This window comes from Homalodisca vitripennis, chromosome 1 (assembly GCF_021130785.1).
Source record: "Homalodisca vitripennis isolate AUS2020 chromosome 1, UT_GWSS_2.1, whole genome shotgun sequence".
NCBI classification, from domain to species: Eukaryota; Metazoa; Arthropoda; class Insecta; order Hemiptera; family Cicadellidae; genus Homalodisca; species Homalodisca vitripennis.
The window spans coordinates 130,366,675-130,438,763 of NC_060207.1; the positions used below are offsets into that span (position 1 = coordinate 130,366,675).

Consider the following 72,089-nt stretch of genomic DNA (forward strand, 5'->3'; position numbering starts at 1 on the left):
ACATTTCTATAAACATAGTTGAGTTTGCTTTGTTGACACGATGAAGAAAATATACATACATCTTATGACAGAACAAGAGTTAGCGTCAGTTAAATTTTTAGTAAGAAACATAAACCTTGCAAATAAAATTAGGTAAAATTAAGAAAACAATATTGTCGTGTTAATACAGTACAATTTTTATACAGAATAGTTGATAACATTTGCCAGGCTCATTCACTTCATATTCCACAACATTAGAGACTTTAATGGGATTTTTCGCTAATTTTAAAGCCAATTGGGGCATAGATTGGAAGGATTTTTGGAATAGCAATAGGCCTATACCAATTCCAGGGTCTCTAACAATTTTCATGTCAAATTTCAGTGCAATCGGTTGAATAGTTTATTTGTGAAAGCAAAATAAAGAAACAAAAGCTCTGTAGCATTTATAATATTATTAGGATATAGTTAAACTATGATAAATTCCTATAAATATTTCGCTGAAATGAACTTCATTCGTAATAGACAATGGAATGATTTCACAAAATTTCTTTTATATTTATAGTTGTTGACCGTCATGAAGTTGAAGCATTTAACTGTTTGTTTCTTCACTTTGTTTTCCAGATTGATAATAATACTTTAACTCATATAAGATAGAAAACAATAATATTTGTGCGAATTTATACGACATTGAGAAGACTAATGATACAAACTTTGTGACTGCTGAATATTTCAGAACATTATTGGTTATCATGGCAATTGCCACCTTAAGGAGTCGATTATGTTGTCGTGTATCTTTTTTATACTAGTCTAGTTCTAGGAAGAGTTTCCTGCAGATTCAGCATTATGAGATAGTTAAGGAAGTCAGTTTCTGTAACTTAAATATGGGCTACAGGTAATGATGAAGATAGTAAAGACTGGAAATAATATTCTGAAATATGGTGGAGTTTTTAAATAAAATGTGCTAATTACCAACAATGCAAACGTAAGGTTATACTTTTACGCAACGAATGTAATACACCGGTAATAGGAGAATATGAGAAAATGCTATATTGCTGATCGATATCGACTGGTAAATTAACATTGTAGAATATGTTTCTTAAACAATCAAATGGTTTATACAAGATGATCGCAGTAAGTTTGTATTGATGAATTAAAATCTCGCTAAAATTAATTCAAACATATATTTTTTTCTAAGTCAGAAACTATAAAAACTAAGGTAATTCGTATCTTTATATAGCACCCACAAACCCGTTGGAAATTGCCTCATAAAAAATATTGAATGGTTTATAGTTTTTACAAATTATATAATTGTATCCATAAGACTTACTTCGTGGTATTTTCTGTGAAAACAAGTGCACAAGGAGTGAGTAGCTGGCAATGTTTTCACTGCACATGTTAACAAAGTAAAATCTACGTTATTATTAATATTTCGAGACATAACGCACTGTACGATGAGGTCTACAAATATAGTGTTATCATTAGTATTGAGCCTTCTACTTGATTATAAAATAAGAAATAAGTGTGGATATTATTGCATAACTACAGTTACGTGCAAGGTTTTCATGGCAAGATTATTTGGATAAACTGTATTAGTTTGGGTAGTCCAACGTTATAGTTTATTTTAAAATACATTGCTGCATATTATTATCTAGGTAACTATAAACCCGCAATAGCGAATTAAATTATATATGTTTAAGTAACATAGTAATTTTTAGATGAACATTTTAAACTTTTTCTGATTGCAAACGAAGGTAATAGATTCTGTGTGAGTTAGTTAACAATTAAATCCTCACATATATTTTTCAGTACACCAATTTACTATCCTCAATAGCTAATTAGATTTTAAAGTGTTTTCTAAGATACAAGGAAAAAATGTGATTTCGTGTTAAATACATTATGCTATTAGTTTGTACAAAGAAGTATTATTTTAATGACTAAATGGAGGTATATTACTTAATGATAAAAACACTATCGTATTTTTCAATATTATAACTGACCACTAATATTAATTAACATAATGTAAATATTTGCTATATATTAATATTTTAAAACATCATATGTTATATGTCCAATGAAATGTATAGTTCATTAATCCTGTTTCCATTACACACGCCTAACTAATTTATGATATTATGTATTAGATGTAATTACATAACAAGAGTAATGTGATTGGTTATATTAAATTGTAATCTACTTAATTTAACTGTTATTGAATTTTGATTAAAACTCAATGACTGTGTTCGTGAATAGATAACTGAAAGTAATCTATAGTAGTTCGGTATTTACTGTTAACTTATAAGTATTTTAGAATTATAACAGATTAAACAATTCGTATAGAAACTAAAGATGTAATATCATGTGAAAATAATAATTTTTAATATATTTAAAATAAATATAAATAAATGTTACATTCATTCAGTGTCCTCAAGATCCACTTACATGTATGTATGCGGTTACATGAACTAATACTATACATTTATATTAAGTAATGGCATAATACATGTTGTGTATGTAACATTAAAACTACTTTAGGGACACTTAATATATTCATGGGTTGAAAAAAGTATTATATAAGTATATATATATATATATATATATATATATATATATATATATAAAATATATATATATATATATTTTTATTTTGAAAAGTATATTTTTCCATAGGTACATCTTTCCTTCTCAATATCTGAAAACAACACTAATGAAAGGTTTATGAAATTGTGTAGTTAAGGCATGTTATCACAAGGGATGTAAAGAAATTATGGTTATATCATTACAAAAATAACCTTAGAATATGTCCTATGAGTAGCTAGGATTAAAATACAGTATTAACTATCTAAATTTGTTTTATTGGACATCTTGACCAGTCAAATAATCACTGATGGTAGCAACTATTTAGAGTTACTTTGAATCCTGAATATACGTCTGAATCTTGTATTTATACAAGACTGTGTTTAATTATGGTTTAAGTCAACGTTAATTAAGGAATTAAGCGAATAATAAATATTTTATTATATTCTTATTCCCAACTTAAAGTCCCAAATTGTTTATTCACATGGACCACAATCTTGTGATAATTTTAAGACTATCCTTTTAAATAGCGAGTTGTAACTAATGGGCCAGTGTACAGAGATGGTCCTTCTTTAAGATATAATTAAGGATTCTTCCTCAATAAATATCTATTGTAAAGCCTGAAATCCTCAATTGCTAAAAACATTTGAAATAAGGCCTTTTAGTTTAATGTTATATGACTAAACCTTGTTGTGTAAAACGCTGAATAGCTCTTTTGTTTAAAACCAAACTATATTATGAAATTTCACTGAAATGGCAAATTGGTTTTTAGTACAGACTAGAAAGAAAATGGGAGTTCAGAATATCTGAAATAAAATATGAGCTTATGGTGAAAAGTTGACATCCCGCACTGTATATAGCATACGTGAAACATACATTTGAAGCCCTATATTTGGAACCATGACTTGGAATTCACAACAATATTTAAAGTGACAATTCATAATATATCAAGAGTTTAGTCTTGATGAATAAGAATAATAGGTTTAACGTATTTTTATTGGAAACATTTTACAGTTCAAAAGAGTTACAAATAACGGTGTCATTTTGAGTTATCAAGAGAAACGAGTCAAAGTGAAGGATGAAAATACGACTTTTCCAAAATGACTACTAGTGACCTATATTATCTAGAAAAAATACAGCTGTTTACCTAAAAGTGACTGATAAACACTCTATTTACTGTTTATATTTAGAGTAACATTTTACTTTATAGTTAAAGACGACAATATATTGAGTAAAGCTACCATTTCTTTGATTAGATAAAACACTACAGAAAGAACAAACAATACTCGAAATCATGAATAATAATTACGAACAACTATAAAATATTTAAAACTGTACAGCAATTTTTTTCTTTTTTTATTTCCTTCTAATACAAATGTTAAATGCAGCATTAATACCATGATCAGCATAATCGTTTTATTCAAAACCTAAGCCGAATAGTGAAGAATAAATATTAAATTAAATGATTTTTCAACATTTAATGTCTAAGTTAGAGACTGAAAATACAGAAAAAAATTAATTTTAATCATTTTCAAAGATATATGATTCATTTCCATTTTCAATCCCCTTCATAGTTTTAGTTCTAAACAAAATGATATTTTTTTAATAAGAAATAATATATTTATAACTTTTTATCACATCTTTTACTTCAGCTATTTTTGGGTTTTCAAACCCCAGAATTAAAGTAGTGAGTAAAGCCTCAAAGCTCACAAACGTGTTTACACTTCCAAGAGGCAATTGATAAGTTGTTAATAATATAAAACAATAGTCACGTATCTAATTAATTTAAAAGTGAAATGTCACTTTTACCAGATCTTCACTTTTAGCTAATCAGTGAAATTCGATGGCTGTTAATACATTAGTAGTTCATGCTGAATATTTTAAACTATTTATAGTTAAGATAAGCAAGTTAAATTCTACAATTACAATAATATCTCGTATTTTAAAAGAAATGGAAAAATGTATAATCTCCTATTTAATCTCCCTCCATTCCACCATGAATCGACGAGCTCAACATATATAAGTCGTGGTAGGGATGTGCCACAGTACGTTTCACGTAACAGGCTTCGCCTAGGTTAACAAGTAAATTCAGATTTGTGGAATTCTAAAACATGAATATGAAAATAATTGGTATATATTATTTGACAGTTTCCCAGTCTCAGAAGAAACTCGCCTTCAAAGAACTGATTTCTGACACCTACTAGCTATTGTAAGCTGTAAGCAAGAACCTCAGAGCCCTCAGCGACTAGAAGCTCTCAGCCTTCTACAGCGGCTGGTCTTTGAAGGCTCCAAGTATTAGAAGCTCCAAGCCTGGTGTAGGTTCTGACCTTCAAGAACTCCCGGTTTATAAGTAGCTAACATCAGTTTGACACTCCAGCCTCTTATAACTTTTTTCTGGAAACTGTCAGCTTGTGGCCTTTGGGAGATCTTAAGGGGTATTTCCCGACCTTTCCACGTTTTTATATTCCAGTTTCAGACAGCCCTCAACGTAAGGCTGGCCCCAATCTGTGAATTAAGAGACAAGAGTATAGATAAGTTTATATATTATGTACTGTTGACACAATCTACTACTACGTAGCTTTTCAGACTGTTTCATTACCTGTGTTGTTCCTTTTTCATCGTATTTATACTTAATACTTAACACATTAAATTATACTTTTCATAACTTATTAATCAATATAAACTAATATGATATTAAGATTAATAAAAATTTTTTAACGTAGCATATAGTCGGGATTTAAAAAGGAAAGTAAAATGTATTCTTATCGAAATAACCTATGACAGAACCACCAATAAAAATATCTTAAAGTACGTTAAAATTTCAAACAAATCCTTAGAATTAGATATTTAAATAGTGCAGGTAATTTAAAAATAGTGTAGTGCGATTAAACAATAGAAATACCCTTAGCCCAGGGTAATATAATAGACAATAATGCCATGTGATTCCCCCAGAGAAACCCGTATTGTGTAAATCATTGTATCAACAAATACATTACAGACTATTCACCAGAGAATTTGTTGTTTGTTTAATCAGTAAGGCATTACTGATAATTGTTCCAGTGCTGCATAATTATGATTGCATAAGCTTTTATGCCATGTTTTATATAAATATAATTGGTATTTTAAATATATAAAACATATTTTATTTGTTTCTAATAGTCATACTGCGACACATAATGCAAGAGTAATGTTTTAATTCGTGAAATAAAATTTTATGTTATGACAAGAGTCAAGAGTCGAACAATAATTGTTAAGAGGAGGAATAAAATACAGGCAAATGAAAGTATGACCAAAATTAGAAAAACCCAATCAACGATTTTCATAAAAGGCTAGGCGGCTACTGAGTCAAATCTGTAAAAGTATGAACATAATATCCCTAACTCGCAGTTTTTATACGTGAAATTTACTGTAATGAATAACATTTAATCCATAGCAATGTGTACTAAACAAAAATAAATGTATGTATTAATTTTATATACAACTTCATGACCATGGCACAACACCATGGTGAAATCTAATTGTAGCTTCTACAGTTGAATCAGACTAAAGGCTAAAGGTAGTAAAATATGCATATGTATCACTGTATATGGCCAGTTTATTATTTTATTATAATTACAAGAGTATTTAAAGGAAAAGGGATTGCCTTCACATCCGTAGTTGAGTTAAAAGCGCTCGTATGATACAAGGACTGAAATCACAATAATCGCGATGGAGCATGAGCGTCTCTTAAAAACATTTTTCTATTATTTATAAATCTTCCAATCATATCACTTGTTAAGAAACGTGGAAGCAGATTAGTAACTATCAACCCACTGAAAAGATATCAAAATTTACCTCTATGTCTATAAATTTGAGATATCGGAGCTATTTAGATTAATGAAATAATTTCCTTCATTCGTGTAGGCCATACAAACAAAGCTTTCCTATATGATAAAGGTATAGAGGTAGGGATTGATAATTACAATACTAACTGCTAGGGCTATTTCGAAAAGTGTACCAGTCAACGTAAGTAACAATGGGTTTCAATTAGCTGTATTCAAAATATAAAGTGTATTGAAAAATAATTACTTATAAGTAAGTAAATTATTGATAAATATAAACCCAATATTTTGTGCCATGCAAAAAAGAACTTGTATAGCCCTCTTCAATGATCTGTCATCATACTAATTCGTATTTACGTAGAAATAAGTCCCTATACAATGTTTTTTCAAGAAATTCTGCGTAAAACATAAACATGGATATAATGATGAATGGAAATCTGCTTACTCCCTCAGTGATAGTAAATATACGAAAGTTGATGTCTATGATTTAACTCATTCACAAAATGTCCCCATAAGCTATAGATTTTGTAATATTTCACTAAAACTTATAAGGGACAAGGTAATATGTTCCGCGAGTATATATACAGGGTGATTCAAAACTAAACGGCAATCTCTCGGGAGCTTATTCTATAGCTAAAAAACAAGTAAAAAAGTTCATATAACCATATGCCCGGAAACGCTTCGTTAGCGAGTTACGCCTAGCGAAAGATTTCGCCCGGATTTCAGAACCCTTGGTGAAGTCAGGCCGTATAAAAATGGTAAAGGTAGGTACAAAGATACAAATACGATTGTTTTTTATGTTTTTTTTATATCTGACAAATTTATTAAAATTCGTCCCAGAGCTGTAAATGTAATTACTTTCAGAGATATCTTACGTAAAACACAAGAATTGGTGCAAAGAAATAACACAATTTTTGTGTTTTAACGTAAGATTTACTTCCATAAATGTTAAAATAAAGGTCATTTTTTTCTTAAACAGATTTGTAGAACATTTAATTCTGAAAAGATTCATGTGAATTACTTAGGAAAAAAATTAATAATAGGTATTGAAATTTAGCTTTATTTAAAAATAAAACAGACGCACAAAAATGCATATTCTTATCTGCATAAAATATTAACTAATGTTTAGGTTGTGAGTAACAGCTGATCATTTATTCTAGACTGAACATTAACATAAAATGTATTTACCTTTATAAAAACTGTAATAATCACCTATAATAGTTGCTCAAAGTGTCCTCCGTTGTTAGCAATGCACGTTTTCGCACGACGAATCCACTCTTTTCTAGCGCGTTTCATAACGTTTGGAGCATTCTTGATAGTTTCTGCCGCCTCTGTAATGCGATTACGTAACTCCTCTATGGTGTTAATCCGTTTTGAATAAATAATTGACTTCATCCAACCCCATAAGAAAAAGTCTGCTGGCGTGAGGTCAGGAGAACGTGGTGGCCATTTTACTTGGTCCATTTCGACCAATCCATTGTCTACCGTATGTATCATTTAAATAGTTTTTTCACATCATTAGAAAAATGTGGAGGTGCTCCGTCGTGCATAAACCATGCATTTATTCTGTTTTGAACAGAGGGTAGGCAGGTTTTGTTCTTAAAAAATTTAAGTACGCTACTCCATTAAGTCGATTAGGGAGGAAAAAATGGACCAATCAAAATTATCACCCAGAACACCAAGCCATACATTGACTGAAAATGTATGTTGAAAATGCCTCGTCGCAGTTTCATGTGGGTTGTCGTACGCCCCAAGTATGGGTATTACGAAAATTTACAATTCCATTTCTAGTAAAACAGGATTCATCAGTAACGAGAATACGCCGAAGAAAATACTGATGTTGTAAAACAATTTCTTCTTAACCAGCGGCAGAACATCTTCCGTTTATTAAGATCTTGCGGTTAATAAGTCTTGAACACGTGTTATATGGAATGGGTACAACTGTGCTTCATGAAGTGTCCGCCATACGCTTGACTGGCAAATATTTAACTGACGTGATAATCGTCTGGTGCTTGTGGTTGGGTGATAATTCTACAGCATTTATTATTGCTTGTTCATTATTATAGTTCCTTGGCGCTACGTTGACGACCAGTATCTATTCGCTTCGGTTTAAAGCTACCAGTTTCTCTAAGTCGTCTCTCCACAGCTTCAAATGTTTTGCGATCAGGTGTTCTTCGATGTGGAAAAGTATCACGATATTCCTGAACTGCAGCTAAACCATTCTTGTTAACTTTGCCGTAAATCAGTATCATGTCCGTATACTCTTCAAACGAATACATACCATTTACATTATCTGCCATTATTTACTAAGATAATTACATACACTTTTATAAAAATATTTAATAAAATATTTTAAAAATAATCACAAGGATCTCACAAAATACAATCTTCACACGCCACAATACAAAAACCTCCATAAAGGTTATTCAAATATTACTTCATGAACTTAATTGTTGATCAGCTGATATTGCCAACCTTTGCAAAGAAAATATGACGATAAAAAGTGTTGAATAAATGATCAGCTGTTACTCACAACCTAAACATTAGTTAATATTTTATGCAGATAAGAATATGCATTTTTGTGCGTCTGTTTTATTTTTAAATAAAGCTAAAATTTCAATACCTATTATTAATTTTTTTCCTACGTAGTTCACATGATCTTTTCAGAATTAAATGTTTCTACAAATCTGTTTAAGAAAAAAAATGACCTTTATTTAACATTTATGGAAGTAATCTTAAGTTAAACACAAAAATGTGTTATTTCTTTGCACCATTTCTTGTGTTTTACGTAAGATATCTCTGAAAGTATTGCATTTACAGCTCTGGGACGAATTTTAATAAACTTTTCAGATATAAAAACATAAAAAAATCGTATTTGTATCTTTGTAACTACCTTTACCATTTTTATACGGCCTGACTTCACCAAGGGTTCTGAAATCCGGGCGAAATCTTTCGCTAGGCGTAACTCGCTAACGAAGCGTTTCCGGGCATATGGTTATATAAACTTTTTTACTTGTTTTTAGCTATAGAATAAGCTCCCGAGAGATTGCCGTTTAGTTTTGAATCACCCTGTATATATATATATATATATATATATATATATATATATATATATATATATATATATATATATGTATATGTGTGTGTGTGTGTGTGTGTGTGTGTGTGTGTGTGTGTGTGTGTGTGTGTGTGTAAATATATACATTATGAAAGTAATAAGGTCAAGAACTACAGAGATATAGAGATAAGATCTTTTTTAACTGCCTGAAGAAAAACAGACAAAAAATAAAAATAACGTTTGTTTAATATGGCCAAGAAATGCTTGATTACAATCATAATCATCGCTTATTTTCTCTCATAACTATTGGTTTTAGGCCCTAGGAAGACTGTATATGGAGTTTATACTCAAAATAATTATTCTAATAATAAAATAATTCATATCTAATGAAAATTACAGTTGTTTGCATTCACTGAATTTGACTTGAAGACTTTAAAATTTATATATGTCATAAAGGTAGGTGGGTGAGTATATAAAATTGATCAAATTGTACTCTTTTACAAGTACAAAACACCCAACAGTATGAAGTAAGATGCCGGGATATCCACCAAATATAATACCTCATGATAGCATCAGACTGTATTTGTCTGGATGACAGTTCAACGATTGATTAGTTTTGTTTATAAAATTTAGCTGTTAGTGTACAAAGACAGAATTCTAATCAGTTACATACATAAAGATAAACACAAAATTATTTCATCAAGTAAATAACAGAAAGGAATACTTAAATTTCAGTTACTCTCATTGAACTTTTTTTATACTGTTAAATCTGTACTGGCAAATTATTTACTGAAACTTACTTCAGTTATTAACTCTACACTAATTATTTCGGCCAATTGCAAATTCTCGCCTCTTCCCTACACGGCGGTAAACATTTTAGACCTTACAGCTTTTCTTCAGTTTAGAAAAGGTAAACTAAACTCTTTCTTTAATTATAACTTCTATTGTAATAATTATGATGTAAATTATGAACGAAAATATATCGGGTGCTCCCAGATTAATATGAAAAGTTTTCAATGTTTCTAAAACTATTTTTACATTTTACCTCTAATAGTACCATAAAAATATAAGTTATAATGTACGTTGTAAGTAAATAAATTAAAAATATACAATAAAAAGATTATTTCTAATATATATTTTAATAAGTAAAGTTGTAAGAAATTATAGATTGGATGAGTTTAAAACGACATTGGTTTAATTGCATACACTACCGAGATACTTATTGTAAATAATTCTACTTAACATACGTCAAAATGAGTTTTGTAAGAAACACATATTTACATATCATCGAGTAAAATTATTGATGTTATCCAATTACTACGTTAGTACGAGGGTTTATTTACTCCATTTTACCTTCCGCTCAGTGCAGATACTGAAATCTAACACTGTCAACATTGTGTCTGTTAACACTGTCTGAAACTCATCACTCGCATTTAATCAACCCTTCCCACAGTAGCTACGTTATGTGTAGAGTAATCGTTTGCTACACCACGCTTTAAGACCGTGTCTCCATAGATTATCCAAATATAGTATAGGCAAAACACAGTGATGATCCAAACAGATCAACCTATTTTACAAATACAGTACATTTAATATATAATATATATAATGTATTATATTTGTAAAATAGGTGGATCTGTTTGGATCATCCCTGTGTTTTGCCTACTCTATATATTTGGATAATCTAAAAGATAACTCTATAATGTGGAGTTCATAACATAATACATTTAATTAATATTAAACAACTAATTTAAAATTTAGCATTAAAAATTAAATGAGTATTAGTTATGCTTGGCGCAGTTAATTATTTGATTAATAACCAGTAATAATTAATTACTGGTTTTTGATTAATAAACGTGCATAATTATCTTATCAGTGCACTTTGAAATACATGATTCATATTGGGCGCACTAATATCGTAGCTGTCCAAAATTCGATACATAAATCATGTCACAGTGAAGGTTTGTAAGTAAACAAAGGTGGAGGCAATTTAATAATTACGTGTTATTAAACGATGTACAGTACAGTATGTTAGGATAAACTATTGTATTACTTTAATTAGCAATTTAACACGTTTATTACGATATAATAAGACGAACTTAAAATTTGATAAGATTCATAATTTTTAGGAGGGATATAATATTCTTGTATTACATCTATGATCACAATAAACTCAAGAATGTATGTATATACTTTCTGATATTGACATGAATTGAAACCAATATAGTTAAAAATATATAAATATTAAATTACAGAAATAATATGTTCTCATGTGTGAATAATATCAAATTATTTTAGATTCACATCCTTAGAGATGAAATGAAATGAAAAATGACTTTATTAGAGGCGAAGTTAGGACTATAAAGTCCTCTCTACCACTTAACCTCAACGATTTTATATATATATATATATATATATATATATATATATATATATATATAGAGAGAGAGAGAGAGAGAGAGAGAGAGAGAGAGAGAGAGATCAGATATTATTTTGACACAATAGGTTTAAAGTCGATTACTTGAAAAACTATGATAACGAGTGGTTATCAATATTATGTACTCGATACAAAATAATAGCCAAAAACTATTATGTTTAGTTCAATATTGTATTCAGATGGTTGTGAAGGGATCGACTGAATCTCTTCAAAGGAAAGATAACGTGTAGCCCAACCCTTAATTTCCTCTGTTGACCAAAGGATAAAGAAATCACTTAAATTTTATCTCTTGTGTATCACGTACTACAAGTCCTTCCTTCTTTCTGTCATTGCAGAATCTTTATTGGATTAACCTCTCTACTCAGCCATCATTATTTCCTAGAAAGTTATATCTGTGTAATAGTCATTTCTAAGACCATAGTATATATTCCTTCATTTAATACATAAGTGTTACATAAATATGTATTACTTATTTATGTCATAATAGACTAAGAATCTTTATTTCTTTCTTGAGTCCTATAATAACCGCTAATATAACCTAAACCCACGCATTATTAACCCAAAATATAATGGCGGGCGGATATAAGACATTTGGGATTTTTCAATGATTTCAAATTTTAGAATTAAATTGATTAGGTCATGGATAATAGTTTGTCGCATTTCTTGCCATTTACGAAACAAGAGGAATCCAAGAGTAAAACTAATACATAATTGATTCGCTAAATTAATAACTGAATTAAATACATTGTTCATACTTAATATCAAGATTGCAATATAGTAAAAGTTAATGCATTATGTTTACAAGTAAAATCTTCTGCTTTAATTTGAGTTAAACGTTTTTTTCAATAGTAATTTATTATTCAACAGTCAGAATAAATATAGATTTATACGTTATCTATACCCTAAGATTTCAAGTATTTAGTAAATTATAATTGAATGGTTATATTTTAGTTACAGTTATTGCTTTGAATCTATGATAACCGTAATAATAACCATTATTAAATCATTAAAAAGTTGTCAAAAACGTGCAGATAAACCAATAAAAAAATAGTATAGAGAGATTTTTTGGGCTTGGGATCTCTCTACAGTACAGATTTATAAAACTGATAATACGGTTCTCTGTATTTCAATGAAAAGTATGAAAATATAAATTAAAACATTTTTGACCTAATTTCAAGCATATATCGCTTTTTAAATAAAATTTATAGATTAAAGAAAACAGAACCATCAAGCTTTTGGGACTATACATTTATCGTTGGTTATACTGCAAGGATCCCATTCCTTTTAAAACGATAATTTTAAAATATTGCAGTACTTTAATGTGTAGAAAATAATTACTTTGTACTATTAAATCATATACGTGTCCTAAAACTTTACATTTGAATTTTTAAAATAAATCAAAAGTAACTTAATATGAGAGACATTCTTCATTTGTTTGAAGTTACACTCCAAAATTTGTAATAAATCAAAGAAATCTGTCTGTACAAATAGAAATAAAAATAATAACAGGCTATTAAACTTACGAAACTGTGAAAATATTTATTTTAAAAGAGTAATAATGAAATCATGTTACCAGTTATCATCAAAGTAGAAAGACAGTATGCTATCACTACAGTATAATAATCAGTATTTTATTTCAGTTACACCACAAAATGTCCTGGGTACTATTTGTTATTGTCACAGCAAACAATAATTTCATTGCCATGGAATTTTAAAGTCACGCTATTTTTCCTATCGAATTTTCTAAGTAAAATATAACAATCTCAAAATGTTCAATTATTACGTCATTTAGTATTTCATGAAACATATTTATAATGTTGCAAAATGATGTTTTTTCTCGCATCGTTTAACCTGATTTCTTATTGAAAAGAATGAAACTAAATGATTGTCTCCAAAAATAGAGTGTACTTATTGCCCCCTATTTTTAAACAAAACCTATTATTACTAATACAAGGAGTACACCAAAATATTGGGACTAAAAATGACATATGAGTGTGGTTAGTCTAACGTTACAGTAATTTTTTTGAAATAATTAACGAATTCTTTCATTACAAACTTGATATACGCTTTAACTCTGAACGTAGCCATTGTTAGAACATTATTAAATAACAACGATAGCAATCAAGTGATAATCGTATGCCTGTTCATGAAAATGTTTACATGGGCATTTATAAATATACTTGTAGATTTACTGAATGAGCATGAAAACATTAGGGCAAAAATATTTTGGATTCGTGAAAAAAGAGATAAATTTTATTTGCGATATATTACAACAAACAAACCCACATACTCATCAAAGTAGTCTCACTAGAGGTGATTATGATACGAAATTCCTAAAATTTACGTCGGTATTCAGCGACACATCTACTCATAGAATGAAATAAATTTTAGTAAAGCATAATGAGTTTTGTCTTTGAATGATTCCTGGTGATAGTTTGACTTTAGCTCCGAATATTTACCTAACTTAATTAGTTCCAATTAGTCGTATACAACAGGACGTAAAATAATGTATTGACGATAATAATTTCGACGACCTGATGATAAAAGGAAAGCTGAATTAAAATTAATCTCGTCGAACGGTCCACAGTATACTCTTAAATTGATGAGGCAATTACTTATTAAAACCTACTTCAGTATTAAACTCCGCACTAATTATTTCGGCCCATTGCAGTTTTCCGCCCCTCTCCTACACGCTTGGCGAAGCATAATTAATGGGATTAATTTAAGCAATTGAAAGAAGTCGTCATTTTAACCTCATAATTTTTTGTAAGTCACATTTTTGGTCCTTTATATAGATCTTTTTCAGTAAAACATCTTTATTATTTATCTAATATATTAGGTTTAGATTTGTTTTATATACAATATAAATATTATGATTACCCTGTCTGAATATTTGTAAGGACAAGATAAGATTATATCTGTTCGATAAAATATAAGTTTAATCAGTTAACCTTTATAGATATGTGAGATTAATATATTTAAAACAGCCAACGGTGCAACATAACAAGCACTGGGTATGTAATTCCTATCCCTGTATTAATTAATGTTAGTTATTGAATTTTTTAGGTATTAAGTATATTGAATGTAGATACAAAATGTATTGAATAGCAATCACTCATGCCAGTGTCTGCATTTTATCGCATTGTGTCAGCTAAATAAATTATTCCTATTCAATATATTTAGATATTTTCGTTAAGTTATTTATACATTATACATGAGACATGAATAAGTTCATTTCCCGAAACTAATTACGATTCTAATTCCGTGAACTATTTTTTTGATGACGATTTATTATAGTTGCTCCGAAATGATGTAAATAGTTAAAAATTATTTAATTAAATTTAAAATAATACCCATAACTGTCGTCTGACTCCTTCAATAGGCCTACAGGATATTCACAATACCGGAGAGTTTCTCTGTTTTCTATGCGACATTAAGTATAGTTATAAATTAAAATATTGTGCTCAGTTATAGAAGTTGGGTTTTCTATAAAATAAACTAACTGAATGTTTTACTTTCATGAGAAAATTATATATTATGAAACATTAGGTATTTATATACAGGCTAAAATACTTCAGTAAATATGTATTTTCATAATATGTATTTTCTTTGTCCGAATAAAAACACTATTATAGGCAAATTAAAAATATGCCTAGAAATATTAGTATAATACTTAAATAACATTATATATTGTAACATAATGCGGCTGTATATATGGTATATGCTAAATAATGTTACGGAGGAATAGCTTCTCAACCTACGGATATACATGAATTAACGAAAATGTATTAAAAACATTGCGACTTTTTTAAATTAATCCAAAGTAAAGATTTTTCTAAACACCATTCCTTGTACAACATTTAGAGGGTCTAGACAACGTCCAGGTTGAAAATATGTGTTTCGTGATTGTGACTGTTCAATCTTTGGCAATGTCTGAAGTTAAAAACATTTAAAATAAATTGTTCGTTACATTACAATCTAAATATAAAAATATTTAAAGTTTTGTTGCATACATATTGTAAAAAAATGCTACAACAAAGGTTTCAAAATAAATATTTTAATAAAATTTTACTGTTTTTAACCTTGTATTATATCTTGTATCTAAGTTACTTCTCTGCAATTTAGAGAGATGCGAAATGTATTTAACTTTAGCGTGGATCTTGGTGACGTCGGAAATTGTTTGGCGAATATAATATCCGGTGTCAAATGTATCTGACACTCAATCCTACTGTGTATCACACGGAAGTGATACAGTACAGTGATGATAACCTTTTGTCATGTGACAGTAAATATATTTGCTGTGATACCTGTTTTAACATATAATAGTATATAGTCCCTCAACGTCAACTATACTTATATAAAAGTGGTATTTTTTACTTAAATTTACTTAAAAGACGGGTAATATTACATAAAGAAAATACACATATTATGTGGGATTAAAATAAAGGAAACCCTTAATTTAAAAACAGATAAAAATGTTATATTGTTCTATTGTAATAAACCTTGTGGTGTTATGCAAGAGGGAGGAGTTATTAAGTCCTTACATATAACAGTTTCGCTTATCTAATATTTTTCCATTTATTTCCATACATTTTGTTATTTAACGGACAAGTATACGATCAGTAAAATATTTTTAAACTTCAACATAAATTAAGATTCTTGTTGGAATTAGAAACAACTTTAATCCAATACAACTAGTAATAATGTGATGATGGAATTCATATTCCATTCACATTCCGCTTTGAGCTCGAACAACCAAAGTTATTCATCTTTAGCTGTCGTAGGATTGATCTCTGAAGTCTACACCTACCTGAAGAAATCCAAGCTGATTAATCTTTGAAAGCAACTAATCAAACAGGGTAGAACAATGGTTGATGAATGTTCGAATTGGGGGATAAATTCGTGTGCGAGTTGTAATCCATATAATAATATATGTTTATTGCCATCTTACAAAAATGCATCAGCAAAGTCAAATATACACATAAGTGGTATAGTCTGCTGGCAATATTATTAATCCAACATATAAACATCTTTACCAAAAGTTGCCAAGAATTTCTCTCTTCCACCTATCTTCATACATAATAAATAATACAATTTCATAAATGATACAACAGAATAAACTTAGGTACTAAACAACATCCTGATCAATCCCTATTTCAAACTATTTAAAATAGACTGTAAAATTGTAAATAAAACTATAACCTATAATATTAGCACCTATCTAGAAAGTTAAAAACATTAAACATATTTGCAGTCAATTAAACTTTTTAAAGAAAATTTTAACAGTGTACGGAATGAATTTCATACAAGCGATTTTCATTAAACAGTTACATTTCACCATTAATAATTAAATCTACAACCTTTAACTACAGAAACTCCTTTTAATATTTCTTAATGATTTTGACCTGTAAAATAAGGGGATAATTCCTGCATTTTTATTATATAGACGCACTCGAACCACACAACACTTAATTCAATTCAATGAGTAAGCTGAGGGTTCAGAAACTGGCCTCAATGTAGATAAGGTATCTGGAGTTCTGTACCAGATGCGTGTTACTGTATGTATACATGAACACACTGTATGTATACATGAACACATTTACAGTTCTCAATTAGATTTTTATGAGATTCTAAATATACTTTCTTATGCCAATGACTTATATTTTGGCATTTTAGGACTAAAATTTTACATTGAACAATACAGTAAGCTATTAAACTTACCTGTTGCTGAATAGTAAAACATAAACGTAATATTGAGGGCATACTTTGTATTTTAAGCAGCAAATAATTTATGAGTTTTGGGTTTTAAAACTAAATGTTATAGGTTTTAGGAATAAATGACTTGTTCTTGTTGTACATAGGCTTAGTTAATAATAAATTAATACCTCAATGGTATTGCATTTTACATGATTATTTAAAACAGATAACCTACCTAATTAACATCTGTCTACTAAAACTTACACCGTAATGAGCTGCAATTCAACACTCAAGTTAAAATGTCTGAATGCAGCTTCCAAATAATATAGGCCTAAACCTGTGGGTCTACTCTTATCAGTATTGATGAATAACTATATAAGCGCACTAATATTAAATCTGCGGACGGGATCTTCAATGATTTGTTTTACTACTTGGTTATGTTTTAATTTATTTTCTACTATATAAAGAATAACACTTTTGAATCAAGTTTTTATATTTTATTCTCAATTTATTTTTTAAAGAAATGTTTTAATTTAACATTAAAAAATACTAATAATGATTCAATCCAAAAGAAATATAAACTACTAGAGTCACCTAGCGGTTGAAGTCTAAACTAACTCGTCTACTTCTATCTATTTGACAAGAACCGAACTAGCAGTACAGACGATATCTAAAATAATGAAATGTTACATAATTTGTTTTATAAACATTAATTATTTGATATATTTTTCATTATTAACAGATATAAACATGATTTGTGAATAATAAATATAAACATGGAGAGTCTTAGAGCTAATTAACATATCATTGAATATTAATTTTCATATAGTAGCTTGTCCTGTAAACAGCTTCTAAGTACAACACATTGCTGGAAAAGAGAATTTTGATCTTAATGGACAATTGAAATTAGAACGAATAATATAAACATATTCCTGTTTAATATGCAAGCGGGATTATTTTTAATATATTTTTCTAATATGCACAATGTATTTTTTTTCTATAAATGTTATATAATGTTTTTAATTTACTTAAAAAAGATAATTAACATTAAATTTTAATTCTAATTACTAATCACCTTAAAAAAATATACAACTACTAAGGCGTCACCTAGCAGTGTAAAAACTAACTCGGCCTGAAACCAGGTGGACAATGACTGTACTTGGGAATACTGTCGACATATACTGGGAATAGTAACACTTCTAGTTGTTATCCTGTCTACACCAGGTTACAGGCTGAGTTAGTTGGCATTAAGCATAGATGCCGCCGTTCTTGTACTTTTTTCATCTAATGTAACCAATTTTGATGTTTTAATAAAAAAAGTACCAAACCTTGGTAACATGTATTAAACGTCATTGTATTAGGAACTAGCTGTTACCCGCGGCTTCACACGCAATCTTTAGAATCGAAGTCCTTATATTACTTAGTAAAAGCACTTATATGTGCGGCCTCACAGTGCCACAGCTCATACTAGCATGGATGCGATTATTTATTCGGTTGTGTTGGCGCTGTGAGCACTCGGCTAATTCTGTGGCGCTATGAGCCAGGAGCCAGTCTCTACTTGGTAGTATCGCATAGCGCCACAATAACATTAAATAATTAGAATGAAATTATAACAAGTATACTACGTGGCCGCGTTATAAGTCTATAAAGGCCAGCCAACAGGCTAAAAGAAGAAAAAAAAACCTCCTATTGGTTAACATTTTTATTAAACAAGAACGTTGGAGGGGGGCACTTGATGTAGGGGAAATATTGCAAAAAAAGTTAAAAAGTGTTAATTTATGTGAGTGGCTAAACGAACAATTATGTTGTGACGTCGCCGTCGTGACCCATTCTTTCGTTTCACTTGTTACCTGCATCTAGGTTATGTTGATATGTGAAATGTATTGGTCCCAGATTTGATCATTACAGAGTTTGTAAGAGTTGTAAACCTCATTTCACATTTGATTTATTATCTCGTTTACAAATATAGCTCCAACAGATTACACGAGTTGATTTGTTGCAACATATTTCGACAAAATAAATTTAAAAGGTAAGTCAATAGGCTATAATATAGCCTTTATATATATGTTTAAACAAATATTCTTCACTTATTTCACATTATTTGTTCTGGATTTACAAATAAATACTTAAGGGGATTCAGCACCCTTGAAATGGTAAAAAAAATATTTTTTTACAAAATTTTTTTTTATAAAATGTTACTTTATTTAGTTATAAACAAGAAAAATATAATAAAAAAGTCGAATACTTGTTTATTTCATGTGTAATTGGCGTTATTCTAAAGCATTACAAGCCTCACCGCGCGGATGCAAAATGTAGGCTAGTGCAGTGTTTACTCCATTCCTCCTATGCAGTTGCATCTTGTTATAGTATTCCATTTTTATTATATTATATACTTGGCTTTGTTTACTTTGAGGTCTATGAGTCACCTGTTTCAAAAATAGCCTATAATAACAAAGTGTAAACAAATGATGTCAGTAGTTCTTCAGTAGATGTCAATGTAATCAGATGTGTTTGAGAGGTTTTTTATAATAGTTTTTATTAGTGAAACATTATCTACTTGTGTTACAATGGGTAGGAAAAGTAAGAAAAGGCTTGTGATGAGCCAGAAAAATAGGAAGAGTATTATGGAACGGTGGAAATCTACAAATGAACAGGAACCTAACCTAAACCCAGCTTTAGGCCAAACAACCACAGAAACTGTTTCTGAAACATTACCATCAAATCAAGGTAAAACTAGTGTTGATGAGGAACAAGCAGGAAAAAAAAACTGGATTTGCTCTATATCATAGCTATAATGATAATATTGATGTTGATGAAAATGCAACTACATACTTATTAGTTGATAAAGATCAGCTAACAGCATTTATATGCACATTTCCCTGTCCTGATTGTTTATCTGTTGGTAGTGTAGTTTTGGAGACACTAAATGTAAATGGGTTTGCCATTACTTTTAAAATATATTGCAGTGAATGTGCCTATAGCTCTCGGTTTTATACTTCGGCTAGAATACAGCAAAAAGCCAAAACACCATCGTTTGATGTAAACAGACGCATGGTTCAAGCTTTCTCTTCTATGGGCAAAGGACTAAGGGGCATTCAAACTTTTTCGATGTACATGAACATGAAATCCATTCAGAATAAATCTTATAATGCCCACAAGAAAGCCTTACTTCTATCAGCAACTCAAAATGTTGAAAAAAATCTTGAACTTGCGCGCTGCGAGGTTTGTAAAGCTAATACTTTATTGGGAGGTATTGATACTGATCAACCTTTGGAATTGACAGTGAGTTATGATGGCAGTTGGCACAAGAGAGGTTTTACCAGTAAATATGGGGTTGGCTGTTGCATTGAAATGAACACAGGTCTTGTCATTGATTTTGAAGTTTTATCAAAATACTGTCGAAGCTGTGACATAATGTCAAACAAACTAAAAGAAAAGCCTGCAGAACTAGAAACTTGGATGGCTTCTCACAAGCCGAATTGTGAAAAAAACTACGATGGATCATCTCCTATGATGGAGGTCGTTGCAGCTGAGAGGATTTGGTCCCGTTCATTGGCTCATGGGTTTCGGTATAAAACTCTAATATCTGATGGTGATTCAAAGACACTTGTCCACTTGAATTCACTAAAACCTTATGGTGACCTGGAAATTGAAAAGATTGAATGTGTCAATCATGTTTCCAAAAGACTAGGTACGGCTCTGAGGAATGTTGTCCAAGACAATAAAAAGACCGGATGCACATTAGGCGGTAAATCTCTTGGTAGCCTAAAAGACACAACAATTACAAAGCTCACCGCATACTACCGTAATGCCATTCAAAACAACATTGGCAGTGTTGAAAATATGAAAAAAGCAGTATTTGCTACTTTACATCACTGCATGTCCACCGACGATAAACCACAGCACATGAATTGTCCAGTTGGAGATGAATCATGGTGTTTCTACCAGAGAGCCCTTGCGAAAGGAGAAAACCCGCCATCCCATAAAAATAAAGTAAAGACTCCACTAAGGCAAGATGTGATTGCAAAGATTATGCCAATTTATCAAAGACTAGATTCTACAACATTACTATCTAGATGTGTTGATGGGAAAACTCAAAACGCAAATGAAGCTCTTCACGGTGTTTTATGGTCTAAATGCCCAAAAACTATATTTGTTTTTAAAAGTACCCTACTTATGAGACTCAGTGAAGGCATCTGTACTTACAACACAGGGTATCTGAAAACAGTAACTGATATCCAACAAACATCTGGCTTTGGAACCAGTCCTGGTACGAACACTGCGAAAATCGCCAAATCTTTTGACGCCTCGAGGCTTAGCATAGCAACAAAAAGGAAATATGCTAAATACCAAGACTACAAAAGGAAGAAAAGATTAGCAGTAATGAGGGAAGAAGAAAGAAGATTGGAAGGAGAAGGGACATCATATGGTGCAGGACAGTTTTAAGAGTAAGTCATATTTTTTAAATAGGCCTAGGCTAAATAAATTTGTAGCTTACCAGTAAATTAGCCTATGAGAAATTTTATAACCCATGAATATTCATTATATTGATGTATAAATGGTCTTTACTATCTATAAATCAATACATAATTGCATAAAAATATTTAACTGTACCAAAATACACAGTATTTAGATATCAATATATTGTCTAACTTTAATTGCGATTATCCGAAAGTTTATATTTTCTTTGTTTTCAGGAGGAAAATTGGATATTACTTGAAAACCGTTAAAGATAGATCCATGATTTTTTTGGTGAAACAATATAGTACTACAAGCTACCTTTTTATGTATTTTGATCAATATTGGACCATTGGTGTTTTGTAAAAAAAATGTTTTTTAAAATGTTGTAACAGTTTTTTTATGAGTTGAAAAAATAATTTAAAAAACAGTGTTTCTGTAGATACAATAATGAAAATACATAAATTTTTTGAGCATAAAAATACCTTTCATTTAACACCAAAATCATCTATTTTGACCAAGTAGTTTTTTTCAGAATAACATTTTTATTAAATTAACATTTTTCTGAAAAAACGTTATTTTTTTGGTAACGTTAAATAAAAAAATTTTTAAAAAAGCTTTTTTATGTATGTTAGGGCTCTATGACCAAACAACAATAAAAAAATTCCATGCAAAATTAAATATAAAAAAAAATGTTGCAAGGGTGCTGAATCCCCTTAAAATAGGCTGGCACTGCCTTCCGACACCAGTGTGGGCTGTGACATTCCTATCTTTATCTTTGTGAGATCCAAAGCTATAAACTTATAAACCACTATTATCTAGGTAAGGAATCCTAGATTCGTTTATTGTTCCAAAATACATATGTGAGCCTCATAATTCGTTGTGAAATTGAAAAGGAGGCCTACAATTAAAGTTAGGCGTATAGCGTCTGTTGCTTTAGTTCATTGTGGGTAAATAATATTTATGGGTAAAGTAGCAAATGTGCAATTTTATTTTAAATTACCCAAGATGAAAATATGTTAAATATATTAATACTTTGAGATAATGTTCACAGCATTATAGTAGTATTCTCCTAAGCTCCATAACTTATTTTTTAATAAATATCGAGATTCTTTGAGGTCAGTCTAGCCTACATTTTGAAATACTGATCTGTTACATGAATTCAGCCTATCTACAAGTTTGAAGAATTTTTTTGGCACCAGCAGTGTGAGCAGGATAGGCCTACTCTTAAGTATTTGATGTTGAATTAAACTACTTGCTACGTGTACAGTATTTGGTTTGATACAGATCTATGTTATTAATAACTTAATACAGGTCTGACCTTGATCTAATACTGTACAATGTTTTATGTATTAGGCTATAGTTCCGTATCAGGCTTCCAAACCAATCAAATTTAATATCAAACTAAAACTATCAATAGCCTATGTCAATTTCACTAAAATAATTGAAAAAGTTATTAGTTTGTTATTTTAAAAACTTAATGTTAATGTAGGGAATTGTTTTCATCTGTTTTGTCAACAAACAGGCTGCAGTAAGTTATAGTCAGTGGCAACCACAATTTAACCTAGGTATCAAATATTTATATGAAATACCTAAACTATTGAATAAAAAACATTCTAATTATAGTTATTTACAATTACTTATTACCAGTTCTTTTTAATTTATTGAATAGCGTTATTGGTTCAATTCAATTCAAACAAAGTAAAATCATGTTTACGGTCTTGAGTAAAGCCACAAGTAGAATGGAGATGTACACATGTTATATGTGTCACAAGCTGTTAGTCATGTTTATCCTTCAAAGTAGTAAAAAGTAGGATAACTGAATGTTACATGTTTTGTTACTGTAGCCTAGTCGGAAGCAGTACAATAAGTGGCTGCCACAATCAAGTCATGGGTATTAAATTATCAATTATTAGAAATACCTAAACTATTGAATACATATATTAATTCAAACAAACTCTCCAATAACATAAAGTTTTTGACGTGACAACGTCTTAAATTAGGTTGCGGCTCGGAGTCACTCATGAAAAAGTGTAACGCCCGGTAACGTTACGATGCCCGTCCTGTGGGTCCGCCGCACGGGATCCGCACGGGATAAAGCAGATAACTGTGGGTCCGCCGCACGGGATAAAGCAGATAACTATGTTTATTCGTGAAAATGTGGAGTGCTTAGATTCGTCATTTACAACAACTACAACAATAAAGGTAAATAATTGTACACTGATATTTCATTATCGTAAACTATGATTGATTGATTAATTGTTAGATTGACACAAAAGTTGAGAAACTGAGTTTATAGGTTATGTCATACTATTGACAAATGTTGATAGTGTTAAGTAAATTATTAGTTTAAATCACTCTGCAATCAATCGTAATTCAGTCGATTGAGAAGAAACAGCGCGTATTGCTAGTCAAACATTTAAAATAACAAATTATAACCTCTAACCTGTCATAACAGTGCGACCAAACAAACGAACTAAACCGACCAATCACCACGCGCGGAGTTAGAATTTAACTGTGTTTAGCAAGAATTTCAAATTCCAATTTTAGTAAATGTTTTATTCAACTTTACCATTTACCATAACAAATTTTAATTAATTTCAAATTATGTACAATGTTTTAGTAAACAAAATATATTTCTATAGTTAAAATTTGTGCAATTCTTATTTTCATTCAATTCCTTGTTCCTATTGTGCAATTTAATAATATTCATATCAATAAATATTCTACCGAGAAAAAGACGTTGTCACGTAAAATCTTCGCCCGTAAAACCGACTTTACAGGCAACCATAATTTTTTTTATTTTTGTGAGGCCTTTTGTACTCAATGAGTACATCTTCGGACTCACACAACTGAATGAAAGTAATAATAACAATAGTAACATAAACAATTTTGTACTAAATAAAAACATATGTCATTAAAAATACAAAGAGGTAATATTCTATGACAGCACAGTATGTTATATGTATATATAAAAATAAAGTTGATATTTACTTAAATCAAATAAAGTAACGGTGAATTTTGAAAAGGTCCAGGTTCGTTGTTTACCAGATTATTTTGGTTCTTTTTTATAAAAATTGTTTCATATGCATCAAGGAATTTTTTATTTTGTACTTCTTTTAATATTATTTAGTACAAAATTGTTTATGTTACTATTGTTATTATTACTTTCATTCAGTTGTGTGAGTCCGAAGATGTACTCATTGAGTACGAAAGGCCTCACAAAAATAAAAAAACTTTATGTTATTGGAGAGTTTGTTTGAATTAATATATCATTTCCAATAAGGCAAGAGCTTCAAGAATGTATTGAATACATTGAAAAGCATTCTAATTATAGTTATTTACAATTACCTATTTAAAGTTTTTTTAATAATTGAATAGCATTATTGTTCCAATTTAATACGCAGCCACCATGACATTATAATGAAATTTCTAAACTATCAAAATATAAAAACATTTAACCTAGTATAGATATTCATTATATATATACAGGGGTGCTGAAAAGTCCCGGGACGGTCTAATAACTTTTGATCTAATTACAATATAAGAACCAAAATTTACATCAAGCTTTTGCTCATATAAAACTATTATTTTATGTATTTCACCATGATATCCTGCTTATGGGGGACGTCCCGCTAGGGGTTGGTGAAAATTCTTTAAATAGAAGCATAGGTCTAGTCGTACATCAAATTAAAGCTCTTTTAATTAGAAACATTTTGGCGAAAATATGACGTAAAACAGTTGACGCAATACAAAATGGCGGACACTCAAAGATTATAAAATACAGAATTTTTTCAAATGCAAACATTCTGGTTGTTAGAGAAAACTGAGACACTTAATCTTTTATTTTACTTCTTTTACTTCAAATCACTTACCAAAACAGTTATAACAAATGTTTCAAAGTGTTTGCCTTTAGTTTGCTGACAATATCCCAATCGATTGTAGAACGCTGATATATTTCTAATTAAAAGAGCTTTAATTTGATGTACGACTCGACCTATGCTTCTATTTAAGAATTTTCAACAACCCCTAGCGGGACGTCCCCCATAAGCATGATATCATGGTGAAATACATAAAATAATAGCTTTATATGAGGAAAAGCTTGATGTAAATTTTGGTTCTTATATTGTAATTAGTTCAAAAGTTATTAGACCGTCCCGGGACTTTTCAGCACCCCTGTATATATATATATATATATATATATATATATATATATATATCTTCAATAAGAATAGAAAAGAATAGAAGAAAAGAACATAAAAATTCTCTATATTTCGTCTTAAGACATTTTCAAGAGATATACAGAAGGTAAATAAGCAAATATATCAACAAAAAATAATAAACAAAAGAAACATCATATGTTAATAAAAATAATTTTGAATTACGTACAAAGAGTAAATAATTTTGCTTATTACAAGGAAATAAGCAATATATGTATATATATATATATATATATATATATATATATATATAGAGCCGCATGTGTAACTCACTCACTCACATATAAAAATTCTATCCTACTTCTAGAAGGGCTAGAAACTTGAAATTTGGCTCACAGCTGGCTTTTTGCTGTGTAACCATCGGGAGATATCTGAAAACCAGTAAATTTAAATTTTAAACTCCTAAAATAATTATTAAAAATGTTAGAGGAATTAATAAACTATTCCCATTTGTTCACATGTTTTTTACAGTATTATTACAGATAGTGAGACTCAACTCCTCTATGCTGTATCTCCACCAGTTGACCCAAAAACGCTCACATAGTTAGATTAAGCATATTTTGCAAAATTTTCTATGCAGAACTTTCATAAAAGACAATAATAGTGCCCGAAGTACAGGTTATAGTTCAAATCTGATTCCAAAATCAAATACTGAAATAAAATTTTCTAATACTAGTAATGGGTTGAGTTACTTTTTGTTGTATATCTAATGGTTCATCAAAAAAATGGGTACTCAAACTCAAAGTATGGTTGTATTTAAACCTTTCAACCTGGGTTAACCATTAACATTAATTACTGATTATCCTTGTATATCAGTTAACCACTTCCAAGTTTAACAAATATCCTCTTTTGGCTTTTACTTCGACATGGAAAACCCATGCATTCAATACCTATCACAGGTATTATGGCTGTTGTGTTAATACTTAAACTGTATTGTATACTAATAACTTGTTATTATTAAATAGGTTGGAAACATGTGAAGGAGAGAACCCTCAGGACCATATATGCCTTAAGTTTGGATTATTATAAGTGATGGAGAGCAAGTTTGGAATTAAATGCCAAAGCACAAAGGTAAATGACTTTTATCTGTATGTGTGATCCTCTTATATCAAAATATAGTTTTAGATTGCTAGATTTTCTATTTATGGCCTAGTTTAATGCTGTGGGTGATTTATGTTGTATTATTCAAGTTCATAAGAGCTGGATCTTTTAAATCATTACTTTGTTCTTAAATTATTAAATTTCTTTAATTTTTGGATTACACATAGAAAAAACAATAAGGTTTAAAAGCTGACCAATAGCAAATTTGTTCCACTGCTCAAAATGTATCACGCCATTAATAAAAACTCCACAGATACACTACTGTGTTGATTTTCATAACTTCACAGTAATTTTCCAATTTAACAATTTTAAACTGCAAATATCTTCTTTAAGCGTAGTTTGAACAAAACAGTTTTGTTCTCAAAATTATTAACCTATTTACTGCCAGGCCAATAAAGTACGAAACTGTGAATATGTTATGTGTCAATAGCTGTGTATTAAGCCTTGGAACATTATCGTACAATTTTAGTTGTTTTGGAAGTAATCTTGAGTCTGGGCATTGGGCTTTTGAACGTTTGCTACAAAATAAGAGTAAACAAAATTTTTCTTGGTATCAAATCTTTCTGTAATATCTTAGGGTATTGAAGATAAATAAAATGCTACATTATTGAATATAAAACCATTCTTATTATAGTTACTTAAAATCTATTTAATGCAAGCTGAATTTAATGTATTATAAAATTAATTCAAACAATGTAAAGTCATTTTTGTGGTATTTAATAAAATAACTGAAACTAAAATGGTTGTGACCTTTATTATTTGTGTCACAAGCCATCAGATACATGTTATTTAAAATAATAAAAAGTAAGTTTTACAAGTTACTTGTACACACTTATATAGTTTTTAACTCATCATTAAATTATTACTTTTTAGTCAAAAAATAACAGCTGAACTACTGTTACTGTATACTATAATATGAAATATCTAAAACATAATTCGGTTAGTTATTTTGGTTTGTTTGGTAGTTTAGATTTAATCAGAAATATAAATTATTCTATAGTTATGGTGGCCACTTATCTTAATGCAGCCAAGACGGTTCATGTGTAAACAAAAAGCAGTATAAAACTTACTTCTCAGTATTTTAAAGGGTGTGTATCTGACCGCTTGTGACACAAGTTACAAAGTTCATCACCATTGTAGTCGCGGCCATTACCCAAATACCACACAAATGATTAATCAATGTTGTTATAATACATTAAAAACAGCTAGCATTCAATTAATTTTAAATAACTGTAGAAAAAATGCATTTGAATTCAATGTTTTAGGTATTTCTAATTGATAATTAGGTTCGTTGATTTGATTGCCTTAGTGGCCACTTATCATACTGCAGCCATTGAAATGGCTATTAAAGTAAATATTACAAATAAATGCTCCATTTATAGCAATAATAACACTCTGTTGTGTATAGGATAATGTATTTACAATGTATCCGAGAACTTTTATACATAAATAAAATGTGATTGTTAGATCAGCAACACCTGGGACCCGGACAGTATTTATACAATGTAGGCTATGTGTATCAAAATACAAAAACTATTTACAAACATATTTTTATTATTGGTTATGTAATTGCTTAGCTATATCTCATAGTTTACATTTGTACTTCAATGCTTAATGCGGATTGTAATTTATTGCAGATGCCTTGCTGTATTGAGAGAGGAACAGATAAATGCTATGCAATCATTGAATTTTCAGATGATGGTATTTAACTTGTACCGAAACTTTGGTTATTTGATGATGCCTGTGGCCTAACTATGTGAATCAACTAAACATGAACAATAGCTGCTTACAGGACATAGGTAAGAACAATTGTAGAAACACTACCATATGAGTTTTGGAGGAGTATGGGATAATGTTATATACATTTCTTTTGATAATTTGTTAGTTAAAACACACACACTACTGATTCACGATATCAAAAGAATATTTTATAAATTCAATAATACAGAGACTTCTATAAAATCTTTTGGATTTTTCATTAATTTTAATAACATAACTTCTAAGTAGAACTTGTTTACTAATTTATGTATTTACTTTACATGTGCAATATGTTCTGTCTGATAAGTTTGAAATGGCTAATGGCATTACATATATTAATGCTCCTTCCATTAGCCATAAAGAACCAAGTATTGACCTCATAAGATCAGCTGATGATTAATGTAATTAGTCATGTACACTTTCAACGTTCTCTCATAGATTTCACTACTTTTTACACCATTTGGAACTAAAAATATCATCTCTGGCTATTGTTCTTCTGTGACACAATTCTTCAGAGGACTTGACAATATCGATTACATTTGATGTTATCTTGACCAAATACTCTCGATTAGCTTATAAGAATAAAAGTAGGCAGATGCTAATTTAATGAACTAAAATTATTTTATTAAACTATATGTGTCTGAGATAGTAAGAACAACTTATTGAATGAACTTACTTATCATGATGGCCTCTTAATATGCTTGAACGTTTGGTTACAGAAAGGAGAGGACCAGTAGCAGCATCTCAAAAGAAAGCAGTAATTCAAATATGGGGAAATTGGAGTAAATGTATTAATCTAGTTATTTATTGTATAAATAGAAGTTAAATTAATTTAAAAATTGTTTTATTATATTCATAGTTTATTATTTTTAATGCATTTTATTTTTTCTTGTTAATCATACATATTTCAATATATAAAATTAAAATATTTCATAGTAAATTTTAAAATGTCTTATTGTTTAAATGTTATTTTTCTCATGACTATATAACATATTTTGTATTTGTTGTATTTTTAAAAGTTAATTTCAGTTGTGTTTGGTTTTAAATTGTACCTAAGTTTAAATTTGTGTTATAAAAAAAATTATTAGTTTGTCATAAGACCAACTTTCCGGTGTTTTCACACTTGTAGAGAAATTTCCTGCAGTCTTATTTTAATTCAGTTTTCTTTAGTTCAAATATTTTTATGTTCAACTGTGATTTTTGTTCAAAATAAACTTTAATAACATGTTTTTGTTGTTTTTTAATTCATACCAATGTTATGTCTCATTGTATGTGTGTGTGTGTGTGTGTGTCAACTATATTATTTATATTCAACAATTTTTCAATTGATTCAATTATTTAAAACTTTTCCTACAATAAAAATATTGTGTAATCATATTCGTAGCTATGGAATAATGGATATTTTGTAATAAACACAGTTAAGACCAGATTTAGAATTTCCAAAAACTGTATTATACAAGTAACTAAACTTAAAATAATACATTTTAATTTTTCTTGTCCATTCTTGCTATTCACATAAAGTTCTAATATCATTTTCATTTCAGAGACTAATAATGGTAAATAGAGGCATCTGAAACATGCTAGTTACGTGTTTGTCCATATATCGTAACCAATATATTACTTTGAACATATCAGATATGTTACTTTTAAACGTATCGTATAATTTACTATAAAATGTACCAGATATGTTACTTTGAAACATATCAAATATGTTATTTTGAAATGTATCAGATATGTTATTTTGAAACATATCGTATAAGTTACTTTGAAACATATCGAATATGTTATTTGGAAATGTATCAGATATGTTACTTTTAAATGTATCAGGTATACTTTGAAATTATCAGATATGTTACTTTTAAACGTATCGTATAATTTACTATAAAATGTACCAGATATGTTACTTTGATATGTTTCAAAGTATCAGATATGTTATTTTGAAACATATCGTATAAGTTACTTTGAAACATATCGAATATGTTATTTGGAAATGTATCAGATAGGTTACTTTTAAATGTATCAGGTATGTTACTTTGAAATGTATCAGATATTTTACTTTTAAACGTATCGTATAATTTACTATAAAATGTACCAGATATGTTACTTTGAAACATATCAAATATGTTATTTTGAAATGTATCAGATATGTTATTTTGAAACATATCGTATAAGTTACTTTGAAACATATCGAATATGTTATTTGGAAATGTATCAGATATGTTACTTTTAAATGTATCAGGTATGTTACTTTGAAATGTATCAGATATGTTACTTTGCAACGTATACATATATTTGTGACGAAACATGAGAGGACATTCTCGTCAGTTAGATACGTGTCTGAAACTAAGCAGATATGTTTTGAAATGTATCTGAAACATTACCAATATTTCAAATGAAATATTTTTGATACTATTGGGTGCTATGTGGGTTATTTTGACAGATGTAAGTGAGACTTCGGGAGCAGTTGCAGTCATGAGTCCTTCAGAGATTATTCTTCGTGTTCAAAGGGTTCATATACAAGGCGATAAGATTTGAAACTGCAATGTTTCCACGTGGCATAAAATTAATAATAGAACAATTTGAATAACAAGTAATTCCTTTACTAAAAAGTTCTTTGATAAAATAGTAAATTATTATTATATAAATAATAATAATTTAAATAATTATTATACCTTTTTCAGCCTTACGAAAGTATATTTATTTTCTTCGTCTTAATAAAAAGGCAAACCCAATTATGGCATTTGAAGTATCTTAGACCGGAAATAGATTACAAGGGTCAGTAGTAGACGTTTGGGCTTGAAAACAACATATGTATATATTTTCTTTATTAGGACAAGGCAAACTGAACTGTGTGAAATGTTTATCATTAGACTGTATGAAATGTGGGAATAGGTGCTTTTAGACCATTCATTGGTAAAATGGCCGTATATATATATATATATATTTTCTTAATGGGACAATAAGACTAAGTCAACTTAAACACTGGAGATATCTTTCAAGGGATGTAAATTAAAAGGGCCGGAAGTATATGTATTTGACCAAAGGTTTCTGAGACCTGATTTTATTTCCTTGATTGGGATATTAGGACAGGGACTTAACTGTGGCGTCAGAAATGTAATTGAATTAAACCTAAAATATATACTTCAACTTACGCAAAACCTAAAATAAGCCAGTAAAAATGTTATTTGGCTTTTAAATCTCTTAACCACGGACATTAAAATTATAATTACCATAATTATAAGTGAAAAATTTTCATAAGACTCCATCACATTACATCATAAATGATTTCACTAAAAAGGATGCTCTTAGATCTTGAAAATTGCGTGCAAAGCCTTGTATAACTACTTCTAACAAATATAATGATAATTATTAAGTACTTAAGATTATTTACATCCTGATTTATAAACAAAAAAATTTGTTTACAGCTAATGTTGAGTGGTGGAAAAGGGCGGCAAATTTAGGGCTTGCCCCCCCCCCTGGAAAAATATGTAGCTGCGGCTCTCGTCATAAGTAATTTGGCTTTATGAGGGATAAATCAACGGAATATGCTGGATTAAACGTAACAAATTTCATTAAAAATAATCTCAGTAACAAAAATAAAGTAACCGGTTTTTTTATTGACTTCAAGAAAACTTTAGATATGGTTGATCACAATATTCTGTTATCAAAATGGAAGCGATTGGCATCAGGGCGTGACCTTGGACTGGTTCCGCTCTTATCTGACTGGCCGCAGTTAGCAGGTGAGTGTCAGGCTGTCTGAGTCAGCTCATGCCTGTCACGCTAGGAGTGCCACAGGAGGCCTTTTATTAATGTCTATTAAACATCTATAAAGCAGAATATACATGGACAAATTAAACATTTTGCCTATGATGTTGCAATTTTTATTCTGACAAAAACATTCAGAGATTATTAAAAGAAATTAAATTAAATCTTCTTTCCATTTGAAATTGGTGTATTAAAAATTAAATGCAAGTTAACGTAAGTAAAACCAAGTTTGTTAATTTTGATCTCAGAGGCTACACTTTTCAACATACTCTAAAAAAATCTCAATTCAAATTGTAATTCTGTTAATTTTGCAAACTGAAGCTGTCAAATAATAGGACTTGTTCAAATTTTAAATATGTAGGATTAAGTTTTGGATAAATATCTTTCTTGGGATTTAACAAATTTCAACAATGCACAACAAAATATTTTATTACATATGAGATCGATGTGATCACACATGATTCGTAATATATACTTTGCACTTATTCAGTTCAGATTACAGTATGACTTGATATGTTCGGGAAGTACTTAGGAATTTAGAAATTATTTTTTGTTAGAAAAGTAACCTATACTACTAAACTAGAAACATGCAGCACAATACATTTTGAATTCCCAAAGTAAACAAGCCTGTTTTAGACAATGTTTTGAATACACCGGACCGAAATACTTTAGTTGTAAAATTAAATTAAATTAACTACGACTTTTTCCAAATAATAGTATTGAATTTTTGAACTCGATATCAACCTAAACTTATGGTTTATATTAAAAATTAAATATTATTTTCTGTTGTTACTGTACTTATTATAATATTGTAAACTAAAAGGTACTTGTGGTTTATTAATTTTGTGTGTGAAAAATCATTTGATCTCTGTTTACTTATAAATTAATTTTTGACGCCACGGAATGCTGACGTTATTTACGTCTGGTATCTTTGCTTTTGTATATATACTTCACTTAAGTATATTTAAACGTTAATACTTGTAAATATTTTTTTCACTTCTTGCTGTCCGTATACTGGATAATTGGACAGTATTTTTTCTGACAAGTACTATGTTGTAACTTTGTAAACTTTAGAACGAAAATAAATCATTATTATCATATCATACATTTCTTTTGGTTACAGTTAAAGAAAAACTATTATTGAGATCTAAAAGAGGAAGCACATGAGTATGGCTGAAAATGTTATAATTTGTGTGATTTATATTATTTAGCGGCTGATGATGACTGTTTCTCATATATTCACCCTTCAATAAAACTATTCCAAGCAGTTTATTGTAAAAATGTAGGCCTATTTTTAAATTTAAAGGTGAGCGATTACACTGCACACAAAACCATCATATACCCACGAAAATAAGTACTGACCAACATGCTTTTGCTGTAGAAACGTTTTAAGAACAGTGATCCTTATGTAAAAACTCACAGATTTTTTACAACTCACTTTAACATTGGTCCGCACGGCGCTGTTCAAGATCTGAAAACAGTTAAAATCTGGGTAAGTTCATTTACAAATACGGCCTCTACCCAAAAGAAAACTGAGGGAAGTCTACAAACTGTTCAAACACCGAACAATGTGGAAAGAGTGGAGTTGCAGTTAGTCGCAGTTAGTCGCAGTCCAAAGCAGGCGGCCTGATAGCAAGCGTTGGCTAGAGTTTTCAAAAACAGATCCCCGCTGAGGATTTTGCACCACGACATTAATTTTTATCTTTACAAAATTCAAATTGTGCAAGAACTTAAAGATCTGGACTATGGCACAGTTGTGTTCTGTGATTAATAATTGACATTAAAAATGAGGCCTAATTTTTCTAACCTGTTGATTATATCTGATGAAACACACTTTTACCCTTCTGACTACGTTAACAAACAAAAATGAGTTATTAGAGTGCTTATAACCTCAATGAGAGATTTCAACCAAAGCTTTTAAATAGCGTCAAAGTGCAGTATCGACTGACAGAGACAGAGATAATTTTTGGATTTTGCTTATTTGAAGATAACGGGGGGGGGGGGGGGAACGGTTATGCGGTATGTAGTAATGTTGAATAATTTTTTATTCCAGTACTAGAGGAGCTGGATATTTATATTGATGCTTTGTACTTTTACCAAGACGGGGTCACTGCGCACATTACAGACCTACCCATGACCGCTCTCAGAATCGTTTAATCTCACGATTTGATGACATACACTGGACAGTTTTCAATTTCATTACAAATTGTGATATACAGATTGTCTTGAAATTCTTCCTCTAGATAGTTTCTTAGATTAAAATATACTGGAAATATTACCCAGTTCACGAAATTTGCTCTTACCAACACATTTTGCGATTCATTTTTATTTATGAGATGAAACTTAAGATATGAATTTTAAGAATCGTATTATGCATCACATTTAATATTGTAAATATTATATATGCATACTGTACTCACCATAATAATGTTATTTTGAACGTAATTAAGTAAATTATGATAACCTCCGTTATTTTTCTTCACCATTGCTAAGTCCGTAAATTAATGCAAAATATATTTCAAGGTAATACATAACACAGTATTAACATATAAATTAGATACAGCTATGTAAAAATCCCACGAATCGCTAAGCTTTTAAAGATGTATTAGCGTGTTTATAATTTGGAAAATAATATTTGTGTATTTTCTGAGTATTATGTTTACAAAATACCTTGATGTGATTCATTGGTCCCAAGAGCTACTGAAGAGATTTCGTACCAAGATAAAATTATAGCTAACATTACGAATATAACTTGGTGTGATTAAAAGAACAGCATGTAAAAAATGACTGCTTAAGGAATGAGAGAATTTGATTAATTCAAGTTTTGAATTCATTACCCTCCCAGAAGCTAACATTACATATTTATCACCGAGTTGCATGAAGACCACCTACTCTTCTAGACAGTTGAAAACAATATCCTTTATCGTATTGATATTGAAACGATAACAGGATTTCTGACATTTGTCATCGTTATATGTTGCTAAAGTTATATCACAACGTTTCGAGGATTGGAATATATACTCTTTGTCAGGGGGTGTAGGTAATTCCTTTGTGTTATACCTTTAGTAACATTTAGCGATGACAAATGTCCGAAATCCTGTTATCCTTTCAAACCTTACATCGTCAATAACAAAATTATTCATCTTGTGTGAAGCAGTTTTCAAATAGTCAACAAAGAGAAGACTGAAGTACACGAAAATTCTTTGTGCTCTGTATCTGTAGTGCCATCAGAAGCGAGGTTGAAACTAGCAACCAATTTTGGGTCAATGTTGGAAGATGGACGTGAGGTATACCTTACCTCACATCCAAAAGTTAAACGAAACGAGGCGAATAATTTTCTAAAGCTGAAGGAACGGGCTGTAATGAGTTGGAGTGAAGTGAACAGGTGAGTCTCGAAAGGTATAACGTTACAAACAGCTAGTTGTAAGAAGTATTAGCTGACGATGAGCGCTTATTTAAATACAGCTAGATAAATACACACGGTTTACCATAAATATGTGCACAAAACATGAATTACACACATTGTTAAATACATGTTTAAAGGTTCCGTTATTTACTAGGTTCAAAGTCGAGCGATTTAGTAGATAACGTGATTGCAGAGTCTCGCCGCCCGTTCAGCTGGTGCGTCGCTTTGTTGTACTTCCGTGTTTTACCCCTACATTTCTCCAAAAACAAAAATTCAGCAAAAACAAACATTATAAAAAAAACTTAACTCTTTATTGAAAAAAAAAACACTCAAACTTGTTTTTATTTGATCATACTCCGCCACCCAAAATGCGAGTGCCTCCGGCCATCAGCGCTGGCTTCGGCACTGCCCCGCGCTGATGTCAACAAAAGAAAAACATCCCTCGAGATAGTACCTATCAGTAAAATATCAAATTCTAGAGGAGCTGATCAGAAATATAAATTGAATTGTAATGGAAAGGCAATTATGTACCGTGCAAAAAACTTAAATAATCATGTGATGCTGCGAGGCCAGCCGTAATCGGGATTCTCGAGAAAGATAAGATAACAGCGATAACAATACCGATCACAATACCTGGAAATGCTTGTAATTTTGTAATTAAAGAGTTGTTTTTTCGTTCTATCATGTTTGTTTCTATAAATTTATATTTTTGTGTTCTTCATACTGGTGTGGTCGGTATAATCCCAAAGTATCTACACAAACAAATGTTGCCGTAGTTAACAGGTATTTACATGAATAGCTAAGGGCAGGCTGTAACACATTAACACCTTCGCTGCGACACTAGTCATGTACCGACTTTAGGATAGCCGCAGTCAACGTGTACAGTATAAGAAAGCTGTAAATTCCAAGAGTTAAAGTTTTAGTGGGCTTTGAGTATATACTAATTATTTTTTGCTTCGACCAGCTGAGTTTTATGTATTTGTAAAGCATAGTATAATAAACTGTTTTGTTGCTTCTCCCTAATTTTATTCTAACCTCGGTGATTTATTTTTATATTTGGTAAGTACTCTTGAAAATCTTCTTAATTACTTTCTTAAGACTACAGTTAACAAAATATAGATTTCTAGAGTAAGCTCACATTACAAAATATTTCAAAAACAGCCCCCAACACTTTTTATTATGTTTCAATATATCAAGTAATTTATAAATTAACTGAAGTACCTTAATTAATAATAAAAAATAATATATATGCAGGTTTTGTCATTGTGTTTGTTCGAACCCGCAGTTGAATTTAGAAAATTCCCAAACATATGGAAACTACAATTAAACGAAAGGAATAACTTAGTCCGAATCTCAATGGTTAGGGTGCACTTATCATTTGTTAGGTACAAGAACTAATCATTAGAAGTATCATGAGGGCTTAATACTTATCTAACTGTTTCTGACGCGATACATAACTATCTAGTAGTAATGACTTGATAACACATTTTTTGTGCAGGCATAGTAAATAAACTGACTTAGGTAGGAACGTGAACTGGAAAGTTATTTGCTTATAAATTTTCATTAGAAGTGTTACAATCTTAATACAAATTTTACAGCTGATTGTACCAAGCTTTACTGCAGCATTGCAATGTTTCATTCGCCACAGCGATTAATAAAAATAACAACATTAAAGTTAACACTCTTCATCTTAAGCAATACGTTATTTTCTGAATATTTTTTAAGTATATGTCACTGCAAAACCCAAAAGAAATATGCTTTTGTCTAAACAGTGAGGTTGTTGCGCTCGGACTGCGTACGGGCATGTTGTGGCCTAACGTAACCGAGCCGTGCCCGCACCGACACTCGGCCGACTCACGTGTCGGGGCACGGTGGATGTGTGTCCCGACCTTTAACCAGAGACCGTGGCATACGAATGAGACACGAGGTAGAGAACTACTACGAACTGCGAGACACAGAACGGTGGTTTTTGAACACCTGCCCTCGTAGGCAGGTGTTATATTATTTTATTAACAGCCTTTTACTCCGTCGGCGAGTTCGTGGACCGGGGAGGTTAGTTGGTACAACCGTTGAGTGGGGGGTGCCAGGCTTTAGGCCTACACGATAAACCATAAATGTTCTCTCTATTTAACTTTTGTTTTATTTGAGAATTAAAATTTTAAGTGCTTTCTTTTATTTGTTTAGTTTTACATATAACTTTGTAAAACATTACAATATTATTTTATTTAAATACCTACATGACTTGACGCGTGCCATGCAATGTTGTAAAAATTGTTATGACGGCAATAAAGAAATTTATTTATTTAACAGACTACCAAATTTAATAAAAACAATCCCTAACGCCAAGACGTTCAAAATGCACCTTAAGTTCCTTTTCACAAGATTTGCTTTCAGGGGATTTTTTGTATTTACCTGGGAGACCACCCAATTAGACGGCTGATTCTGCTGTTTGAAGTGGGTTATATTGGAGGAGAATGAAAGAGGTGTAATTTTAAAATTGGACGAGTGAATGAGAATTTTGTGATATAAATGTAAGAAATTTTAGATTAAAATCCATGATGTGTGCTATACAATGTATTATTGTCCCTGCAATAAGATTGATTTGAATTTTTCGTTTGAAAAAGAAACCGTGTTTGACGACTCCAGCCATTGAGTCGATGTATTGTGACTTGTAGAATTTCTCCGGTGATACAGATCTTCTTGCGGCGAATATATAGCAAAGTCGACAACAAAGAGAGCAAATGCCTCGGAGCACTTTATTTTACAAATTTACACAATCAGAAAGGTTTGTTCCGAGTCTTACATGGAAAATCCTACCGTTCGTAAAGTTTGTTATGAATGAAAACATGTTTCCGCCGACCCTCAACACCGAGGTGTTTACAATCCCTCGTCGCCAGGAGTATCGTAGGCTTTCTAAGGTCGAAGAAGTCCGCTAAAACCTGTTTTCGCTCGAGGAATGCATCTAAGATTGTAGTCTCTAGTGAGATCAAGATATTTGTAGTTGATCTTCCTTGGCGAAAATCGGACTACTGATTGAAGAGAAGAGGTTTATTTTCCATACCATATCAGGCCACAGTTCACCATGCACTCCAAAGTTTTGCACATGTAAGTGACTCTGGCCTATAGTCATATAACTTTTTACGTGGTTTTATTAAAGATATGGCGTGGGATGTATACCATACCAAAGAGAAAGGTCTTCTACGGTGAAAGGAATGTTAAGAGGACTATTAATATTAAAATTATAATTATTGGACTGATATGGCTGGTCTCAGATCTGTATCTTCACTATCGCGTCGGCACTTCAGCCCCAGCAAACTATCAGAAAGGCACTTCCCGATTAGGATTGGGGCACTCCCAGCATAGGTAACATGGATAGGAATTACGATAAGGCATGAGTAAGGTAGAGGCGTTTTAACGTTATACGCATACCGCCAATTAATAGTTATTCCACAGTTAGGCACCACAAAGCTAATCAAACCTCTTCGGAAGCTTTAAGAGTGTCGCAGTCAACAGCACACATAACGAATTAATTGAACAGTAAACCTCAGTTGTACACAAAATATGGTTTACTTATAGTATTGAAGTTCAATTATGGAAGAAAAGGTTAACATAAAGTGTTTAGTAAATACTATTCATAATTCGTAGTTCATTCAATAAATACAACTAAGTTGTTCTGAAATTATGTTATACAAAGAATATATCTAAACTTTTCCTTTTGACTAACAATATAAGGGCATTGGAAAAATATAACAAATTGAGAAAATATGAACTTCGCTCTGCTATATGTTATATTTAAATCTTCAATATGTTTGTGAAATCACTTCAAACTATTGACCGCCACAAAGGTAATTAGTATGGACAATTACGGATCACTCTGTATCCTCCTTCAAACTTGTTATATAATTGAAACCTCAAAAAGTATATATATATTTGGTTTGCTGTTCAAGAATTTGTTACTAAACCCAATTAAAAAATAAACTTATCTATAAATTAAACTAATTAAAATGGACGTAGTTATTTGTAGTTGGACTTTGGGTCTGAGTTAGAGGATAGCGCAGGTTCAAATCCTGTCTGTGGCCGTTGCACTTTTTATCAATCAGTACCTTCGATCTTGTACTGTATCGACTCTCCCCCTTATTGTGTTTGATAAGATTCATGATAAGATCCTCGTACTGGCCAGTGGCCCATGAGGACTGACAGAATACGGCTACTGTATATATATATACAGTATAAATATACTGTATATATATATATATATATATATATATATATATATATGCATAATCTACATATAAGATTATGCATAATTAGTAAACCCCTACTTAGTAGAAATACACCATTTTTAATACAAAAGATATATATTTGTGATGTTAAAACTTAGCTGAAAACTATTATCCAAGATGGAAGAATTGTGAAAACCAGTATTCCGTTATTTAATGTTTTGAACGGTAAGAAATAAACAACGATTCTATCCACATTTTTGTAAATAGCTATTCAAACATGCTAATAGTTTTAATAGAGAATAAAATGTTTTTTTCAATACAATATTTTTGTATTGAATAATAATTATTATTCTTAACAATTCACTATTATTTCATAATTTAAATGGACTTGTCTACTCGTTACACATACCTTTTGAATATTTTATTTAATAATCAACAAAGCGATCCTAATTATTATTGTTTATTATTTACTTATACGTCTCTTTAAAAAAGTATTTTGTTGGAAAATTTCTTAATTTGAATTTGTTAGGAAGATTTAGTTAGGATGAGGAGAATACCTGGAACCTTCTGTACAAACGTTAGATTTCTTAGGTCAGTTGATGTTGCAGATTCGACCCGTATGCGGATAACATGTGTTTGTGGTGTTAACAGCTGTCAATTGTTCTTAGCAACAAAATGCGGATAACATGTGTTTTTGGTTAATAAAGCTGTCACTAGTTGTTTAATATAAACAAAATGTTATCTCGTATGTGTATTTATTTTGTGTTAATAAAGTTCACTAGTTGTTTAAAATGTAATAAAAAGAACTGTATTGAAACTAGTTATCTCGTATGTGTATGTTTATTTTGTGTAAGTTGCATTTATTAAAATGTAATAAAAAGAACTGTTGGTAGTAAATAGTTATCAATGATTAACCACTTTTATTTACTATATCAGTGTGACCCCCGAGCTCAACTGAAAGAAACAAGGAAAATATGTTGGATTTGTTTTTAACCAACGAAGATAACACTTAATGCAAGATGGCTCTACCACGCTATAGTCAAAGAAAAATCGTGAAGAAAATGTAAGATTACAACAGCTTGAGGAACTGTGCCTCCTAATTCAACAAAACAGCAACAAAAGTAAGCCTGAAAATCACATCAATGAGAACGTCAACCCAAGTACAAGTCCCCAACGCAACATTAGAGGACCTACAACAAGGGAGTAAATAGAATTGCAGTCACATTTTAATCAAAATACACGAAATTATGGTTAGATAAAGTCGATTCTCTCTTTATTACACCTGAGATTTAAAATGTGGCCACGAAATAAATTATATAGGCTCTCAGCTATATGCACAAATACTAGCAGAAATAAAGGCCATAGTAACTAATCAACCTTAAAAAAAACCCTTTTACATTTCAAAACTTACTGATCGTATGCCTGCGTTAGACGAGGGGCGTATGGGTCAATTAATCTGTGAAGAAGAACTAGGGGATCACAAACCATTCCATTTTCTTCGTCATCTAAGCTCTTTAGCGAGTCGAACTGTAGTCTAAGATAACCTGACACGTCAGCTCTGGATTTAACAGTTATTCTTGCTTCTCAACATGTGGAAGTAATTTAAACCTATGTTGATTTAAAGAGACTTGTGGTACATAACTGTGAATTTGAAGAGCAGATTCTTGGTGTTTCACTGCAAGGTAACATGCAATAAGAATGATTTAATTGGAATAGATGTATTATTTCTTAACAGTTAAGCTAACAGTTAAGCTTAACAGTTCTTAATGGCACATTATTTTGATGTGTCATTTATATCGTTGACTACAACATAACTGATCTACTAACATTTCGTAATATATTTGTATTATTATTATTAGTATATGGCATAAGAACAGAAAAGATTGGTTATACTTCAAATATGTGTGAACATTTCGTTCAGACTGTCCCTTTCTCGTCCTAACAATATGCACTGAGCAATTGTAAACACCGTTGTCATGAAAACGCTGGTAATGTTTATAAAATTAAGAAAATTACGATAACTTGGTGTATGAAGCCTCATGATGCTCCTCCAGGTTTTATAGATCGTGGATCCGAGAAAAACAGGCTCTTTGGATTCTGCTGGATTATTCTACAAAATGGTAAGTCAAATAAATACATTTTGCACCAATTGTAGCTCGGGTAATGAGTAGATGTCTAGATAGATACCATCTCCGTATTGTAGTAAATGCTTGTGCCCTCATGTTAGAGTGTGGCAAGTTTACAGAAGCTATGGTTAATCTATAAGTACTATTCAGGGCATTCTATCTCGAGGTTGAATTTAGATTGTAGGAAGTAGGTAAACACTATGACTCAATGTAGACACAGCATCAGGTATTTCTATAGATGTGTCTGTGCATTTAAAATAAGAAAGTGATAATATTGACTGGGCGGTTTAGGAGCACGACTGAGACATATGTAAGAGTAGTATGCTTACTGTTTATATTGTGTGTGAATGTTCATTCATATCTTTTTATTAATAAAACTTTACCGACTAATGCACAAAGCTCTTGTTTCCCTGTAGCTTCTCGGGCGATTATAGTACGCTAGCTCTACACTCATTCCTGTACCTTGTAACTCTAGTTTCCTGGTAGTCCTAAACGCCTAAGCTGTAATAAAGTGCATTATAAAATTCGACTATATGACCTGCTGACCACCAACTGCAATACTTTCACTGTCAGTAAAGTTAATCCATTCACTAACTCGATACAATTGACTAACGGAGCTGTTAACCACCAACTGATATCCACCGACTGTTTAGCCTGTCTTACTAATACCACTAACTCTATACATCGGACAGAGTGACCTGCTAACCACCAATTGAAATCCCCAGTATATTTGTTATGTCTTACTAACTCCACTAACTCAATACCTCTGCCCGACTGACTTGCTAACCATTTAACACTAACCTGATAATTTCCACTAACTCTAGATACTTGGTGGCTGATCTGGTAACCACCAAGTGGATCCTTGTTATTCTCTGGCCTGTACTCAACTAATTCGAAACATTAGACTGACTGACCTGCTAACCACCAATTACAATCCCTTCTCTATTTGGTCTGTACTACTAACTCTACTAATTTGATGCATCTGGCTGACTGACCTGCTAACCACCAATTAAAATCCCCTGGCTATTTGGTCCGTATTACTAACTCTACTAATTCGATGCATCTGGCTGACTGACCTGCTAACCATTAATTGAAATCCCCTGGCTATTTCCACTAACTCTTATTCTTGGTGAACTGATCTGGTAACCACTAACTACATTCTCCTTACTCTCTGCCTGTCTTACACTAACTCGATATATCTGACTAACGAACTTGCTAACCACTAATTTAAATTCCCTGAATTTTTGAAATAACTATATACTTGACAAACTAACCTGCTAACTACAAATTGTAAGGTCCTGGCCTGTCATTTACGGAACAATGTAATACGTATCAAATGCCTCGCTTGCTTAAACAGTACAATGCTCTAAGGCCTAAGGGTTAAGGTTATGTGTCACATTGTAATAGGTATTAAAAACAATAGATCTGTGGAACTAGAAATCCCTAGAAGTCATTTTTGAGTTTGATGAAAAGGATTAGGCTAGCTGATAAACATTCGATAATATACTGTGATAGTGTGGAAGTGGATGGGGAGGTAGTAATGACAAAGGCTTTGGCCACGGTACTTCACTTCTGTTTGCGAGAACTGTAACATAAACTCGTCGTCTGGCGCTGCAGGGACCGGTTTTATAGAACTTTACCTCGTTAAACTTAAATAGAATAACAGTTGAAGTTTTAAAAGCCTTAAAAATTGAACTAAAAAACTCTTAGGTCCAGATTGTAGTCTTCCTTATTTATTCGTCGTTATCAATCAGCCGATAGGTCGCAAAGATGTGGTCGCTTTGATAAAATCTCTGTAGTGCAGGTTTTACCTTGCCTACACTATAGTCGGTTATACTTTATAATTATTACGAAGATCTTGAACTATTTATTTGCTAATTAACATTATCCTTCTATAAGTTTGAGGAGATAATAAAGCAATTTAGAATACACCAAATTCATCATCTCTCGTTACAGGTCGTGGCGACCTTTGCTATGCTCGAAGTCAATGTCATTAGACTCGGCGAGTTCATGGACCACTTTAGACCAAAGAACGAAAGGCTATCACGGATCCACTGGTTTGAGGGGTCGGTGCTATTAATAACGCTGATATTAAAATCTTCAATCAATACCAACTTTACATTTTATGAGAGTATCAATTTCTCCTAAAAACAAGTCCAAAACTGCTGATCCATATTAAATTCAAAATTTAAAATTTAAATTTTTAAGTTATTAAAATTAATTTGAGTTGTTTGTTGTAAATGTCATTCAGTCCTCATCTCAATACGATCAACAAGGTTTGTAATGTAATAAAAGTTCAAAATTCGAGTAACTAGTTACACTATTTACAAATAAATTAATACCTTGCTGGATTTTCCATAATTCTCCGTCACTTTCTTCATATAATCGTACAAACAAAATTAAATGCTACTCAAGTTTCGGATATATCTTTCACATTTGTGACCTTGAAGGATATATGGTATAGTCGTTTGAGTTTTTATTCCCCAATGAAATAATGTATTTGTAAATATTTCACTCGTAAAACAAGCCGTGTTATCCGGAACTATTGACACAAACAGAATGAAAAGTAGTCTTAGCAAAATATGCGCTATGTAACTCCTTCCCTTCCTTTCTCGAGATATCCTGCGGCAGGTTAGATTTTTGCAAAGCCAAATCTCATGAGGGAGCATGCTATGCCAATGAACGATATAAACCCAGACATATGTATGTTCGGGTGGACTAGTGAGTTGGATAACTTGTGAGTAAGCTTGACTATGATGAATTTCTCTCTCTGGAAATTTCTCAAAGATCAAAGATCAAAAACTCGAGATGACATGAGGGAGAGAATTCGAAGACATTGTTTGCCCGTGAGACTACAGAAGTTACAAAACGTACAAGAAAACTTTTACTAAAGAATGAAATTGTTTAAAGGTATTTTAAATGTGTAATTTAAAAATTATTATCTTTAGTTTATTGAATAGGGTTAAACTTTTCTTTATAGTTGCTGTAAGTTTATGGTTCATTGATTGCATGTAGCTTAAATTTCAAATATTAATATGGCAATAAGTTTGAAGTATACATAGCAATACAGGTAAATAATAAACAATAAGTATTAGATTTACTATGTTAATTATGGAATTAAATATTCATCAATAATATGGTGACTATTTGATTTATATTGTGTAGATTTTACGCTGTATCGTATTTCACGTCATAATCAAAATAGGGAAGATTTGTGCTTCTGAAATCATTCAGGTATAAAGTAGCACTTCTGCAACGTGTCTCTCTAGATCGTTTCACATTTGATATTAAATGTTGACTCTTTATCTCAGTTTCGTATAAATTCTGCCTCTTAAATATCCCGAAATAAAATCATAAATTAAGTTTTAGTAGTTTTCACGAATGAATAAAATAAAATATTGATGTTTTTTTCCCTCTATTTATTTGCGGTTTTATATTGCCAAACCTGCAATACTGCTACATAATAGAACTTGATAGAGATCCTAAAGAGTATATGTTTGTAAGATAGTTTTCATACTATATGGAACATAAGAATTTAACGTGAAAACATAAAATATTATTGGGAAATTAATGAGAATTACTTCAAATAAACTTTTACAGTCTTGTCTATTTAAAATTGTGACATATAAAATCTAGTAATATTAATTAACAAATGTGGTTATTGTGAAATTAATACAAGTATTGTGTGAGTGTTTATTGGCTTTAGATTCATAATCAGGTGTTTTTGTTTAAGTATCTAAAGTGTCAAATGTATGTTTGTTTCCTATATGTAAATAAATAAATTTATAGGAACATTGAATTCGCGTTTGCTTAACTCAAACTCAACTAGAACGCTATAACTAAAAAGAATGACAAAATTAAATTGGAAGTTTAAATCAAATCAAGGTTCAATAATATAAGCTTTAAAATTTTCACAGTGTCACAACATCTTTCAACTCAATAAATATTAAGTGAAAACTGATTTTTAAACATTAAAATACTGACAAGGGCACTAACAGCTCAAGTGATTTACAATTACATAGTTTATTGTATTTAATGCACGGATATTGTTGATACTATTTCTATGGTAATGGATTAACATCTATGGGATAAATTATTGTTATGAATCGTGAAAATCAACCAGGATAAGGAGCAAATACAAGAAGAAAGAAGCCTTGATCGGGTCGTGAGTTTAACTAACTAAATTATCTTTATCATCGCACGTAATTACAAATATTTTTTTGTCTAGATAGGTGTCAAGATTTTGGATTTTTTCAATTCAACTGACAATATGCTAAAACGTATCTGCTAAGAATACAAGAGTATTTTAAATATGTTTTATTAACTTTTGGCCTTATAACATTCTCTAATACTAAATTACGTGTATCCTGAAATATGTATGTTCTCATTCATATTCTGGCCAGTCTTAATAATATAAAACATTCGCAAAAACTAAAAAATATAAAAATGTATAATTGAAAGAATATTTAATGATTGATGCGAAGGAAATAAAGACAAAAGTTAAAGCAACACAGGAATTATTTTGTTTTGAATTATTATTATTTTCTCAAGATATGATTTAAAATATACCTCCCAAGCAGTGTATTTTATATTGTAACACTGAATTTACCATAACAATATAAGGTATTTTCATCAGGTCAGTGTCACAACATTTCTTAACACCCAAGAAGTGATTTTCATGAAGAGAACCAAAGAATCATCTAAAAAAATCAGAATTTTTATTACTTACTTAATAAATAGCACGTACTAAGAGAATAGGTAATATTATATAATTTCAACATGATATACAATATTAAAGTAGGGTTAATATTTCAAACACTAACTAGTATAATTCAAAAAAGTTATTTTTTTTTGTTATAGATAGGTTTACTATCCGGGATTACATTCAAATGTAATATACATTTACTTTCAAATCATTCTCACGAGGAATTGCGAAATATATGTACAGCTACAGACCAAAATATTGCTATAATTATGTTGAATACTTCATATAATCTAATTTTTATACATTTTTAAAGTTTGAATAGGGGGTTGGCAATTTATGACAAAATATAATTTTGTATCAGTATAAGGGATGACAATAATAATTGTTACCTCTTGACATTTATTATTATTTGAACTGTGAATTTCACTGTCTCAGAAAACCACGGCTAGTAGAAGTTTCTGCCTGTATGTGTGACTAGTTAACGAAAACAACACATTTAGGACCCTGACGTACGCAAGTCTTATGCTACAGTATATTTTATACTTCTGAGTAGGAGTTTTGGTATCGTCATTAACTGAACTTTCCAATACCCGATTATGTTGACTACAGACCTCTACATTTTAAAAGGTCCCAGCTCCTCAAATAAATTTCCCAATAGTTATTCTCTGTCAGTTAAACTCCATAATTTCTAATACTATTATTGATCCTCAGGTGTCTGGCATTTTTTGCGATGGGAACTACATGCTGTCCAAAAGTTTGCAAGACCTTCCCTACTGCAACAAGTCTTCCTTAGCTGCATGGGACTACAGCAAGAAGAAAGGAGCCTACACGAGTATCAGGGGCGTGAGTTTAATTAATAAATTATCTTTATCGTCACAAAAATTTAGTTACTATTTTCTTATGTCAATTACTCTAGTTATAAAGTATTAAGCTTCTTCTAGTTAATAATTGGGCGTAGTTCTCTGGAAAAAAGTACTAATATTTAAAGCTGATATGAAATGAACTGGTTAATAGACGTTTTGGATTAACATTACTTAAATGCAGGTCATTCTCTAAGATGAAGCAAATTATTTAAATAATTTCATTGTGCAATCGATGCCGTGATTCGGGGTAATCCGGAAGAAAGGTGTTTGTTTTGATATGAAATATTTTTAAACGCTATAACTATATCACAATAAGCTTCGGAACAGACTTTGAATTGAACTGTTACGGACGGAGAGTTTTAGTACGGAAACAGTTGTGATTACATGAATGTGTCGTTTTGATAGGAATACTGGATACACTAGGATTGAAGAGGATAAAAGAAGATGTATTCCGTCCGCCAACCCCTACGCAAATCTCAACCAGGATCATTTCGTTACCCTACAACTCTACGGATATACACCCACTTCAGTACTCCCAGCCCCGCTCACTCCGCTCCTCATTATAGTCAATAATTTTGATAAATTATTGATCATTCTGGGGGACGTGAAAAGCATACATGGATTCCCCTTCACTTCCAGAAAATTCTTTTCAGCTAATATAACGCTCCAGGCACCACAAGAACCAACCAACCTCTGAGCCCTTCAACGCCAGGAAGACCGAACATCACGTGTCGTGCGATGACTGAAACGTTTGTAGCTACTCTTAGGTAAGCTAGATAATTTGAATGTTCGCTACGCATATAGCCTAATGTACAAATCTTTTACTCAACAAAACTCTCCGTCCAAAAGTAACAGTTTAATTTCCGAACTCAGTTATCCTGCACCCTTTATGTAATAATGGAATGGACTCGAACAAGTTGCTTATCATTAAGAGAACCAATGAATCATCCAAATAAATCAGAATTTTATTAGTTACTTAATAAATAGCACGTACTAATAGAATAGATAATATTATATAATTTCAACATGATATACAATATTAAAGTAGGTTAATATTTCAAACACTAACTAGTATAGTTTAATAAAAATTCTTTTCTTTGGTTACAACTAGGTTTACTATCCGGCATTACATTCACATGTAATATACATTTACTTTCAAATAATTCCTACGAGGAATTGCGAAATATATGTACAGCTATAGACCATAATATTGCTATAATTATGTTGAATACTTCATATAATCTAATTTTTATACATTTTTAAAGTTTGAATAGGGGGTTGGCAATTTATGACAAAATATAATTTTGTATCAGTATAAGGGATGACAATAATAATTGTTACCTCTTGACATTTATTATTATTTGAACTGTGAATTTCACTGTCTCAGAAAACCACGGCTAGTAGAAGTTTCTGCCTGTATGTGTGACTAGTTAACGAAAACAACACATTTAGGACCCTGACGTACGCAAGTCTTATGCTACAGTATATTTTATACTTCTGAGTAGGAGTTTTGGTATCGTCATTAACTGAACTTTCCAATACCCGATTATGTTGACTACAGACCTCTACATTTTAAAAGGTCCCAGCTCCTCAAATAAATTTCCCAATAGTTATTCTCTGTCAGTTAAACTCCATAATTTCTAATACTATTATTGATCCTCAGGTGTCTGGCATTTTTTGCGATGGGAACTACATGCTGTCCAAAAGTTTGCAAGACCTTCCCTACTGCAACAAGTCTTCCTTAGCTGCATGGGACTACAGCAAGAAGAAAGGAGCCTACACGAGTATCAGGGGCGTGAGTTTAATTAATAAATTATCTTTATCGTCACAAAAATTTAGTTACTATTTTCTTATGTCAAGTACTCTAGTTATAAAGTATTAAGCTTCTTCTAGTTAATAATTGGGCGTAGTTCTCTGGAAAAAAGTACTAATATTTAAAGCTGATATGAAATGAACTGGTTAATAGACGTTTTGGATTAACATTACTTAAATGCAGGTCATTCTCTAAGATGAAGCAAATTATTTAAATAATTTCATTGTGCAATCGATGCCGTGATTCGGGGTAATCCGGAAGAAAGGTGTTTGTTTTGATATGAAATATTTTTAAACGCTATAACTATATCACAATAAGCTTCGGAACAGACTTTGAATTGAACTGTTACGGACGGAGAGTTTTAGTACGGAAACAGTTGTGATTACATGAATGTGTCGTTTTGATAGGAATACTGGATACACTAGGATTGAAGAGGATAAAAGAAGATGTATTCCGTCCGCCAACCCCTACGCAAATCTCAACCAGGATCATTTCGTTACCCTACAACTCTACGGATATACACCCACTTCAGTACTCCCAGCCCCGCTCACTCCGCTCCTCATTATAGTCAATAATTTTGATAAATTATTGATCATTCTGGGGGACGTGAAAAGCATACATGGATTCCCCTTCACTTCCAGAAAATTCTTTTCAGCTAATATAACGCTCCAGGCACCACAAGAACCAACCAACCTCTGAGCCCTTCAACGCCAGGAAGACCGAACATCACGTGTCGTGCGATGACTGAAACGTTTGTAGCTACTCTTAGGTAAGCTAGATAATTTGAATGTTCGCTACGCATATAGCCTAATGTACAAATCTTTTACTCAACAAAACTCTCCGTCCAAAAGTAACAGTTTAATTTCCGAACTCAGTTATCCTGCACCCTTTATGTAATAATGGAATGGACTCGAACAAGTTGCTTATCATTAAGAGAACCAATGAATCATCCAAATAAATCAGAATTTTATTAGTTACTTAATAAATAGCACGTACTAATAGAATAGATAATATTATATAATTTCAACATGATATACAATATTAAAGTAGGTTAATATTTCAAACACTAACTAGTATAGTTTAATAAAAATTCTTTTCTTTGGTTACAACTAGGTTTACTATCCGGCATTACATTCACATGTAATATACATTTACTTTCAAATAATTCCTACGAGGAATTGCGAAATATATGTACAGCTACAGACCATAATATTGCTATAATTATGTTGAATACTTCATATAATCTAATTTTTATACATTTTTAAAGTTTGAATAGGGGGTGGCAATTTATGACAAAATATAATTTTGTATCAGTATAAGGGATGACAATAATAATTGTTACCTCTTGACATTTATTATTATTTGAACTGTGAATTTCACTGTCTCAGAAAACCACGGCTAGTAGAAGTTTCTGCCTGTATGTGTGACTAGTTAACGAAAACAACACATTTAGGACCCTGACGTACGCAAGTCTTATGCTACAGTATATTTTATACTTCTGAGTAGGAGTTTTGGTATCGTCATTAACTGAACTTTCCAATACCCGATTATGTTGACTACAGACCTCTACATTTTAAAAGGTCCCAGCTCCTCAAATAAATTTCCCAATAGTTATTCTCTGTCAGTTAAACTCCATAATTTCTAATACTATTATTGATCCTCAGGTGTCTGGCATTTTTTGCGATGGGAACTACATGCTGTCCAAAAGTTTGCAAGACCTTCCCTACTGCAACAAGTCTTCCTTAGCTGCATGGGACTACAGCAAGAAGAAAGGAGCCTACACGAGTATCAGGGGCGTGAGTTTAATTAATAAATTATCTTTATCGTCACAAAAATTTAGTTACTATTTTCTTATGTCAAGTACTCTAGTTATAAAGTATTAAGCTTCTTCTAGTTAATAATTGGGCGTAGTTCTCTGGAAAAAAGTACTAATATTTAAAGCTGATATGAAATGAACTGGTTAATAGACGTTTTGGATTAACATTACTTAAATGCAGGTCATTCTCTAAGATGAAGCAAATTATTTAAATAATTTCATTGTGCAATCGATGCCGTGATTCGGGGTAATCCGGAAGAAAGGTGTTTGTTTTGATATGAAATATTTTTAAACGCTATAACTATATCACAATAAGCTTCGGAACAGACTTTGAATTGAACTGTTACGGACGGAGAGTTTTAGTACGGAAACAGTTGTGATTACATGAATGTGTCGTTTTGATAGGAATACTGGATACACTAGGATTGAAGAGGATAAAAGAAGATGTATTCCGTCCGCCAACCCCTACGCAAATCTCAACCAGGATCATTTCGTTACCCTACAACTCTACGGATATACACCCACTTCAGTACTCCCAGCCCCGCTCACTCCGCTCCTCATTATAGTCAATAATTTTGATAAATTATTGATCATTCTGGGGGACGTGAAAAGCATACATGGATTCCCCTTCACTTCCAGAAAATTCTTTTCAGCTAATATAACGCTCCAGGCACCACAAGAACCAACCAACCTCTGAGCCCTTCAACGCCAGGAAGACCGAACATCACGTGTCGTGCGATGACTGAAACGTTTGTAGCTACTCTTAGGTAAGCTAGATAATTTGAATGTTCGCTACGCATATAGCCTAATGTACAAATCTTTTACTCAACAAAACTCTCCGTCCAAAAGTAACAGTTTAATTTCCGAACTCAGTTATCCTGCACCCTTTATGTAATAATGGAATGGACTCGAACAAGTTGCTTATCATTAAGAGAACCAATGAATCATCCAAATAAATCAGAATTTTATTAGTTACTTAATAAATAGCACGTACTAATAGAATAGATAATATTATATAATTTCAACATGATATACAATATTAAAGTAGGTTAATATTTCAAACACTAACTAGTATAGTTTAATAAAAATTCTTTTCTTTGGTTACAACTAGGTTTACTATCCGGCATTACATTCACATGTAATATACATTTACTTTCAAATAATTCCTACGAGGAATTGCGAAATATATGTACAGCTACAGACCATAATATTGCTATAATTATGTTGAATACTTCATATAATCTAATTTTTATACATTTTTAAAGTTTGAATAGGGGGTTGGCAATTTATGACAAAATATAATTTTGTATCAGTATAAGGGATGACAATAATAATTGTTACCTCTTGACATTTATTATTATTTGAACTGTGAATTTCACTGTCTCAGAAAACCACGGCTAGTAGAAGTTTCTGCCTGTATGTGTGACTAGTTAACGAAAACAACACATTTAGGACCCTGACGTACGCAAGTCTTATGCTACAGTATATTTTATACTTCTGAGTAGGAGTTTTGGTATCGTCATTAACTGAACTTTCCAATACCCGATTATGTTGACTACAGACCTCTACATTTTAAAAGGTCCCAGCTCCTCAAATAAATTTCCCAATAGTTATTCTCTGTCAGTTAAACTCCATAATTTCTAATACTATTATTGATCCTCAGGTGTCTGGCATTTTTTGCGATGGGAACTACATGCTGTCCAAAAGTTTGCAAGACCTTCCCTACTGCAACAAGTCTTCCTTAGCTGCATGGGACTACAGCAAGAAGAAAGGAGCCTACACGAGTATCAGGGGCGTGAGTTTAATTAATAAATTATCTTTATCGTCACAAAAATTTAGTTACTATTTTCTTATGTCAAGTACTCTAGTTATAAAGTATTAAGCTTCTTCTAGTTAATAATTGGGCGTAGTTCTCTGGAAAAAAGTACTAATATTTAAAGCTGATATGAAATGAACTGGTTAATAGACGTTTTGGATTAACATTACTTAAATGCAGGTCATTCTCTAAGATGAAGCAAATTATTTAAATAATTTCATTGTGCAATCGATGCCGTGATTCGGGGTAATCCGGAAGAAAGGTGTTTGTTTTGATATGAAATATTTTTAAACGCTATAACTATATCACAATAAGCTTCGGAACAGACTTTGAATTGAACTGTTACGGACGGAGAGTTTTAGTACGGAAACAGTTGTGATTACATGAATGTGTCGTTTTGATAGGAATACTGGATACACTAGGATTGAAGAGGATAAAAGAAGATGTATTCCGTCCGCCAAACCCTACGCAAATCTCAACCAGGATCATTTCGTTACCCTACAACTCTACGGATATACACCCACTTCAGTACTCCCAGCCCCGCTCACTCCGCTCCTCATTATAGTCAATAATTTTGATAAATTATTGATCATTCTGGGGGACGTGAAAAGCATACATGGATTCCCCTTCACTTCCAGAAAATTCTTTTCAGCTAATATAACGCTCCAGGCACCACAAGAACCAACCAACCTCTGAGCCCTTCAACGCCAGGAAGACCGAACATCACGTGTCGTGCGATGACTGAAACGTTTGTAGCTACTCTTAGGTAAGCTAGATAATTTGAATGTTCGCTACGCATATAGCCTAATGTACAAATCTTTTACTCAACAAAACTCTCCGTCCAAAAGTAACAGTTTAATTTCCGAACTCAGTTATCCTGCACCCTTTATGTAATAATGGAATGGACTCGAACAAGTTGCTTATCATTAAGAGAACCAATGAATCATCCAAATAAATCAGAATTTTATTAGTTACTTAATAAATAGCACGTACTAATAGAATAGATAATATTATATAATTTCAACATGATATACAATATTAAAGTAGGTTAATATTTCAAACACTAACTAGTATAGTTTAATAAAAATTCTTTTCTTTGGTTACAACTAGGTTTACTATCCGGCATTACATTCACATGTAATATACATTTACTTTCAAATAATTCCTACGAGGAATTGCGAAATATATGTACAGCTACAGACCATAATATTGCTATAATTATGTTGAATACTTCATATAATCTAATTTTTATACATTTTTAAAGTTTGAATAGGGGGTGGCAATTTATGACAAAATATAATTTTGTATCAGTATAAGGGATGACAATAATAATTGTTACCTCTTGACATTTATTATTATTTGAACTGTGAATTTCACTGTCTCAGAAAACCACGGCTAGTAGAAGTTTCTGCCTGTATGTGTGACTAGGATTGAAGAGGATAAAAGAAGATGTATTCCGTCCGCCAAACCCTACGCAAATCTTAACCAGGATTATTTCGTTACCCTACAACTCTACGGATATACACCCACTTCAGTACTCCCAGCCCCGCTCACTCCGCTCCTCATTATAGTCAATAATTTTGATAAATTATTGATCATTCTGGGGGACGTGAAAAGCATACATGGATTCCCCTTCACTTCCAGAAAATTCTTTTCAGCTAATATAACGCTCCAGGCACCACAAGAACCAAACCTTTGAGGTAAATTTTGTCTTTTGTACAAAGCCTTATAAAAAATATTAAATATACGTTAGACAATTGTGTGGCTATTACTAGTTATATCAAATACGTATATGTAGTTAAGAGCCTGCTACAAATACAATAATAAACTGAATCCCTCTTGTATAATATTTTCAAGATACTTAATAATTGAAATATTTCGTATAGTTTTTAGCTGAGCATTCAGCAAAACCTCTTTTTTCACTTTCTGGTAAAACCTCTTTTTTCACTTTCTGGTAAAAGAAATCCGATTTCTGTATACTTGTACGCATGATATGTCGAAGGACTTGGATTAAAACGTGAAATTTTAGGTTTAAACTTTACCTATGGTAATGAAAATGGCACAAACTAGTCTAACGGGAGCCTTTTAATATGTGACTTGGTTAGAGTTCTTGATATTGTGATTGCCATTAAATATTTCCAATAATATGTTTAGAATTTACTCTTTCAGATTGACTAGTGTCGCATTAAGCTTAAATGATACACGGTAAAGAGATTTTTAATGTGGATTTTGTGTTGCGACTAATAGTTTTAACAGTAACTAAAACAGTTTTAGATACCAAAAATGTCCTTATTTAAAATATTTTAAGCCTAATAAGGATTCAATAAAACATTTGATTTTTTTTCTTTTTACTCATAAAAACTGGGTCGATAATTTGTTAAAGCTTAATGGCTGTCATATTGAAACAAAAATTGCGTACTAAACTAGCTAAAAACTTGTGTAAGATACATTTCTTTGTCTGTGTTTTTCTATCATTATTGTTTCCAAAAACAGCGTTATATAACATATCATTATTTTACTATAAAACAATATAAACACTATGAAGTGGGGTGATTTTGGGCTCAGGGAGTCATGCTCAATGAATTTTTACAGACATTTTCAATAAATGATACCATTAAAACTATTGCGTTATAATACAACGTTTCAATACAACAGTGTATTGAAAGCACGAAAGTACGCAACTAAAGGGTAACTGCACAAACCCTTTTAAATATAAATAGCTATATTTATTATTTGTACTAATATAATCACATATAGCAATTTTCAAGGCTCTAGGATCTAGCTACCAGAGTTATCGCACAAATGGGCAGACGGACAGACATCCTCATAGAACTGAATCTTCTTTCTTTGACCCAATAGAACACATCTACGAATTTTTAAGAAGATTATATTTTTTTTTCAACAATTGTCGCACAAACGGACCTTAAAACGAATTTTAAAACCATCTAACTAGCAATCAACAGTTATTCCAGTGTTTACAAGTGTTTCAACTGGCATCAACGGATATTCCGTATATCAGCATCACACGCTCTCGTCAATTATTAGAGTGCTCGTATTGTAAAACCGTATTAGTTGCGTACTTCTGGAAATATTATGATCAGCCAACTAACGTGATGTCTTTATTTGTTACTTGATAATTTTTCACGTCGTTAAATCACAGAAACCTATCTATAATAAGTTCTTTTTGCATTTAAAATAACGTAATTTTTTTAAATACATTTTGTCATTGTGTCCATGATTATTTTGAGTTAAATATACTGTTTATTAGTTTACCTTTTTACTCGTATATTCACCCACATAGGCTTTGGTGTCCTTCCATGTTTATCTTACACTTTCTGGTGAGCACTTTGGTCTGGTTGTTCATGTATGATGCACAAGTGACCAAGTGGATTTAGCAAGACATTGGCTCGATTATTTAATTCCCAAAATATAATACACTGAGAGTTACTTGTTTTCTTAAATATATAATATAACTTAGGAATCATTCCATAGGGGATGTCTAAGAGTAAATACATTGTTCAGAATTTATTTTACGACCTAATAGAAATGATTGGTTGTACATTTGGTGTTGTGTACGTTCTATTGTAACAATATACAAACAAGTAACAATCGTTCTATTATTATTTCAACGCATAAATCTTGTACCCGTTAAAATGTACCTCAAAGACGCTGAAGAGCGGATTCATAATATTTTTTTGTAATATGAGAGTCAGCACGTTTCAATGACTGTACAACCCGATTATCTGGTTACTAAAGGACTGCCGCGGGATTTTAAACCACGGTGAACGAGGAGTTATCAACTTATCAGCGTGAGGGAGAAGAACTTCGCAGAGATAATAATTGACCAGGGAATGGTGGCAATCCTTCAACTGCGCTTCACTCTTTTAACACTTAGTTCCTCACTATCTTTATATTTTAAACTTATAATATCATTATACTTACATATTTATGATTAAAGAATAATCATACAGATTTTCTTTTTGTTTACAATAATGTTTATTGCTATTGAAGGTATGTGGATTATTACAGGTCCACACGCGTAATTTAATGTCAACATGAGTAGGGTAAACCTGGATATAATTATTGTTGTCTTAATTGTCTTAATTCCACATCTTAAACTGATTATTAAAAATGGTGGTGATAACTACTAAGAGATAAACTAAACATATCGTCAGTCGGTCTACTGTACAACTGTTATGTGATGTATTATATCAAGACAACCACGATATGGAAAACTTATTATTTTTTCAAAAAAATACCTCTTTAATAGAAAACTTTATACATAGCATAGGATTATTATACAAGGAACCACCAGAGAGTGCAGTTGGCGGCGACCAATAGAATGGACTGGCCTGCGCGACGTTGCCACACAACTGCCGCTGTCGCCCCGGCACGGCTGGCGCATTGTGGCTGATAAACTGCTGCGCTATCACAACTAACACTGATACTGAACATTTAAAACTTATCAGTATAATTGAAAAACAATATTTAAAATGCGTTGACAGTTTGCTATATTATATTTAAATTACTTCTATAGATTATTAATGTTATTACAAACTAACTATCGATTAAAACAAACAAATCGTTCCGTCAGTTAGTCAGAGTAAAGTACTTGCTTATTTCCATACGATACAACAATCTTTTCAGTGATTTTAAACGATTACTAAACACACACAAAATTAGTATACATGTTGCTTATATTGGACACTGCATGACGTGTTGCTTGATTAAAAATAATTTAAAAAATTTAACAATATAATCAATTTTAAAATTATCGAACAATTATATTTTTAAATTATGAAATAATCAAATTTTCCACTAAATAACTTTTTAGGGCCTACTATTTTAAAACTTATAAGAATTTTATAAGAAAAGTGCATTCATATTATAAAAATACTTGTGCTGAATGATTTTTCAACTATGGCCAGTTTAAATATTTAAATCACCCACGTGTGAAAACAATTTTACATAACACAGATTCAAGACTATTAATAGCCAGGTTGGAAAAAATGCTTTCAAATGGTTATAAATTTATGAGAACCGAAGTGCGTAACAAAACCGTTGCGGCAACAATTCCCACCGTTATGTACTGAATAAGTATATTTATGGAAAAGAACATAATATGTTCTTTATGAATATATTATACATTTTAAATAAATATGAAATATATTTATATTTCAGTTGTATTTGATAACTTTCTTACCAAATTGAAAATCCATTTAACATAACATGATTATACTATGCAAACATGTAATGCCTTATTATATATCAGTGATAATGGCATTATCTAATGTTAAATACGGGAAATTAAACGTTTTTGCGGTATTTTTATGTTTTCTTTTTAATTTATATTTCGGCTAAAGATTTTAATCCTACGATCTTCGTATATGAGTAATATAATACAATAATTTATTTCAATCCATTTAACTCAACATGGAAATAAGCTACAGAAATGTACTTTTTTTAAAAATGACCTTAAAATTACATTTTGTAATACGTAGTTAATTAATTCAAGGACAGCTCTAACATTTCTTTCGAGCGTAACGGTTAGGGCGCGTACACATGAGCGCGACACGCCGCGCGAACGTGCCGCGCGACAAGATAAGCAAAGTCCGTACACATGGGCGCTGCAATGGTGACGTGTCGCGCGGCAGGAAAATATTACAACAATGATCAGAACTGAAATGGACGTTGAAGAGGCAGTATGTCTTTACATTTTGTATCGACGTTACAAGTCACGGAGACGAAAGACAAAGACAAAAGTGGGTGCATCCAATTTTGAAAGATAGATTTAGTCATGGTGCTTTTTTTACTCTGTATCCGAAGCTGAGGAATTTCCGAGAAAAAGTTTTTTAATTATTTTAGAATGTCAGTTGAATCATTTGATGGCCTTCTTAATATTGTTGAGGATGATTTAAAACCTTCCACAAACTTTGTGAGGGACTGTGTTTCACCTGAAGAAAAGCTAGTGATTACATTGAGGTAAGTGTATTTTATTTAAGAATTTTAATTAATTAACAAATGAGATATGTAAATGTATGATAATGTAAATAAAGAACATAGTCACACTAAATGAAAAGTCTATAACACGTGTGTTGTAGTTGACATTTACTCGTACAGTTCCATTAAACTTTCCTGTGACATGACACTGTCTGTAGGTGATGTAGCTTGTGTGAGATGTGGTTCGTTGAAGTTATGGGAGACTGGTACATGAGGGTTCATAAAGTTGTGTGCTGTACGTTGTAGGGCATATCCTGTCGTTGATGGACCTTGGGCTGTACGGATTGCGGTTGTAGGGTGGGTTATGTGGAGTAGGAGCGTATGCTTGTGGTTGTGTGTGAATGTCTTGTGCACGTTGAATTACTTCTAGTAGTTGTATCTTAGTCCTTATCCTTACATGCTGTGGTTCTCTTTTTAGTTCTTTATACAAGGACAAGCAAAAAAGCTTATCTTCATCATCACTTTCTGGCAACGTCTGACTTTCTCTCAAGGAAATGCTCTTGGTCAAGATATCAGAGAAGTGCTTGTCCACAGGGTTCATTTTAGGTCTTTTAATTCCACTGCTAAGAGGTCGTTGAGGCATGGTCAAATCTTCATTGTCTGATCGTTCATCTACATCTTGCAAGACGGTGGTTTTCATCTTCCTCGATGCTACTTTGAGTTTCCTTATTTCGCATGGTGTTTTCCAAAAACATCAATCTTTGAAAATATATGTAAGGTGTGCTTTTTACTGCTGCTGACCCTGACTTAGTCGTCTTTTTCTTTCTCAGCTCCCTTGCAAAACTGTCTCTCAAATTCTTCCATCTTTTTTGAAGTGAAGCACCTAAAAAAAAACACACATACACTAACATAATTGTTTAGAAACATTTCTTTACTAATGCGAGTGTGTTTATTTTCAGGTATTTAGCTACTGGATGTTCTTTCGTTGAAACTGCACTACAACTATAGATTGGGAAAGTCTACAGTATGCAGCGTGGTCAAGCAAGTATGTGCTGTAATCTGGAACAAACTCAAATGTATTTGCATACCAACAACCACAGAAGAGAAGTGTGGAAAGAAGTAAGTGACGAATTTCTCCGCTATGCCAATTTCCCTAACTGTCTTGGAGCTGTAGACTGTAAACACATTAGACTACAGCAACCTGAACATACGGGGTCACTTTTCTACAAATACAAACACTATTTCTCAATGATCCTGCTAGCTGTTTGCGATGCAAACTATAGTTTCTTGTTTGTTGATGTTGGAGCCTACGGAAAAAGTAATGATTCTTCTATTTTTCAAGAATCCACATTTTACAAAAAGCTTATACAAAACAAGTTGAATATTCCTGATCCGAAACCAATTTCAAATAGAGACGCAACACCTCTACCATATGTATTGGTTGGTGACGATGCCTTTGGTCTCAGCAAAAACATCATGCGCCCATACGTTGGAAAGATGTTAGAACCACTCCAAGCGAATATTCAACTACCGACTTTCCAGGGCTAGAAGGTACATAGAATGCACTTTTGGAAATTTTAGCAAACAAATGGCGAATTTTCCATAGGCCTATTAATGTGAACGTTAGACTTTGCAGAAAAACATTATTTTGGCGTGTTGTATGCTACGCAACTATGTTCGTCAGCGAGATGGTTGTGAGTACGAAGATACCTTGTATGCTCAGCACCGTTTGTCAATGTGGAAAACGTAGTACAACGCCCCAACACATACGCGAAAGAAGTAAGGAATAGATTTCGTCATTACTTCATCACTGAGGGAAAGACTTACCATGGCAAGACAAAAATGGTGTAAATGACCTGTAGTGTAAAAATAATTGTGAATCATACGTTATATAGTCACCCTTGGAGTAAAATGATGTTGCAACTAAAATAGGATACATTGTTTTGAGCCATAATTATGTATAGTTTCACCCGCCCGTTACCTATTACACGAATGGCTTTGTGATGTTGTTAATTGCCATTATATAATCAACCTGTAGACCTTTTAATTTTAGATTACAATAATTATTGTTGTTCTACTTATCTTTTTTCGTGAATCCTTTGATGTGCTAAACCTTTATTTACAGTTTTAATAAGAAAATTACATACATAAATACATTTGTATTCCTCATAACATTATTTTATCGTTTAGACTAATTTAAATTAAGTTTAGGGATAGAAATGCAGATTTTATTACAAATAAAAAACGTTAACAAGTTTGTAACTGAACATTTTATGGGGTTTAAAAGGTTTTAGATGTGTTCTGTGTTGTCCAGACCTATTAACCTATGTACGAATAATCATTATAATAATCATCAAAAGTGATGATTTAACAACAATATATGAGTTTATTTAACAATATATGAGTGAAAAGAAACGCCCAAATCAATAACATTATATCCACTTCTCCAGGGTTAACTAAAAAACCACTTACCGTAAATCTTCTTCTGTTCCACTGTAGCATCCTTCTCAAAAAACAAGTCCACTAACTCTACCCAGGCCGACCTTTTCAACACCCGATTTTTGTAATCTTCACTCTCAAAGTACCAAATGGCACGCCGTTTTTCAACTTCATCAATGAAAAGCTCGGTATCAAAACTTTGCTGTAACTCCATCTTCGTTCAGGTCGCGCGACAGACTGAGGACATGTGTACGTTTCCGTATGGAACAATAGAACTCGAGCCGCGCTGCAACCTAGCGGTTGACGCGGAAACCTAGAGTCGCGCGACGAGCCGCTCGTCATTACCGAATAGGCGACCGCATGTGTACGCTTCCATTTAAACTACGAGTATGTTTGAGTCGCGCAGCACGTCGCGCGGCTCAAGTCGCGCGGCATGTCGCGTCCACGTGTACGAGGCCTTAAGTATTTTAAGAACGCTGGACTCGCGCGGCTTGTGGTTACAGCGTAGCGGGAACAAGTTTGGCAACGTCGCTCAGTTCTCGTTGGCCGCTCCAAGGTCACGGGCAAAATAGGCTCCTCCCTCAACTACACTCTCTTGTGGTTTTTTGTATAAATGACTCTTCTTTAATTCCTCTTTTAATTCAAATCCACAAGTGAAGAAGAAATAAACTAACACAGCGGAGTAAAAACCAACAGAAAGCAAGAAAGTGTTTGTGTACAAATATTTATACAGGCTAAAAGACTTCCCTTTGCATTTTTTACCTTCGAAAATCAATAAGGTTTTTTAAGACTTACAGGAACTTAACTACCAAGTTTAAAGTCTATTTGGATTAAAAGCTTATCTATCAAGGTACTGTAACTCTTGAGATGTATTTTAAAGAGTTATCTCACAGACGGGCAGGCAGACGAACCTACAGACAGACGGTCCACTTTAACCTTTCGCCTTCAAAACTAATAATATCGTCCTTTATAAGATCAAGAGGAGTCTTTTTACAAAGTTTACAGTATGTAGGAACATCTATTATCACAAATATGGAGACAGACGAACATAATCCTACATGATTTCATCATGAACCTGTTGGGTTGACATCATAAACGTAACATCAACATACAAAATAACAATGCCCTACATTTACACAAACAAATTAGGCATATCTATTGTGTGTGTCTTATGAATGCACCTGCGTCACGTCAAAAGAATATTTAGACATCAGTGCGAACCTCTTCTCCACAGATAGCTCTATATCTATTTCTGCTGACATTTCCATTACCAAAATTAACATTGCGTTTGACTGGAGTGCATTACATACATAATTTGTGTGATATAAAATAATTTACTACAAAAAGAACTGTTTACTAAAAGAAAACAGTGTGGTAACAGAAGTGTCAACAAACCTTACAGTACCTAACACGCGGTACAAAACGCAATCTAAATAAAAGTCATTATAAAAGTTGCGGCTGGAGTTGTGAAGAAATAGAACTAATTTTTTAAGACTGTGACATGGGTATTGGTAACTGTAGACTCCGAAGTATTATAATAAGTAGTAATTCTGCGAGGAGAAAAGAATGCACTGAAAAGACCTCAACTGAGATTTGTACATAAATTTACAAGATGTATTGCTCACCAATATTCCTAACATTTAATTAGTTTTTGTATTCAATATAATTAAAAATCTTGCCCATCATTAGTAAGCTACGTCTAAAAAACCTGCGTTATGACGGGATAAATTTAGATGATGGATGTTTATTGTAATTAAATATAAATAATTTGATGATTATGCAGGTTGTATTTATGGTCAGTTGAAAACTTTGAATGACAATTTTGAGGTAGCACTCCTATAAGAAATAAGCCTATGGCAACCGTGCTCATTATAGCGTAATAAAGAAAATGTGTATTTAAATCTACCCTAAATGTCTCTCAGGCTTCAAAATCATTCAACATTCCAAAGTTTACATATGCATATTTGTGTATATATGAAGGACACAGTGATGTACCGGACTTTTGTCATCATTCTGTCATACAAAAAAAATTAGTAACCCTATGTTTCAAGATCAGCAATCTGATCTCTTTTTCAGGTAAATAACTAACCTATCACATAATTAAAATCTAGGGTAATACAAACAAATCATACCAAAGCGTTGTAACACGCACAACTCAGGAATTACAACCACAATGATGCGTCTCAGATTCACTAACACTGCAACATATTTAATAGCATTAAATACAACACTAATTATTAAAACTGAACAACAGAATAACTTTCACATCAGCCGACTAATACCCTAAGACTGAGCAGAGGTCAATAGTAAATGGGAATCGTCACGCAGAAACAAGAGGGAACAGTCTATTTCAAACTATAAATGACACATGTTTCTTGTATAATAAATATTTATATTGTGCTTATTTAATGAACTATTATTACCTTGTAGTATTATTTCATATCGAACTTGACAGAAAAGTACCAAATTATATTAGCTATATACAAACACAGGTGAGGTTGAGTGGTAGAGAGGGCTCAATAGCCCTAACTCCGCCTCTTAAATAAAGCAGGCCCGTTTTACACCCTGCCAGCGCCCTAGGCACAACGAAGAGTTGTGCCCCTTTTTATACCCTTGCCAGCTGACTATGCCCCCCCCCCCTACCAGCCCTGCCATAACGCCTATACCCCATAAATTTATATTTAGTCTGAAATGCCAGTTTTGGTTCGGGAGGGACTTTAGACTTAATGTCCCATAACTTTCCTTTACAAATTATCCTGATTCTTTTCGAGACCCTTCCCATTATCCACCACTTATGGACCCGCCGTGTCCCGGACTGGCAACCGGTAGCCGTGAGGTTTCTACTGGCCTCTGTGGGAATGTGTGTAACATACGTGTTACACCCATTCTCCCTTCTTTTTGAAGTATTTTCATTATTTATAGTATTCGTTAAATCACATTTTCTTTGGATTATTTTGGTTTGTTGGCTTACCACTAGACTGACTAGAGATACATACAATAGCTTTTGTTCTGGTTTTCCGTATTGCAAAGTCGTCAATAACGTTTGTTAGTCTAATTTTAAAGTAATGTCGTTTTGGGTGCACAGCAACAATAAGCCATTAATCTTTTCATCAACCATTGATGATCTAATTTCTGACTTCACTCTTTTTAAAGCTGAAATGCTACTACGTTCAGCTGTGCAGTTCGTCATAGGTAAGGTTAGAAATACCCTGAGAGCGACCTCCAAATTGGGGAACGTGTTCTCCAATCCGTTTGATTTTATGTAGGCGTACATATCTTTGATCTTAGAAAGGTTCTTTAAGACCATGCATTGTTTGAAATGGTTACATTCCTGGGCAATCCGTTTGATTTTATGTAGGCGTACATATCTTTGATCTTAGAAAGGTTCTTCAAGACCATGCATTGTTTGAAATGGTTACATTCCTGGGTAAAGTCTTGTCCATCAATATCGTTCTTGTATACTTCTCCAAACAGTTTAGATTTACAAGCCACCTCTTTGGAATTTTTCTCTTCTAGATTTTGTAAGATCTTCAATCTTGTGTCGAGATATTATTGACACTCCCTTCTTTTGTTGAGCTGCGAAGCTATGTTGTGAACAATGGCAATAAACACCCCAGTGCGAAATCTTTCTCGAGAAGATGTTTCTTCCATGCTTCTGTCCTTTTCATCGGGCAATAGATTTCTTTTTCTTACTTTGTCATTTACAGCTTCTTCTTTTTCTGCAAGTTTCAATGCTTTGGACTCGACACCATCAAATAAATCTCTCTTTTCCCTCAAAAACGAGGATAATGTTTCAAGTTCCTTTGTAGAATCAAATATGTCTAAATCTTGATTTTGAAGAGTCAAACTCGTTATTTGTTTTATCAACTGTCTCGAGAATTTCGTCCCAGATCATAGTTAATAATGTGGTTTGGAAATTCCAAGTGTTTTTAGAAACTCAGAGGCTTTGCATTGTGATTATAGTGTCTGAGTAACGGCTTTATTTAGCTCTTCAAGAGCATCTATTAATTATTCATGTCGACTTATTGTTAAAGCTCGAAGAGCGTCTACCCTAGCAGACCATCATGTGTCACTCAGAGGTTTTACCATTAGGTCTAATCTTTCTTTGATTTTCCTTCTTAACTCTTTTCAATGTGACTTTTTAAGATGTTCCTTCTGTAAGATGTTGCTGAGACAAAAAGCATACAGCCCTTGTACGAATGTAAAAAATATTGTGTGTTATCTGGAGACGCCTTACCGGCAGCAAAACACCAGCAAGGTTTAGTGAATGAGCTGCACATGTTACATAGTCAGCAGGATAATTTTTGCTGTTATTCCTTGCCTGAAGACCTGAGTATATGCCCGACATGTTTTATGCATTGTGGCAGGTTTGTCTAAGACAGTTATTGACATCCAGCTCAAGTTTCTCAAGTAAACTGAGGGTTGCTTATTCCAAACTTGCAGATTTGTGGCATGCATTTGGTAAGAGTTGTATCAGGCGTTCGTTGGCGCAAACAATGAAACATACCGCAGTACTACAGCCAATTGGACTGCGTGCGACTCGTCAGGTGTGGAGTCTATGATTAAAGAGAGCTAGTGAGATTGCTTGATTTCATTTAAGATGGGATTCAGTACTTCTTTGCTCATAATCTCAATAAATTCACGCAAATGTCAGACGAAAGGTATAATACACTACCTTTGCCTTTGCTACCATGTGTTGCTAAAGTGTTTCGCGAGAAATAGATCAGATTCACTTATCAGCTCAAGATAGCCTATAAAAAGTCCGTTTGATGATTATGCGTGAAGATACAACCACGGCAATGTGTTTTTCCATTTTTTGCGCCCGCCCAAAAATGCCAATTGCCTAGCGCCCTAGGCACGTGCCTACCGTGCCTATTCGGTAAAACGGGCCTGAAATAAAGGCATATTTTATTTCATTCGTTTCAAAAACACTTCTTAATATATATATAATTATAAATATCATTAGATATGTGTCATATTAGTATCTTATGATATTCATAACTTAAAAAAAAAAAACTCCTTACAAATCACATAACCGGTTAGTACAAACTCCTAGTGTTAATACATATTTTATTTGCTGATAAAATATAAATACACCTAAATAGACTGGTGGTAGTTTTTTGCTTAAGAAGGTTTTCAGGACAGCCAATGAAAAAAGCTTGTATAAATAGAGTATTACGGGAGATATAAGACTTGACCCGGGCCATTGTTCCGAGCTTTTGTGAACAGGCTTTGTTCCTAACTGCAAACAAATTAATGAAAGATCGTTTGTTCGCTTTGTCTCGGGGAATAATTCTGTCATCTAGGTATTAATGTTTAAATTTGTAGAGCCATTTATTTGTTTAGTTTTGTGAAAAGTTCAGAGTATCATATCCACCAATTAGGTTTTTTACCACAACGCTATTGCTTTAAAATAAAATTAGATACTTAAAAAAAAGAAACTGAACAAGTAGTTCTTTAAGAAAATGTAGTTTACACTTTATACCGATAAATGTATATTTTTGTGTAGATTAGTGCTCCACTTGTGTACCATTTTAAAAATGTGTCTGTCTAAAATTTTTAAATTCTAGTCCAGATTAAATGGATTTACAACGCCACAGCTGAGTCTGTGTTGTTGCCCCAAAGAAAAGACAAATACATACATCTCGGAATCCTACTATGCCCCATAAGCAATTACTCTAGCCCTTGTCATAAATATTCCGGCCTAAGTGGTTTATTAGAGTTTACATTGTCCCCAAAAAAAGAAAGAATATGTATATACAAAGATCTGAGAACCCTACTTCGGCTAAAATGATTGTACTTCCAACAATATAAAATTATTTACATAGTTAATGTTTTCTTATTGCTTAAATAAAGATTACTTAAAAGCTACATATAGTATATATACTATATGTAGCTCTATTAAATTTATTTCGGTCTAAAAGTGACTACTTGTGGCTCTTGTAATCTACTTTCAGTATAAGCTATTTCCAGTGTCATAGTTTAGTTTGTTTTGTTTACTAACGAAGAAAATATACGTACATACAGAAAACTGAGAAGCCTATTGCATTAACGAGGGAAATCCTACGAACTTCAAATTTACCTCGGGTATAAGGGAGAAGATTAAGTTATGCAACCTTTCTAAATAATCGTTTATAAGTTACTAAGTTGTTTATTCTTCTAGTTTCGGGCTGTAATTTGGAATATAATGGAGCGACGAGACATGTTGGTATGATTTCTTTGGTTTTCTCTAAGCAATAGTGCATAATACTACGGCAATGAAATCCACCTGCTTGGAGTAATATAGATCATATAGCAATAAAAATATATATAATAATAATAATATTGAAATAATTCACAGTAAGAAGAATACACGTTTTAAAAATGTTGTACTTTTTATTTCTACGATGTAAATTTTGGATTCAAAGAACCCATCATTAGATAATGTTGGTCAAGGTAAATAAATGAAGTAAACACATAAATTAACCAAATTTACGTATGTTTTAACTAGCTTTGTTGCTAAATTTTATATTTTATTTTGTTAATGTTTGATCAATTTTGTGTTTCTTATATTATATCAAAATATTTTTTTGCTTTGTCATTCAATAACGCATTAAGATAAATTTTGTCACTTTTGAACATTTCAAAATGTTCTAAAGTTGACAACAGATGACATTTTTGCATTTGTGTAATATGTCTAGTTTATTTCGATGTATGTTTATCAATGGTCGGGTTTATTTTAATAGTCAGTTTAATTTCAATTAAATTACGTTTTCAATGTTCTTTCATGTTCACTATATCTAGTATTGAAGGACTGGAAGCTTTGTACATTATATTTGTTTTGACAATCGATGCATTTTAATTTGCATTCTCCAACATTGTTAAATGTTCAATGTTAATTTTGGTTTGTTTTATTGATTTTGTTTTATATTAAGGCTAAGGTTGCTTGAAATTTTGAAAGCTATTTGATATCATTGTTTAGAAAATGGTTTGTAAAGTTTGTAGTTATGTTTAGCAAAATAGTCTAATCGAAAGTATTTTTTAAAATGTTCAATCTTACTTCTTATTTTCTAGTTTATTGTGGTCTTCAATGATGTATAAATCATGCTCGGCTTGTGTATAATATATTGGGAAATATATTTCATAATATTTAAAAATTTGTACGTCTCCAATTTAAATTGGGATTTTGTGTAATCTATAGATTATTGATTTGAATTCATCCAGCTTTTAGTGACTTGAGTGATTTGATGAGGCAGGGCTAACTGTGGATGTTGATATTTTGTAAATTTTGAAATTGTGCATTATATGTTGGTTATAATCAAAGTAGTCATAAGTAGAATTTAGACTAGAATGGATTCCATTAAACTATTTTTGTAATTTATCTCTTTATCTTTCATTATATTAGAATAGATAAATGATTTTTTTTAGAATATCCTTAATAATAAATAATTGGTGTAAGGTGTTTGTTTTATCTCATAATATAAAATGTCAGCCAATAATCCAGGTAGTCGTAATCCTATTAGTAATCCTTTATGTTATACATAGTTATTAAACGTAGATTAATTTTGTCCTAAAGTTACTATTATGAGTTCAAACATTTTTTTAAATTTCATGTATATTTAGAATGTTCTATTCTGTACCGTTATTTAGTTTTACTTCATATAATACATATTTTAGCAACCCAGCTACTTGTTACTGGTTAGTATAAGTTACATCCGATGCTCATTCAACTAAATTCTTGGCGGATTGATAACCTATTTGGCACGCGTATTAATTATTTCTCTTGAGAACTTTGTAGCAGCCGAACCTCGCTACCGATACAAAACTTCGCGTGCCTTGTTCGTAAGTAAAAATTTATATTTTCATATCATAAGTTAACCCTTTCATGTGAGACATCTAATTTGAATGTAATGTAAAGTAAAATTATATCTTGTAAAGTAACTTAACTTGGATGTGTTTTATTTGCCAGATCAACATGCATAATATTTGTGGCGATGTATTTCTGACGAGACCACGTTGCCGTGATTATAAGTCTCAATAAATGGCTAATACCGTCGCGATTTTGTTTTAGGCGAGTTGCAGTTCGCTCTTCGAGCTCACTTCTTGAGTTCAAGCCCAATTACTTCATGCTGCATTGCCGAACCAAGATTGCTGACGCCTGCGTTTGTAAGTCAAGTTCATCGTAAAGGGAAGTTATTTTTTAGTTAGTTTTATTAGTTATGAATTTCGAAGGTACAATCCAGAGAACATTGGAATATTTAGGCTCATCCCATTGTATCATATTTTAGTTAATTCGTACTCTATTTGGCAGCAACGTGGCAATACTTTATTTTATTTTACCAACTGTAAGTGGTGATTTATTTTTATTTACCAATATTAAACATATACGTAAACTTCGAATTTCAAATATTCATTACTTCGACTTCAGTGGTATCCAACCAAATGTGTATTGTCCATTCGATACACATATTAATGCGCCACTCTGCTTTTAATGTGCCTAGATTGCCATTAAACTTAGAGAAACTGAGTGAAAAGCGAAAATGCCTGCCATTAAGTTAGAGTTTCTCATAAAAAGATGAGTTAGTGTATGAACCTAAATCCACGGGGATAGAATTAAATAAGATTTTTATTATTAATGCACTTAGAAAGTCCTTAAGACAATGTTTAAGAGACAATGTTTCACCTACTCCAAATAGCCTATTATTAATAGATGATGGTGTGGAAGTGAAACACCTCAGTGAAAAATTAATGTGTTAGAAAATGGGTGAAGTAAATGAAATAATCAAAGTTCTTCCTTAGAATTTACCAAATATCAACAAGAGTGTAATCATTTAAAGAACCGTTTATTTTCACACAGCCTACTAAAGTGAAGTACTGTACGTAGTGAAACTGTGTGCCTTGAAGTGTAGGCTAGTGACTATTGAGGAACGATTAGCTAAGAACTTGCGACCAAATGTGGATGTAGGATAGCTTAAGAAACTAGAAGCTAGATTAAATGACTCAATACAACAGGATGAGGCTATTTAGGAAGCAGTATAAAAATCTAGCACAGCTTAACCCAAAGGAGAGAATAAATAGGCCCCATTTCTGTGCAACCAACAACTATGCAGCGTACTACCAGTACTCCACGCGCGCGCCTCTTGTCCGCGAGTTGCAGTTCGCTCTTCGAGCTCACTTCTTGAGTTCAACTCCAAATTACTTCGTACTTTTGACTTCCAGTCTACTAATCTTCCCCTTTTCCGACTACAGCTGCATTGCCAAGAATGCTGACGCCCGCGTTTGTAAGACAAGTTCATCGTAAAGGGAAGTAATGTTTGAAGTTAATAATCATTAATTTGGAAGGTACAAAGCATAGAACATTGGAATATTTAGGCGCATCCCATATTATCATATTTTAGTTCATTCATACTCTATTTGGCAGCAACGTGGCAATACTTTATTATTTTAATTTTACCAACTAGAAGTGGTGCTTTTATGTTTATTTTCCACTATAAAACATATGCGTGAACTTCGAATTTCGAGTATTCATTACTACGACCTCTGTGGTATCCAACCCCATCTGTATTGTCCATTCAGTACAATTCTCTAAAATTATCTTTCATTATAGGTAAAGATTCTTGGATTAGAACATTTATGTATCAATCTTTTACATAAAAGTATATATGTATGTACGTATGAATATATATATTTACATACATATGTGTGTGTGTGTGTGTGTGTGTTTGCGTGTGCGTGTGTGTGATATATATATATAGCATTAATCTTGCAAATTACGTCAATGCTGATTTTCAGGCTTAAGTTTTTTTTCAAAATTTCTAATGTTCTTTAATTTCGCTGTCCGAATATTTTGCTAAATTATAAAAAGGAGCACTATGTCACTAGTCAGTTCCACGTCTCTGCCTGTTATAGCTTTATGTTCGTTATACAAACTGCTTTGTTTGTCGTTATGTTAATCATTACTCCCAACGATTGAATGTGTTATTTAGTCATTCGGCTTTTTAATGGAAATAAACGTTCTCCTGCTGAAACTTTCCAACAGGTTGTTTAAGTTTACAGCAAGGTTGTGATGAACGATGGAAACGTGTGAAAATGGTT

General features: G+C 31.9%; 2 long non-coding RNA genes across 2 annotated transcripts; both read left to right on the forward strand.

The window, feature by feature from the left end:
• Nucleotides 1–19,445: 19,445 nt before the first annotated feature.
• Nucleotides 19,446–29,886, forward strand: LOC124371294. The gene is made up of 3 exons (XR_006923238.1): nt 19,446–19,595; nt 28,983–29,144; nt 29,823–29,886. It is a non-coding gene; the product is annotated as an uncharacterized LOC124371294 (long non-coding RNA).
• A 17,764-nt stretch (nt 29,887–47,650) lies between these two features.
• LOC124371302 lies at nt 47,651–55,052 on the forward strand. The gene is made up of 4 exons (XR_006923239.1): nt 47,651–48,958; nt 50,412–50,773; nt 52,226–52,587; nt 54,041–55,052. It is a non-coding gene; the product is annotated as an uncharacterized LOC124371302 (long non-coding RNA).
• Nucleotides 55,053–72,089: the final 17,037 nt, after the last annotated feature.